This window comes from Armigeres subalbatus, chromosome 1, assembly GCF_024139115.2.
Source record: "Armigeres subalbatus isolate Guangzhou_Male chromosome 1, GZ_Asu_2, whole genome shotgun sequence".
NCBI lineage: Eukaryota > Metazoa > Arthropoda > Insecta > Diptera > Culicidae > Armigeres > Armigeres subalbatus.
In genome coordinates this window covers 237,265,393-237,337,481 of record NC_085139.1, presented here as the reverse complement: position 1 = coordinate 237,337,481, position 72,089 = coordinate 237,265,393, and the positions used below count along the sequence as shown (strand labels likewise).

General features: G+C 42.4%; 3 protein-coding genes across 3 annotated transcripts; 1 reads left to right on the top strand and 2 right to left on the bottom strand.

Annotated features, from left to right (window-relative positions):
- Positions 1–6,190: 6,190 nt before the first annotated feature.
- LOC134207113 (uncharacterized) lies at positions 6,191–7,024 on the top strand. Its single transcript, XM_062682830.1, has one exon. The coding sequence runs from the start codon at positions 6,191–6,193 to the stop codon at positions 7,022–7,024; it is 834 nt and encodes a 277-aa protein (XP_062538814.1).
- Positions 7,025–31,515: 24,491 nt separating this feature from the next.
- LOC134207112 (uncharacterized) lies at positions 31,516–32,853 on the bottom strand. Its single transcript, XM_062682829.1, has 3 exons — positions 32,699–32,853; positions 32,357–32,472; positions 31,516–32,273 (listed from the first exon to the last, which is right to left on the bottom strand). The coding sequence occupies exons 1-3, from the start codon at positions 32,851–32,853 to the stop codon at positions 31,516–31,518; spliced, it is 1,029 nt and encodes a 342-aa protein (XP_062538813.1).
- Positions 32,854–32,938: 85 nt separating this feature from the next.
- Positions 32,939–34,818, bottom strand: LOC134207110 (uncharacterized). The gene is made up of 3 exons (XM_062682828.1): positions 34,591–34,818; positions 33,950–34,380; positions 32,939–33,893 (listed from the first exon to the last, which is right to left on the bottom strand). Exons 1-3 carry the CDS (start codon positions 34,816–34,818, stop codon positions 32,939–32,941), a joined length of 1,614 nt encoding a protein of 537 aa, XP_062538812.1.
- Between the last annotated feature and the right edge of the window lie 37,271 nt (positions 34,819–72,089).

Below are 72,089 nucleotides of genomic sequence, written 5' to 3'. Positions count from 1 at the left end.
AAAGGAGGCTTCCGGGCCTCTTGAAAGGAGGCTTCCGGGCCTCTTGAAAGGAGGCTTCCGGGCCTCTTGAAAGGAGGCTTCCGGGCCTCTTGAAAGGAGGCTTCCGGGCCTTTTCCAATTTCCAATTTTGTATTATTTCAATACAGTATTTAAAAGCTTACATTTTTTGTATTAAAAGCTTACAGAGTTGAATATGCCAAGATTTTATACAATAATTGTTAGATTGTTTTTTTTTTTGTGCAATGGCGAAATTCCTGTCGTTATTCGCAGTTTTCGTTTCTATGAAATGATAGAAGTTTCCTTTTTCTCTGCCTTCCTGTACCAAAACTCTAAAGTTAAAGTTGACCTTAAATACACTTGTTGAGAAGTTCTTCATTTTCAACGAAGTTGCATCTCTAACACCTTTCATAATTGATGTAGATTATTCTTTTACTAGTATGAACTATTGAACAGGCATAATGTTTACGAAACAAATGGACGAAATATCATATTTTCATCGTTTTGTTTCCTGCAGGCAGAATTATGTTCCATCAAAATAAATCACGAGAATTTAACCGAACCGCATACAACGCTGGAGCAGAAAAAAAACGACCATCCAAAAATATTGATGACTAAATGACTCCATGGGGACCAGTTTGGGTTGAGGAAAAAAGCGGAAAATATGGACAACTTTTTCAGCTTCGCTTGAATGTGAACACAGTTTCGGCGAATACTCGACGCAGAGCCAATCACCGTATACAAATCTTCCCCTTCCCGGGAAAATGTGGAAGTTTCACACATCGATTTGTCGGAAAAATCACGCGTACGTAACGAACAGCACTTCGCAGAACTGGGAAGTTTTCCCAGGGCCGAAGTTATGCCCACTTTTTTGTTCGTATGTGGGGTGGCTCGTTGATCTTTCGTGGCGGCAATCCCCGCGATGGTCGTAAATCTACTTCACGCCGATAACGATGTAAATTTTATCTTCCCGGCGGCGCACCGATTCAAAGCGGTCTTCCCCATGAAAGGGCCATTATTTAGCGGCTAACTGATCCGCTCTTAAAAGTGAGCTAACGACTTCTCATTGTCGTGACCACCGACGGAGTTCGTACTGCGGGAATGACGACGTGCCGTCTTCGTGCCATAAATGTATTAAAACTCATCAAATGTGATCGAAGTACCATCAGTCATCACTCAATCACCGTTTTATTACCCAGTAAGCAAGTAGCGAGCCAGCGTGGGAAGATGCCGCCGTTGACACCGTTATAATGATTAGAATGGTTTGCGATGCCACAGAACAGTTGACGACGTTTGTGACAATGACGGAGCTTCACGAAAAGACAGCTGGAAGAACCGTCCATGTTGTTATTCCAATTCCTTCATCATTGGTGGATTTCATAAAATAAAATAAAGTTACTGTTCTGTACATGTTGACGGATATTTTCAAACTTTGTCGTCTTCAAGTATTCGTGCTCAAGGCAACACGTCCTTAGAGGTATTCAAAAACTTCTGATCCTCATTTTTCTAAAACTAAGAAAAAATACTGCGACGGGGAAAGATTTTTAAAATCTGAAAATTATCTTTACATTAGAAATCGTTAAGTCAACTCCATAATTTCTGCAGCTATTAAGCTTCTCAATCGCTTTCCCTTTGTTGTATCACGTGACCTGATTGCTGAAATTCTCATTCCAACACTCCAAACAGGTACGACATGTCACAAACAATCCAAAAACGTTTAACGTGGATTAAAAGATCGACCGCATCTCGAGTGAAGCGCAAAAAAAGTAAAAAGAAAACCAGCAAGTAGGATAACGATGACCGTGCTTTGTACTCCACGACTCGATGCGACGATGAACGAACAGTAGTCCGTCCGTCCACGGCAAACGACAGATTATTGCGTGAAAATCGTCCTCAACCGTTCCAGTATCCTTGGGGATAAACGACTGATGCTGGTGGTGGTCTCTTGCTTCGTTTTCCTTTCCATCGTCGGTTGAGTTGTGTTGGACAGTGGCATTGTCCATTGACAGGAAAGCGGAACCGGTTATCGGTTGATATAACACTGAATGGGGGACCGGCGGCGGCGGAGTGTTGATGCCTCCGGGTTGGATCACTTCTGCAGAAAAAACTGATTGGCTTGTGGGAAATGAAGCAAATTAAATCAAATCCTTTAATGGCCATAAAAATTCATATAATCATAATATCATAATATTATCATCCCCATTTGACCGATTGTGTACAATTGCACTTGCAGAATTCCATAACGTGTTTTCAACGATCATTCTTAACATAAACTTTGTAGGAGGTTTGTAATCAATGGGAAATTCTTTTCTTCTAATAAAGGGGAGCAGCTCATGAAATCTCGTAAAAAGCACATAAATCAAACAAAACACCGGACATTCACGAGCGCGAACTTTTACTACTGTCTTTCGGTCGATTTCACAAGAACGTTCTTTGCCCACAGGTCGACCACCCTTGCTGTAGCTTCACCCATTACTTTGTGATCACTTTTCTGACTAGGTATCTATGGTACAGCTACGACGTGCTACTTTCGTCGTTAAAATTCTCTCAAGAATGGCCACTGCGGGCAGCTTTCCACGAGGGACCGAAAAAACAGTTATTTACTCGAGTTATCCCTGCGTGCCCGGTCCTGTGCAGCAACGGTGTGTCGCCTGGCCACCCCTATTTCCATCACGACGCCGCGTCGGAGGATCGGGGCTGGAATGATGGGAAAAATAATCTTTAACAACTTTTTTCCATACATGAAGGAACATTTCAACATTTGGCTAAAATCTATTTGAAAAACCAATGAAATAAATTCACATAGATTGGCCTCATTAAACCTAATACTACTCTAAAGCACATTTTGTTCTCCGAGGAATATCAAGATGAATTTCGAAAAGAAATTTATTTCAAATAGTTGTCTGTGGACGGTTTGCAATTCAAAAAAGTCCGGTTTGAATTCTTGCTACTTGTAGAGCAAATTAAGGTACACAACGTGGAGCCAATTACTTGAGTATCTTCTTTTGTCAACTCCTATTTCATCTAGCTATCAACAGACTAATGGTACGGAATGCGGTGCTGATCTCCGTCCGTGGTCCGTGATGCGGAGAATTATTATTTGAGATAAACTCCGTAACAGACGCTGAATGGGTGGAACATAAAAATGTTTTGTTTGTTTGGCAAGGGAAGAAGCATTTTCATGGATCAATATTTATGAAAATGTTCACAGGCGTCAGGCAAATACAAAAATTTAATAAGTTTTTTTCCTAAACTGTGCATGTTTTCACTAGTTATGGAAATACGAGGGGATAAATCGTTTGATCGAAAGTCATTTGGTCGATAAAAGGTCACTTGACCGAACAGATCATTTGGCTGAAAAGGTCATTTGGCCGAAAAGGCCATTTGGCCGAAAAGGCCATTTGGCCGAACAGGTCACTTGGCGAAAAAAAGGTCATTGGGCCGAATAGGTCATATGGCCGAATAGATCATTTTGCCGTCCGAGTCATTTGCTGAAAACAGGTCACTTGGCCGAATAGGTCATATGGCCGAAAAGGTCATTTGGCCAAACAAGTTATTTGGCGAAAAAAAAGTCATTTGGCCGAAAAACGGTCACTTTGCCGAATAGGTCATTTTGCCGAATAGGTTATAAGGTCGAATACGTCATTCGGCCGAACAGGTCATGTGCCGGAAGCAGATCATTTGACCGAACTGGGCATTTAGTAGAATAGATCATTGGGCCGAATAGGTCATATTGCAGAATAGGTCATTTGGCCGAAAAAAGGTCATTTGACCGAATTAGTCATTTGGTCGAATAGGTCATACGGCCGAAAAGATCATTTTTCCGTACATGTCATTTGCCGGAAACAAGTCATTTGGCCGAAAATGGTCTCTGGGCAGAATAAGTATTATGGCCGAATAGGTCATTTGGCCGAACAGGTCATTTGAGCTAAAACAGACCATTTGGGTGAAAAAAGTTCATTTGGACGAAAACAGGTCATATGGCTGAATAGGTCATTTGGCCAAACAGGTTATTTGACCAAACAGGTCATTTTCCGAAAAGACCAGCTGGCCGAATAGGTCATATATATCAGTTGGCCGAATAGGTGATATCGCCGAATAGGTCATTTCACCGAATAGGACATTTGGCCGACAAGGTCATTTATTTTATTTTATTTTATTTGATACAGTCAACAGGCTTAAAAAACACCCCAATGACAAACTTAAAATTAAGCAAAATAATTTAAATCTAACACATAATAATCTTAATTCTATTCTTGTTAACCTGACGAGAAACATGGAAATCGAACTATTCATAACACCTATTGAATACACGACATATACTCTTAATGGGTTCATTTAAACCGTAATTGGTTCTTGATATGCTGGAATACAAAAATGATTGTGACCGGAGACGGCGGTTACAAGTGTTAACTGTAATTTTTTCAAGCAACTCTGAACAATCAATGTAACCCTGCAGCAAATCACCTACAAAACATGCTTTTGCGATATCGCGTCTCGTTTGAAGAAGATCTAAGTTAATTAGTTTGCATCGGTTCTCGTAGCTGGGTAGATTTAACGGATTTCTCCAATTGAGAAAACGGAGAGCAAAACGGAGGAATTTAGGGGAACGGTTCTCCACTTCATCTCATAGCTCCTATTTCCATCCCATCAAAAACAAAGCAATGGAAAGGAATTTGGTTTGATTATTATTTTTGTGATTTTTTTCAGCAGTGAGCACGCATGTTGACAAAAAGAAGCGACGAATTTGGTACCGTATTTCTTTGTTTAGCGATGAGATGGATATATGTACAGTGAGATTGAGATCGGAACATTTCCCCTACGTTGAATTGATTCGATGCGGTAAATATTTTGATAGTACGGAGACCACGCTACGGAACAATTTAATATTCTACTAAGGAACGCACTATTGAACAATACAAAGCTTTCAAACAGTATATGTCTCGGAATTGTTTGGCAGAACGAAAGATGAAACCTAGTTGCGAGGAGGCCTTTGCCACGATATAGGAGATATGATTAATGGAAGTCAGCTTGGAATCTAACATTACTCCTAAATCTTTAACAGTAGTTTCTCAACGCAGTTCCATATTGTTTAAATAACAGTCATGTTGATAGAGCGATTGCTTCCGACCGAATGAAATTATGGAGCATTTAGTTACATTAAGTACCATGCGATTGAGACGACACCAGTCTGCAAAAGTTTCGAGTTGCTGCTGCAGGAATATGGCGTCTTGTGGACTTATAATCACGTAATATAGTTTCAAGTCGTCAGCAAACGACAAAGTAAAGCAACGCAGGATTAAATTGACATCGTTCATGTACAGCAAGGGAAGGAATGGCCCGAGATGACTACCTTGGGGAACACCCGAAGATACTGGAAACTACGATGAAACATAATCACCAAGTTTAACAGACATACTGCGCCCGGTAAGATACCAAGAAGCCAAGTAAGTACCCTGTCATTTAGACCAAATTTATCAAATTTAGCAATAGCTATTTAGTGGTTCATTTTGTCGAAAGCTGCTGATAAGTGTGTGTAGATAGCGTCAAGGGTTGGTTTTATTGTTTCCGGAGTCAATTCGATTTGTGACGATTTGCACACGTTTGTTTGACCCCACCAAAAACTTATCCGGAACTTGTGCAAGAGAACTGTTTACCTCATCCAAGACTTCGAAGAACGACGTGTCGTCACAAGACCTGGAGCGGTTAATAGGGTCTTCAGCAGTGTCGTCTAAATTTAGCTCATCAATGCATCGCGAAAATGAGGTCTGATGTAACGAGTTATTAGTCGGCCTAGATTGTGGTTGAGCTCCAAACATTGATCGATTGATTTTTCGGAGATTTTCGCCATAGTTCCCTAGGCGAGTATCCATCGAATCTGTGCGAATGAGCAATTCTCGTAATGCACGCATGATGATTTTCTCACGGTCATACACGGCTGGTTCAAAGTTCAAGCGGCATGAATCTAGAGGTCTTGAGCATAGTTGACATGATTCCATCGTTTCAATTGTTTTGCCGTATACTGTACCGGCATGCAAAAGCTCTCAAGTGTAAGGAGGTGATATCAAGTACGCCTAGATGGATACTATCTCTTCTCGCCAAGTTTCTAAAGTTTCGAGAGACGCCTTGAGAAAAATTCCGCCTTAAAGCAAACCTACCACGAGTTCATCGAAGAATACTTCCGAGTCGGCATATGCACAAGCTTGATGTTGTTGATGATGCTGTTCTGTACCGTTCCCTACCACACCATCCGGTGTTCAAGGAGAGTAGTACTACCACCAAGGTGCGTGTGGTTTTCGACGCCTCTTATAAAACGTCCACCGCAGTGTCCCTGAATGATACACTTCTCGTCGGTCCAGTGATACAGCAGCCTCTTGTTATCACCATTATTCGATTCCGGTTTCACGTGATCACCTTCGTTGCTGACGTGAAAAAAATGTATCGCCAAGTTCTCCACTATCCCATCGATCAGCATTTCCTGCGCATTCTATTCCGCCGAACTCCATTGGATCCGATCGACACCTGCGAATTTCTGACGGTCACGTACGGCACCATAGCAGCTCCATACCTGGCCACCCGCACACTTTACAGTTGGCTATGGATGAACTTCATGGAAGCCGTTCAAGCAGTCATCGAGGACTTCTACGTAGACGACCTCCTTTCCGGAGCAACAAATCTGAAGGATGCCATCGAGAAGCGTCACAAAATCACTGACATGTTTGCGATCCCTGGGTTTTCTTTGAGAAAGTGGGCCTCCAACGTGCCTGAAGCATTGATTGACGTACCATCCGAAGACTTAGCGATAAAACCGCTCCACAATCTCCAAGACGATCAATTCGTCTCAACATTAGGAGTTGTTTGGGACACAAGAATGGACATGCTGCGGCTCAACGTCGATATGCCGCTCCCTGCAGTAATACTCACAAAACGCAAGGTGATCTGCTACATTGCTAGAATATTTGACCCATTAGGTCTGGTTGGTCTGGTGATAGCTGCCACCAAAATGTTTATGCAACGCCTCTGGTAATTGAAAACTGAGGATAACAGTCCCTACGAGTGGGACAGGCCACTTCCACCCAACCTACAAGAAGAATGGAAGAAGTATCACGCCACTTTGACAATCCAGCCGATGAACTATCCCGAGGTCTGACACCCGGACAACTAAACCAATGCCGTTGGTGGAACGGACCATCGTGGCTTTCCAAATCGTCCGATCGCGAAGAGTTCCAATCTACAGTCGAAGAGGCACGCAATGTTTCGTTAGTAGCGGTGCCTAGTGAAGAAACCCCACTCGCAGATCAGTTTTTCTCTCGTTTCTCATCATTCTTCAAAATACGTCGTGTGGTTGCATACCGCATCAAGTACATCAATTCCCTTAAGGTTGCAGAACGAAGCTTGTCAAAAGAAAGAGCAACACTTCTTTCGACAGAAGATTTGCTGGCTGCTGATCGTGCATTATCTCGTCTCGCACAGCAACAAACTTTTGCAGATGAGCTAGCAGAGATTACATCCGCCGGAACCGCATTGAAATGGCTGCGGCCACGCTTGACACTCGACGGACTCCTCCGTGTTGGCGGACGACTCAAGAATGCCCATGTACCTGAAGCAAGCAAGCACCCAATCATCCTGTCATCCAAGTACCCTCTGTCTCGTCTACTTTGCGATCATTACCATAAGGCTCTCCTTCATGCTGGTTCCCAGTTGATGCTGTCCACCATTGTGCCAGAAATATTGGATTCTTGGAGGAAGATACCTGACCCGATCAACCTACCACCGATGTGTCAAATGTTTCCGCACTAAGCCGCAACTGATCCAACAGAGCACTGCTGATCTGCCATCGTCCCGAGTCACGCCAGCACGGCCGTTTTCCATCTCTGGTGTGGATTACTGCGGCCCAGTGTTTCTCAAATCTCCAGTGCGGAATAGATCTCCGACAAAGGCTTATATAGCCATCTTCGTGTGCTTCTCGACCAGAGCAATACACATAGAACTGGTTTCGGACCTTTCCACTCCAGCCTTCTAGCCTAAGAACACCTGATGTCGTAAGCTGCTCAACATACCCAAACGAATTATATTATAACCCGTCAACACAAACCTGCAACACACTGTACACCTTAAAGTTAGAACAAAAACCCCTTTACCGAACACAGAAATATATCCAACCGGAAGAAATGGAACCCCAAAGTGGACGGTAGCAAACGTGTGTGTCTCATCTCGTCCGTTCGATCGCGCTTTTTTTTTTTTTTTTTTTTTTTTTATTTTTTTTAACTAATTTTATTTGCTAATTATATAATACATGCATTCATCTCTTAGACTAGGTGTTCCGTGTTTTCTTAACACTATCATCCTTATTTGTTATGTTACTTTTTAGTTATTATTGATACATTTCAATTGCCTCTGGCAGTTAGGATTTTTCCTCTGGTTGAATTGAACCATGTAGGAATTACAATGTTTTCAACTTAAACTAAACTTAACCCATTTTTTACTAAGGGTACAAGGAGTTAATCGTTGCAATAGAAGATTGCAACGATTTTTATCTAAAATTGAAATTATTTTATTGGACATCTGTTGCAATGTCTCAATATTAGAAATTCTATGAAGTTCATTGGTACTATACCACGGAGGCAACCACAGAATCATTTTCAAAATTTTATCTTGAATCCTCTGGAGTGCCTTCTTTCTGGTATTGCAGCAACTATCCATATTGGCACAGCATATAACTTGGCTGGTCTAAAAATTTGTTTGTAAATCAAAAGTTTGTTATTAAGACAAAGATTTGATTTTCTGTTTATAAGTGGTTATAAACACTTAATATATTTGTTACATTTGGCTTGAAGGCCTTCAATGTGATTTTTAAAAGTTAATTTTGATCTAGCAGAAGTCCTAAATATTTAGCTTCGCTAGACCAATTAATTGGAACCCCATTCATAGTGACAATATGTCTGCTAGAAGATTTCAAATAAGAAGCTCTCGGCTTATGTGGGAAAATTATAAGCTGAGTTTTGGAAGCATTCAGGGAAATTTTCCATTTTTGCAAGTAAGTGGAGAAGATATCCAAACTTTTTTGCAATCTACTACAAATGACACGAAGGCTTCGCCCTTTGGCTGAAAAGGCCCGTGTCATCTGCAAACAAAGATTTTTGACACCCTGGTGGTAAATCAGGTAAGTCAGAAGTAAAATGTTATACAATATGGGCCCCAGTATGCTGCCTTGGGGACACCAGCCCTTACAGGTAATCTATCAGATTTAGTATTCTGATAGTTTACCTGCAGTGAGCGATCTGATAAATAATTTTGGATCAGTTTAATGATGTACAGAGGAAAATTAAAATTCATCAATTTTACAATCAAACCTTCATGCCAAACACTGTCAAATGCTTTCTCTATATCAAGAAGAGCAACTCCAGTCGAATATCCTTCAGATTTGTTGAGCCGAATTAAGTTCGTAACTCTTAATAACTGATGAGTGGTTGAATGCCCATGGCGAAAACCAAATTGCTCATCAGCAAAAATAGAATTGTCATTAATATGAACCATCATTCTATTTAAAATAATCTTTTCAAACAGTTTGCTTATTTATGAAAGCAAACTGATTAAGCGATAACTAGAAGCCGCAGCTGGATTTTTGTCCGGCTTCAAAATTGGAATAACTTTGGCGTTTTTCCATTTATCTGGAAAGTATGCCAATTGAAAACATTTGTTAAATAAATTAACCAAAAAGGATAAAGAGCTCTCAGGAAGTTTTTTGATAAGTATGTAGAAAATACCATCATCATCCGGGGCTTTCATATTTTTAAATTTTCTAGTAATAGATCTCACTTCATCCAAATTGGTTCCCAACGAAGGGTCAAAAACATTCTCTTGATTGAGAATGTCTTCGAAGCTCCGTGTAACCTGATCCTCAATTGGACTAGTGAGACCTTGACTAAAATTATGGGCACTCTCGAACTGCTGAGCAAGTTTTTGAGCCTTTTCGCCATTTGTTAATAAAATTTTATTTCCCTCTTTAAGCGCTGGAATTGGCTTTTGAGGTTTTTTAAGAATTTTTGTTAATTTCCAAAAGGGTTTCGAACTGGGATCCAACTTCGAGACATTATTCTCAAAGTTGGTATTTCTCAGAATAGCGAAACGTTTTTTAATTTCATTTTGCAAATCTCGCCAAATAACTTTCAACGCGGGATCGCGAGTTCTTTGGTATTGCCTTCTTCTCAGATCGTCGTCAATAATAATGGAGTTGAATTTAATTTCACATTTCGGAATTGCAATGCCTCTGGCTTCGACAATTAAATTTGTCAAAGATACGAGAGCATCATCAATTCAACTTTTGGTATCGAGAGGAATATCAACATCAAAGTTCCTATAGATATATATAAATCCCAATCAGCTCTATGATAATTGAAAGTAGAGCTGATTGGATTATAAATGGCTTCTTGTGAGATTTCAAATGTCACAGGAAGGTGATCAGAGTCAAAGTCAGCATGAGTTACCAATTGGCCACACAGCTGACTTGAATCCGTTAAAACCAAATCAATTGTCGAAGGATTCCGAGTGGATGAAAAACAAGTTGGGCCATTGGGATATTGAATAGTATAATATCCCGCAGAACAATCTTCAAATAAAATTTTGCCGTTGGAATTGCTTTGAGCATTATTCCATGAACGGTGTTTGGCATTGAAGTCACCAATTACGAAGAATTTTGATTTGTTGCGAGTCAGAATTTGAAGATCAGCTTTCAACAAATTCTTTTGCTGCCCATTGCATTGAAAAGGCAAGTAGGCTGCAATGAAGGAAAATTGTCCAAAATTTGTTTCAACAGAAACTCCCAAGGTTTCAAAAACTTTGGTTTCAAACGAAGAAAATAATTTATGTTTGATACGTCTATTAATGACAATGGCGACCCCACCACAGGCGCTGTCAAGACGATCATTTCTGTAGATAAAATAGTTTGGATCTCTTTTAATGGAGAGTCCTGGTTTTAAATACGTTTCAGTTATAATGGCAATATGCACATTATGAACTGAAAGGAAGTTGAATAATTCATCTTCCTTACCCTTTAGAGAGCGGGCATTCCAATTTAGAACTTTCACACAATTATTTGGATCCATTGAAACGGAGTCCGATAACAATTTTTGTGTGTACTTTATACCAACCTGAACAGCTTCAGGAATGGTATTTGCTTTGAACATTGCATCAATCATGTGATGCAATTGTTCAGTTAAAAATCAAAATCGGAAGCAGTCATGCTACCTGAATCGGCAACATGACCGTTATTTTCCGTTGGGACATGGGTATAAACCTCATTTTGAGAAGAGAAATTTGGTCTACCAGCAGCGATGTTTGCATACGTAGGTACATTGGAAAAATTGAATTTACTGAAGTGCTTGCTACCCGTTGACGAGCGGCAAAATTTGTTTGAGAATTGTGGTGGGTATGAATTGCTCGACCGGTAACCGGTTTCGAAATTTGAGCGTTTGAAAAATTTCTACCCGTCGAATCTGGGATCCGATTGGAATTTCCCGTCATCAATTTTGCACGGGAATTCAAAACTTTTTTTGCGTGAAGAGCATTCCCAGAAATTGGATTTATGATTGCCCCCACAATTTGCACATTTAAATTTATTGGAATCTTCTCTCACAGGACATGCGTCCTTGGCGTGAGAGGTTCCACCACAAATCATGCATTTAGCATCCATGTGACAATGTTTGGTTCCATGACCCCACTTTTGGCACTTACGGCACTGCGGAAATGTTCCCATGTAACCCAGGCCTGCGGAAATGTTCCCATGTAACACGGACATGAGACATAATACAGGCCTTTTCCAAACTTTTCATATTATTTAGTTCACTTTTGTTAAAATGAACTAAATAAAATTCTTGAGAAATGCCCCTCTGGGAAGTACCAGAGTGGGATTTCTTTTTCATCTTAATTACTTGGACTGGTGAAAATCCAAGTAATTGAGAAATTTCAATTTTAATCTCATCCAGTGATTTGTCATCACTGGGAGACCTTCAAGACGACTTTGAACAATCGCTCAGTTTTGTCGTCGTATGTGAAGAATTTATGGCGCTTCTCAGTTAAATACTGAAGAAGACGTTTGCGATCGTCAAAAGATCCCGGCAAAACGCGGCAGTCACCCTTCCTAGCAATCTGAAATGAAACCTTGATCCCCTGAAGGATACTCAAAATCTCAGTCCTAAAGCCAGAAAACTCGGCAACAGATACCACAATCGGCGGAATCCTTTGCTTTTCGCATGAATCGAATCACCTGGGCTAGATTCGATTTGCTCAATATCATCATTAATCAAATCGAACTGATTGCTCAGTTCGATTGGAGAAGAATTATTTCGATATTAGAGTTAGAAGGAATATCTGAATTCTCTAGCTTCCTTCTATTTTTCCGCGCTTGGGCAGGACGGTCTTGAAACCTTGTTTCTTTGAAGGAAGTGGAGAATTCAGAGACTCCCTTCCTCTTGTTTTTGTTAATACTCATTGCTGAGCGTGGAGACGTGACCTTCTAAGAGGTTTTTCCCAGAACGGTGTCCCTGCAGGATTACCACCGCTTGTCGGAATTTTACTTCCGCAAACGGGTCCAACGTAAAACGAAGGCACGGGTCCTTGCAAAGATCGTAACGGGATCAGTGGGTACAAATAGCGCTAAGAAGCACCGTTGAAATTAAAATAGCTTCGGGTAGTATTAAAAACTTCCTTCCGCAAAGAGAGAAAGAACCGCACAGCACGAAAGCACGATGCGGTCTGGAGTTCGATCGCGCTAATAAAGGCAAGTCAGTGCAGACCAAAACCAGCAAATTTCTATCTCGATCCGAAGACTCTGCGGTGGTGGCCAACGGTGGCAGTCCAAACCCATCTCGTGAGTGCGTGACAATTCGTGTTCGCAATACACGGTTGTATCGGGACAATAGTGTCGTGAATTGTGATACATCACAATCGAGCTGTGATACCGAGGTAGGCTGTTCTGCTGAGAAACAGACCTGCGAAGTGATTTTGGTGGTGAATTTCACGACCCGTGATCTGGTGCGCCGCTATTAGCGCATAGCGGGAAGAAAAAGTCCGGTGGCTGGCATATACGGGCTCCACGCTTGATCAAGTAGTGAGATGTGAGACGTCTCACATTTCACACCTCATTTCTTACTATTCATATGACCTATTCGGCCAAAGAGTGACCTATTCAGTCAAATGTCCTATTCGGCCAATTGTTCTATTCGCTTAAATGTCCTTTTCGGCCAAATGTCCTATTCGGCCAAATGTCCTATTCGACCAAATGTCCTATTCATCCAGAAGTTCTATTCGGTCAAATGCCTATTCGGCAAAATGTTATATTTGACCAAATGTTCTATTCGCCCAATGGCCTTTTCGGCCAAATAACATTTTCGGTCAAATCACTTGCGGCCAAATGGTCTTTTCGGCCAAACAACTTTCAGCCTAGTGGCCTTCAGCCGGACGGTACTCGGCCAATCGCCCCTCTTCTCCGAATAGGTCATATGGCCGAATAGGTCGTTTAGCCGAATAGGTCATTTGCCGGCAACAAGTCATTTGGTCATTTTCGCAGAAAAATATCAGTTCCTATTTGTCGCCAGGCCCGTTCTGGCATATCCGTCCGTTGCATTGATTCAGGTGGGTTTTGCCTGCAAACTGTTTGGCATCCATGACACTCTTCGATTTTACTTGTCATATCCCTGTCCATACAAGACTACCAAACCCTTTCTCTGAGGCTGCGACGCATAGAAACCAAACTAGGATGGCCTCGGTGCGCGATTCAGCTGCTCTTGCTCTCAACTTCAAAACCAAAAGAATTATGTCATGGCGAACCACAACTCCATCGATTGTTCCTGTTTCTTTGCTAAAAGCTTGGTAAATCAGCAGCACATTTATCAGATTTGACCGCCTCGATAACCCCCATTAGTGTTTCGTCTTTCCCGGTCTCATATCTGATCTCAGCTAATGTAATCGCTGTTGGACCTTCACCCACTGCAAACAAAAAGTGTTCAACACTGTTATGGTCTATCTTCTTTTGTGGTAGGGCGAAGGGCCCAACGTTTGGCTCTTGAACACGCACGGCGTCCTGTCTGATGTTTCACACCATAAATATATTCTAAAGTGATGAAACGATCCGTGTAGAATGTAGATCGTTAAGCGCAACCCGAGCAAATAGAAATAAAACTTTTCAACCGCCCAGCGAGATCCTCACGTTGATCTTACGGGTAGATTCGTTCCAATGTCGTTAAACCTTTTGAAGCGAAACTGACAGTTCGTGCTACACTCATTGTATCTCTATGGACTAGCACTGCCCCGAGTCCGTCAGGAGAGATGTAGAGTTCTGCACGATCCGTAGGTGGTTAATTTATTCCGTAGACTCTCAAATGCTTTCTCTTGGTTCGCTCCAAATGAACTAACATCGCCTCGAATGAACTGATGCAGAGGTTCAGTTCTCGTAGACAATCGTGGGATGAAATAACCAACGAAGTTAATCAGCCCTAGGAAGCTGCGCACCTCCTCTACTGTTTCTGGCTTCCAAAAGTTGTTGATCGCAATAATTTTCTATTCTTATGGGCTGATACCTTTTGCACTCACCTTGACACCTAATTTATCAAGCTCCTCAACACGCTATTCTATCTTGGAAATATATTCGGGTTTTGGGCGACCAGGCAAATCCTCAACCCAACCATCAGCTTCCGAAACCACATTCGCCTTCGCGGATGAGCGTCTCCAAGTTGTCTTACGCCCCTCCACTCTCCGGCTGGGTGTAGCAACTGGTTGACAAAACGATGACAAAGTTTATCGTTTTGTTGAAATGACTGTATCCGCTAATTATCGCTTCCGCTAAAAATAAGCTTCCGGTTCATAAGCGTGATCGAATACGGCATACCGGTCTGGGAGAGCTGCCCAAAAACTCATCACCTGAAACTGTCTATCGTTTTTAACGATTAACAATGCTCCTAAAGCAGCGGTTCTCAACCTTTTTCTTGAAAGGTACCCCTTCGAACTTTTACATTAATTGAGGTACCCCTTATTTTTTGCTCTAAATTTAAAAAAAAGCGTAACTCATAATATGAAAAAATGGACCTAAACCCAACGGGATTTATGTTGGCTGAAATGTTCATCACTCCGTAAGATTATATATCAAGCTTCCTACAAAATTTTCATGACTATTGGAGCCTTCCGAGCCTCTTGAAAGGAGGCTTCCGATCCTCTTAAATGGCGGATTTCGAGCCACTTGAAAGAAGGCCTCTGAGCATCTGGATAGGTCGCTTCAAAGCCTCTTGTAAGAAGAATTCCAAGCCTTTTTAAAGAAGGCTACCGAGCCTCTTGAAGGAACTTTCCAAGCATGTGAATAGGAGGCTTCCCGATCAAGAATGCATAACAAAATTATAACAAGGGGAGTTATTTATTTCAGAAAAATAATGTAACAAAGTAACATATAAAATTGGCTGGTTAGTTGTTAAAATAACAAAAATTATATCAAAATTCCCTCTAGCCGTAACATAATTATATCAGAGGTTGTTACCTTCATTTCAACATTATAACAACCGTTGATATGATTATGAGGTACAAAAATCTACTTTCATGGTAATTGCCTACATTACGTATAAAAATGTGGTACGCTACAACGCCGGATTTCCATCCAAAATGTAGGCAATTAACTTTGTACTAGCTATTAACATCGAACATTGATTCAAGTTATACTGGAGGTGATTACCTCCGCTTTTTTTGCAATATCAACAAAAATGTAGGCAATTATTTTGTTTAAATATACATAACTAATGTTGTTATAATTTTGATGCGAAATAAAACTGGCCGAAGACACATTTTTATCGAATTATCTAATTATAACACACGTTGTTTTAAATAACAACCATTGATAGAATTGAGTTATAATTTTGTTATGTATTCCTGATCGGGTTCCGGGCCTCTTGAAAGGAGGCTTCCGGGCCTCTTGAAAGGAGGCTTCCGGGCCGCTTGAAAGGAGGCTTCCGGGCCGCTTGAAGGGAGGCTACTGGCCTCTTGAAAGGAGGCTTCTGGGCCTCTTGAAAGGAGTCTTCCAGGTCTCTTGAATGGAGGCTTCCTGCCTCTTGAAAGGAGGCTTTCCGGCCTCTTGAAAGGAGAGGCTTCCTGGCCTCTTGAAAGGAGGCTTCCTGGCCTCTTGGAAGGAGGCTTCCTGGCCTCTTGAAAGGAGGCTTCCTGGCCTCTTGAAAGGAGGCTTCCTGGCCTCTTGAAAGGAGGCTTCCTGGCCTCTTGAAAGGAGGCTTCCTGGCCTCTTGAAAGGAGGCTTCCCGGCCTCTTGAAAGGAGGCTTCCTGGCCTCTTGAAAGGAGGCTTCCTGGCCTCTTGAAAGGAGGCTTCCTGGCCTCTTGAAAGGAGGCTTCCTGGCCTCTTGAAAGGAGGCTTCCTGGCCTCTTGAAAGGAGGCTTCCTGGCCTCTTGAAAGGAGGCTTCCTGGCCTCTTGAAAGGAGGCTTCCCGGCCTCTTGAAAGGAGGCTTCCTGGCCTCTTGAAAGGAGGCTTCCTGGCCTCTTGAAAGGAGGCTTCCTGGCCTCTTGAAAGGAGGCTTCCTGGCCTCTTGAAAGGAGGCTTCCTGGCCTCTTGAAAGGAGGCTTCCTGGCCTCTTGAAAGGAGGCTTCCTGGCCTCTTGAAAGGAGGCTTCCCGGCCTCTTGAAAGGAGGCTTCCTGGCCTCTTGAAAGGAGGCTTCCCGGCCTCTTGAAAGGAGGCTTCCTGGCCTCTTGAAAGGAGGCTTCCTGGCCTCTTGAAAGGAGGCTTCCTGGCCTCTTGAAAGGAGGCTTCCCGGCCTCTTGAAAGGAGGCTTCCTGGCCTCTTGAAAGGAGGCTTCCTGGCCTCTTGAAAGGAGGCTTCCTGGCCTCTTGAAAGGAGGCTTCCTGGCCTCTTGAAAGGAGGCTTCCTGGCCTCTTGAAAGGAGGCTTCCTGGCCTCTTGAAAGAAGGCTTTCCGGCCTCTTGAAAGGAGGCTTCCTGGCCTCTTGAAAGGAGGCTTCCTGGCCTCTTGAAAGGAAGCTTCCGAGCCTCTTGAAAGGAGGCTTCCGAGCCTCTTGAAAGGAGGCTTCCGAGCCTCTTGAAAGGAGGCTTCCTGGCCTCTTGAAAGGAGGCTTCCTGGCCTCTTGAAAGGAGGCTTCCTGGCCTCTTGAAAGGAGGCTTCCTGGCCTCTTGAAAGGAGGCTTCCTGGCCTCTTGAAAGGAGGCTTCCTGGCCTCTTGAAAGGAGGCTTCTTGGCCTCTTGAAAGGAGGCTTCCTGGCCTCTTGAAAGGAGGCTTCCTGGCCTCTTGAAAGGAGGCTTCCTGGCCTCTTGAAAGGAGGCTTCCTGGCCTCTTGAAAGGAGGCTTCCTGGCCTCTTGAAAGGAGGCTTCCTGGCCTCTTGAAAGGAGGCTTCCTGCCTCTTGAAAGGAGGCTTCCTGGCCTTTTGAAAGGAGGCTTCCTGGCCTCTTGAAAGGAGGCTTTCGGGCCTCTTGAAAGAATGCTTCCGGGCCTCTTGAAAGGAAGCTTCCTGGCCTCTTGAAAGGAGGCTTCCTGGCCTCTTGAAAGGAGGCTTCCTGGCCTCTTGAAAGGAGGCTTCCTGGCCTCTTGAAAGGAGGCTTCCTGGCCTCTTGAAAGGAGGCTTCCTGGCCTCTTCAAAAATGGCTTCCCGGCCTCTTGAAAAGAGGCTTCCCGGCCATTTGAAGAGAGGCTTCCGGGCCTCTTAAAAGGAGGCCTGGGCCTCTTGAAAGGAGGCTTCCGGGCCTCTTGAAAGGAGGCTTCCGGGTCTCTTGAAAGGAGGTTTCCGGGTCTCTTGAAAGGAGGCTTCCGAACCTCTTGAAAGGAGTCTTAAGAACCTATTGAAAAGAGGCTTTTGAGCCTCTTAAAAGTTTCCAAGCCTCTTAAAAGGAAGCTACAGTAATTGTAGGGGCAGGCTTCAACAGGAATTGTGGAGGGCAGGATTCAATAGGCTTCGATTTACTGATCATCATGCATATTATGTACAAGATAATGTTTTGAAATTATAAACAATACACTTTATCAATAAATTTTGATTGGAATTGTAATACATCCGCCATTACGCATTTTTGTCCGAGGTACCTCCTAGAGCCAGCAAAGGGATACATGTACCCCAGGTTGAGAACCGCTGTCCTAAAGGTACAGAATCGGTGGTGACAAAATCGAGGTGGTTGAAGAATTCGTGTACTTGGGTTCACTGATGCGTACTATCTATGGCAGGATGCACATGGAAGATGGTAAATGGAGGAGGCGAGTAAACCACGTGTTGCAACAGCTGTCGGGAGAACCATGCATCGTTCACACCACGAAAATCGGAATACTGCGGTGGGCCGGGCACGTAGCCAGAATGTCGAACAATAACCCGGTGAAAATGGCTTTCGACTACGATCAAGCAGGCACAAGAAGCGAGATGCGCAGCGAGCAAGGTGTATCGAACAGGGGGAAGACGATGGACCGAGTTGAATTTACTACACAGGCCAAATAATGATAACAAAGATACAGAAATCAAATATAAAAGCTGAAACATTTTCTGAAAGTTCTCGAGAGTACTTCTCAACTTCATACTATTCCAAATGATCCAAACCAGATCACTGTCGTGCGGAAATCTACATCAATTGTTGAATGTAGAGCAATTGCACAAAGTAATGAATCCTTCACTGCACAGCAGAAATTGAAACATATTTTCTTTCCAAAAGCTCTTCAAGGTTACCATTCACAAGTGAATTCAACACAGAGAGAAAGAAAAGAAAAACGGAGAATACGCGCGAAGAAACTTTCTTCCGCCGAAAATTGAGTTACACAGTCATGTAGTCAGTGCAGAGCCGTGCGCGGCTGAGTAAGACAGGGTTCAACTGTTCCGAGCATGCATCCGGCGTCCCTCCTCTCTTTACAGCGGAGAAGCATCGGCGGCGGAAGTGCATTTCGCAACATTCGAACAAACCGACAAGGAACCGGAAACTCGTATGAGTATTTTCAATTTGCCAAATCGTATCGCCCATCGTCGTCTTCGCTGACGACGACGTCAGTCATGAAAGCAAGGAGTGCTGCCTGTACTCTGTAGCTGGCTGGCGAGAACTTGCTTACATCGCCGCGCTGAAGCGCCCATTCGACTGCTCCTGGCAGAAAGCCACCCACCCACACCGGTAAAGAAAATGAGAAAACTTTTCGATTGCATTCCAGTTTCTCCCCCCATCAGCCGCTATGTTTCGTCGTCATCGCGCCATCATCATCGTCGTCGTCAGAATGTGTGGGAAACGTAAGTCAATCGGTATGTGAATTGCGAAAGCGGGGCACAACTGGGTGGCGCCGATCGGTGTGCACCATGCATCGTATTATTGCATGCTTGAGCTTTTCTTCGGCCCTGGCAGATCAGTGAAAGTCAAAAGTCAGCATTTGAAAACGTGTTCATGTTTGTGAGGATGCGGTGCTGCTTGTCGTAATCTGTATCTCCTTGCCAGCCAGCGAACATCGAGCCGTACGACAGAGGTGTATTTTTCACCGAGAGATAGAGATTTTGAAATGTGTGTTCAGCTCCCGCTGAGCGTTCGTTGTCGGTCGGAATGCATTCTGACGAGTCATCAATTTTTGATATGAGATGTGTTCAACTTACTGTCGGTATATTGCGAGCTGCAATCACTGGTTAGGACAGTGCCGTCAAAAGGACAAGCTGTGCAACGGATGCCCACGTTATTGAGTTGATCGCAAATCGAACATTTTGTTTTATTTGATCAGCAATACACTTGCACTTATTGCGCCCATGGCCCTACGTCCCCAAACACGCAGGCCACGAAGGCTATTTTCAACGGTTACTTAACCGGCTCCACGCAGTCGTCCGGGTGGCTGACATTGGTCTTCCCTCGAGCACCTTTCAAACATGTACTACGATTTTGATGTGTGCGGAAGACTGTAACCTTGCCATAAAGGTTCCCTGAAACACACGTGACAATTGCCACGCGATTCTGTCGCGGCGATGAAATCACTTAGGTCTGAGAAAGTCTTAACCTTCTGCACGTTAACTAACTTACGGAAATCCGTGTTCGTGCATCAACAGCCAAAGCTGTCAATTGTTTGATTTAGCTAAGTCGTTCCGTACCTGGACTCTATGACAAAAGGTCGAAAGGCAATAGGTCGAATGGAAAAAAGGTTGAAAGGATGAACGGCCGGAAGGACAAAAATATCGAAAATACAAAACATCGAAAGGAATAGAAAGTCGAACGGGCAAAAGGACGAAAGGGATAAAAGGTCGATTAGGACAAATATCACAAAACGAAGACAGATATAAGAAAGAAGAAGAAAGAAAAAAGAACGCAGGAAAAGTAAAAAAAAGAAAACATGATGAAGAAATAAAAAGAGGGGGGAGAGAGAAAGAAGATGAAAGATGCAAGAAGGAAGAAAGTACGAAAATGGGAAAAGAAATATGAGGGAAGAAGCAAGAAAGAGGAAAAGTAGAAAGAAGAAGGAAAAAGGAAGAGGAAGAAGAGTGATTAAATAAGAAAAAATAATGATAAAAAAGAAAGCAAGGAAGAAGGAAGGAATCCACGTGGCAAAGTTTAAACAGATTTGGTTGTTTGGTTGAATGTGACCAAATGTGGTCGCATATAAGTTGCGGCAACAAACTTGTGAATGTGTGCTACTCGAGAAGTAGAAGAAAAGAAGTCCTTTTTCGAGATTTGTACCTTTCCACCTTTCGTCTCTTCCGACGTTTTGTACATTCGACCATTTCTCCCTGTGTGGTCACGAACAATTAGTTTTAGTTTTTGATGGAACTTTTGTAGAAATTTCGGGAGGAATTCTGGGAGGAACTTTCCGAGGCATTCCTGGAGAAGCCGAAGAATTCTCGAAGAATCAATGGAGAATCTTCCCAACTAACTTCTGGTGGAAATTTCGGAAGAATTTCTTGAAGAATTTCCTAGGGAATTCTTGCAAGAACTTCTAAAGGAAAGCCCGGAGGAATTCTTGAACGAACTTCAGTGAACTTCAGAAAATTTCTTAAGGAAACTTCCTGGAAGGAAATTTGGAAGGAATTTTTCAGAAATTCCGTGAATTTTTTTTGGATTAACTTTGGATAAATTCCTGAAGGAACTTCCGGAGGAATTCCCGGTGGAACTTCCGGAGGAATTCCCGGAGGAACTTCCGGAGGAATTCCCGGAGGAACTTCCGGAGGAATTCCCGGAGGAACTTCCGGAGGAATTCCCGGAGGAACTTCCGGAGGAATTCCCGGAGGAACTTTCGGAGGAATTCGGAGGAACTTCCGGAGGAATTCGGAGGAACTTCTGGAGGAATTCCGGAGGAACTTCGGAGGAATTCGGAGGAACTTCCGGAGGAACTTCCGGAGGAATTCCCGGAGGAACTTCCGGAGGAATTCCCGGAGGAACTTCCGGAGGAATTCCCGGAGGAACTTCCGGAGGAATTCCCGGAGGAACTTCCGGAGGAATTCCCGGAGGAACTTCCGGAGGAATACCCGGAGGAACTTCCGGAGGAATTCCCGGAGGAACTTCCGGAGGAATTCCCGGAGGAACTTCCGGAGGAATTCCCGGAGGAACTTCCGGAGGAATTCCCGGAGGAACTTCCGGAGGAATTCCCGGAGGAACTTCCGGAGGAATTCCCGGAGGAACTTCCGGAGGAATTCCCGGAGGAACTTCCGGAGGAATTCCCGGAGGAACTTCCGGAGGAATTCCCGGAGGAACTTCCGGAGGAATTTGCGGAGGAATTCCCGGAGGAATTTGCGGAGGAATTCCCGGAGGAATTTGCGGAGGAATTTGCGGAGGAATTCCCGGAGGAATTTGCGGAGGAATTCCCGGAGGAACTTCCGGAGGAATTCCCGGAGGAACTTCCGGAGGAATTCCCAGAGGAACTTCCGGAGGATTTTCCGGAGGAACTTCCGGAGGAACTTCCGGCGGAAGTTCGGAGGAACTTCGGAGGAACTTCCGGAGGAACTTCGGAGGAACTTCCGGAGGAACTTCCGGAGGAACTTCCGGAGGAACTTCCGGAGGAACTTCCGGAGGAACTTCCGGAGGAACTTCCGGAGAACTTCGGAGGAACTTCCGGAGGAACTTCCGGAGGAACTTCCGGAGGAACTTCCGGAGGAACTTCCGGAGGAACTTCCGGAGGAACTTCCGGAGGAACTTCCGGAGGAACTTCCGGAGGAACTTCCGGAGGAACTTCCGGAGGAACTTCCGGAGGAACTTCCGGAGGAACTTCCGGAGGAACTTCCGGAGGAACTTCCGGAGGAACTTCCGGAGGAACTTCCGGAGGAACTTCCGGAGGAACTTCCGGAGGAACTTCCGGAGGAACTTCCGGAGGAACTCTCGGAGGAACTTCCGGAGGAACTTCCGGAGGAACTTCCGGAGGAACTTCCGGAGGAACTTCCGGAGGAATTCCCGGAGGAATTCCCGGAGGAACTTCCGGAGGAATTCCCGGAGGAACTTCCGGAGGAACTTCCGGAGGAACTTCCGGAGGAACTTCCGGAGGAACTTCCGGAGGAATTCCCGGAGGAACTTCCGGAGGAATTCCCGGAGGAACTTCCGGAGGAATTCCCGGAGGAACTTCCGGAGGAACTTCCGGAGGAACTTCCGGAGGAATTCTTGGAGGAATTCCCGGAGGAACTTCCGGAGGAATTCCCGGAGGAACTTCCGGAGGAATTCCCGGAGGAACTTCCGGAGGAATTCCCGGAGGAACTTCCGGAGGAACTTCCGGAGGAATTCCCGGAGGAACTTCCGGAGAAATTCCCGGAGGAACTTCCGGAGGAATTCCCGGAGGAACTTCCGGAGGAATTCCCGGAGGAGCTTCCGGAGGAATTCCCGGAAGAACTTCCTGAGGAATTCTTGCAAGAACTTCTAAAGGAAAGCCCGTAGGAATTCTTGAACGAACTTCAGGGAACTTCAGAAAATTTCTTAAAGAAATTTTCTGGAAAGAAATTTAAAAGGAATTTTTCAGAAATTCCGTGAAAATTCTTTTGGATAAACTTCCGGAAGAACTACTGAAGGAACTTCCGGAGGAATTCATGGAAGAACTTCCGGAAGAATTCCTGGAGGAATTCCCGGAGGAATTCCCGGAGGAACTTCCGGAGGAATTCCCGGAGGAACTTCCGGAGGAATTCCCGGAGGAACTTCCGGAGGAACTTATGGAGGAATTCCCGGAGGAACTTCCGGAGGAACTTCCGGAGGAATTCCCGGAGGAACTTTCGGAGGAACTTTCGGAGGAACTTCGGAGGAATTCGGAGGAACTTCCGGAGGAATTCCCGGAGGAACTTCCGGAGGAATTCCCGGAGGAACTTCCGGAGGAATTCCGGAGGAACTTCCGGAGGAATTCCCGGAGGAACTTCCGGAGGAATTCGGAGGAACTTCCGGAGGAATTCCCGGAGGAACTTCCGGAGGAATTCCCGGAGGAACTTCCGGAGGAATTGGAGGAACTTCCGGAGGAATTCGGAGGAACTTCGGAGGAATTCCCGGAGGAACTTCGGAGGAATTCGGAGGAACTTCCGGAGGAATTCGGAGGAACTTCCGGAGGAAGTTCTGGAGGAACTTCCGGAGGAATTCCTGGAGGAACTTCCGGAGGAACTCCCGGAGGAACTTCCGGAGGAACTTCCGGAGGAATTCCCGGAGGAACTTCCGGAGGAATTCCCGGAGGAACTTCCGGAGGAATTCCCGGAGGAACTTCCGGAGGAATTCCCGGAGGAACTTTCGGAGGAATTCCCGGAGGAACTTCCGGAGGAATTCCCGGAGGAACTTCCGGAGGAATTCCCGGAACGTTGAAATTCGGCAGAATTATATTTGGGACATCGGCGTTGTTTAGAGGAATTCTAATACAAATTCTGAAAAATTATAAATTTATGAACAATTTTTCGTGGACGCTTTTGAGGGAAATTCATTCAAATTAGCTAAAGAAAGTCCCAGAAATATCGAAAACAAATTGTCAGAAATTCCGGGGAAAACTGTTGAGGTTTGCTTCGGAGAAATAATTTTTCGATTTTCTAACGGAATTTGTGAGGATACGAGGATATGTACTCTCACATTGCTTTTGTTTCACTATTTATTGGAATCGGGCTTGGAATCGAACCATCCTGCTACATCACCGGCTGCCTGTCTGACGAAGGCAGCATCACTCCGCATTGGTAGGTTGTTGTAAAATCATCAGCTGCAAACGAGAAGAGTCGATGATTACTTCTCGAAAGGCTCGAGCTTTCACATAACAGACCCTACGGTTCGTTCAACCACCCGCCTTCGTACCATTCCGTCAGCTCACCTCTCATTTGTCTCTGCCCGATGCGAAATCCTCGGCTTACCGTTTCGAATATTTCACCAATCGGAATGCATGCAAATTTCGATGCTCATTCTGGTGTAAATAACCGAATACCTCTTTTCATCTTTCCTTCCTACAACCAGAAACGTTAACGGCTGAAGAGCCTCCCTGCTTCGTGTTGGACTTTATCATCCCCTTTATCAAATGTTCGCCTTAAAGTGTCAAAAGCTTGAACCAATATTTGAGTCTTGTGTCAATCTTTCAATCGTTCGTTCGTTCGTTCGTTTCCCATTCCCGTTCCAATTTTACCGCAAAAGTTCGTGATCCAATAAATATGGAACTTTTTCCTGACGGGAAATTTCCGGTTTCTTATTGTCAATACCGGATTGAACTGGATTTTTGGCCGATGCTTTGAATTGAACTTTGCGAGCTTTCCAAGTAGTAATGTAAAACATCTTGGAGCTAGAAATAAGTTACTGATAACTAATTAAATTTAAAAAAATGGATCGCAGTTTCAAACAATATTGATTTGAAGAATTGATCTTTGCGACGACGATTTTAACATATCGCACTTGTCTCGCAGCGTTAGTTCGCCACACTTGCTGGGCCGCGCTATTCAGCACGGTGCAAAGTCCGCAATACTTCCTCGTTCAACGACTAATCCCGGGGTTGTCAGTCGGCCTTGCCCCTCCCAACACCACCCGAAACATAATCCTTTAATCACACTCGACTGTTTCACGGTCGGTCGTCGCCTGGGTAAACCAAAGTCTTCCATCTTTGTTCCATCATTGCGGGAGGTTTGCCGGAGCCAAACGGAAACAACGGACCTTTTTTTTATTCACAAGGATTTCGGGGCGTAAGTTTTTCGAATATAAATTATCTTATCGGCCGGTTTGGGAGGTCCGACCGAGGATTTGGGTCTGCTGGTGCCGGATGAGGAAGGATATAACGCTGCTGGATAAGATTCCCGTGTTAAAGTTGGTGAAGATTGGATGTGATTTTGCCACGAGTCGGTGATGGGACGGTATTTGACTAAAGCTTTAGTGTTTAAAGCAAGTTTAAAAAGAGAAGGACACCAACTTGGTGAGATATTTTATGTTACATTCCTACATCATATATATCACGAATTACTAATATTGTGAACTGATGTTCAAAAATTTCAGATTCTAGGAATCGTAGGGATCAGCTTAAATGGATTTCATCGTATTCAAAAACTTGACATGACAAACAAGGAGTGAATAAAGCACATAAACCGAACTGCCGTACAATGTTTCAAATTCTTCACAACCCATCTCCCCACTGCATTCGGTCCATTCGGTCAGAGCCAGTTAACCAGACCGAAACTCCAGTCCATCCATGGATTCCAAGATTGTGTGGAATGAAAAATTCAACCGCACTTCATCGTCGCTACTTACTGCCACTACTGCTGCAGTTCAGCCCGCACTTGGTGAACCTTTCCCTGCAACTAGCGGCAGCTCAGCAGCGTTCATTTGCTGTCCAATGTGGTGGACTACTTTTTTCCATCAGCAACGGTCCGTTGGCACTTTCCGGACCCCGAAAGAAGAGCACGTCGACCACTAAACTCGCGCGTTCGCGACCAAGCCCAGCGCAGTGAGCAGCAACACCAGCAATGCAGCAAAAGTCTCCTCTGATGTGTTCGCATTCCGAAACAAAACACACAAACAACGACGAACCATCAACCCGACATCATCAGACAAGAATCAGAACTCCCGGGAGATGGGGTGAAAAGCGAAAAGGTGGGGGGTTGGGTCAAAAGTTTTGCGCACAAGTGGAAAGCTTTATTGGGAAGCATTAATCATCGAACGTGATGCACTGACTGGTCTTCTTCAGTTGAGGGTACTCTGATACTTGGTCCTGTTTTTTCTTCTCTTGCTCCCAAAGGGAACCCTTCTGTCCGGTTGAAAATTGTGGCACAAAACAAAACAGCAACCATCAACATTGCTTCACACGTACTAAGAGGACCTCCGCCACCCTTGGCTTTCCGTCGGCCCTTGCCCTCGGAAAAGAATCCTTTACTCTGTGATGAAGCTGGATTCGGTTGGCATTTGATGGGCAAGAAGTGGCGCAACGGGTAGAAAGTGGTGCGTGCGATTCGAGGGACATTTGAAGCATTCCATGGACTGCGAGGACAAAAAAAAACAGAACAGCAAAAGCACTTCCAACAACGGCAGACGATGATGCTGGGGAGCAACCACGTCTTAATGCAGTTAACCTGCACCCTAAATTCCAGTTTTGTCGCAAATACGTGACAACATCAGCCACGCGTTGATGGCTTGAATGGCAATGTGGCCTGCGGGTCGAGAATCGTGATAATGGGTTCGTGATATTTGTGGTTGGGTGACTGTTTGGGAGCACTATTTCGGAGGTTTCTATGGGACACCTGCAAAGTACAAGTGCAGACTAAACTTTGCCGCAGGGAAGTCAGATCTTTCGAAAGTTTCACTTATAATAGGTTTCAATCTTTCGCGGCTTATAGGGTAATGAACGGCCACGAGAGATTCAGAATTGAGCTGATAGTTCTACGGCGAATCAGGCACGGGCATTGGAAGGAAGCTAATTAGCTCCCACTGGGTGGTCGTTTAAGTGATTCTAGTTTTTGTTTTGTTTTGAGTTTTCCTCGTTAAGACATGGAAAAAATGCAGACTTCACAAACCCACTAAAAAAATAATATTACTAACCACCGACTGAAACAAAGAGTGATGAATGCAGATCATTTAAGCATCACCGTGATGAGACAGCTTTTTCGCAACCACCCATTGATAATTATGAGATTTATTATTAAATATTCATATCTAATTAATCTTTGACACTAAACCCCTCCTATGGTTTTCCAGGCCAACAATTATGTAGAATAGCAAAATATTTGATAATCAAAAATGATTTATTTTTTCTTCGTCAATTTTTCCATAAGTTATATGAATTACGAAAAAGGTATTGGCAACAATTGTAATTTTCAGTATTTATTTAAACATTAATCAAAAGTTTAGTTCAACTGAACCGAGCCAACTGATATGAAAATCTTGAAAATTAATTTTAAAAAGAAGGCGCTTTCAATGTTTAGAACCTTTTAGAACTTTTGATTTCAACAAATCCAGCACCTTCTCGTAGGACTAAAAATGTGCTATGGATCGTATCTTCTGGAAGTTTATTTTGGTTTTCAAGGTTTTCAAGTCATAACATTCTCTCTCCTAAAGAGGTCCATTCATTCTCAAGTCGTGAGCGGTTGCATCAACATCAAATTTGGTGTTCAAAAACTCATTTAGAATGCAGGCAGGCATTTTTCAGGAACTTTAGGAAATCTATTTTCAGGAGAAATCATTTTAGCAAATACTTGTCTAGAGTACCAATAGGATTATGGTAATAATTACATCAAAACTCCAGTTTTTAATCTAGCAGATATTTTTATTTCAGTTTGTGATAGATGCCTCTCATGAAAAGCTACTTATAGTGATTGTATACAAAAACGAATACTATCAAATTCTTTCTATTCGGATTTGAATTCTGAAAAAAAAACTTACTTAACTTAAAAATGAAGATATGTAGGCTTCATTATGCTAAATAATGCTCTCATTGGACGATATTGTGATGTATGACGATCGTTGTGGTTTATACATTAAAATTGTTAAAAGATCCATATTTTTTCCGATGGTTAGCCTGGTGATCAACATCCTGAGTGAAACCCCCTCAGAAGATGAATATTATCCATTATAGTGACTCAAATTTTGAATATTTCACTCCTACATGCTCAAACAATGACATTTGTGATTGTAATAATAAGTTAAACTTTGTGGAAACCGGTTGAGAACCCCTGTAATTGTATCACCATTTCTTCCTATAATTGGTGGCAAGGCGGACTATACACTGGAGTCGGTTTTTACGCGGGGGATACGTTCCGCGTAAATCAAAACCGCGAAAAAAAACCGCATAAAAAACAACTTCACTAAAATCATTTTTTTGTGTTAAGAGGTGAGCCAGCCTAGGGCTGCAAACCTCTATAATAAAGATATAAAAAAATAAATTTTTTTGTGGTTTTTACATGTATCCTAACCTTTTTGAAAAACCGCGTAAAAAACCGCTTAAATCCCGAAAATAGCGTAAAAAAACCGAAGGTGTTGTGGCCTTTACCAAGTGTTCCACCGTGTTTCCTGTGATCGTCTAGTTATTTCCGGCAGTCTGTAGCTCCCCAGGTAAGTATGTAGGATTCCCGTATGCAGGTAGGTATTTCCAGGTTCCAGGTAAGTAATTCACCGTATCGTGGGTTTAATAGTAGTTTGTGCAACTAGTTACAAAAAGATCATTTTTCCAGCACGAGTTGCTAGTTTATCCAACAAGGCTTGCCGAGTTGGATAAAAACTACGAATGCTGTAAAGATCGAGTTTTGCAACGAGTTGTACATGCAATGTTTTGCAGTGACGAAAATGGGCTTAAATATGATAAATCTGTACTAAAATGGTACAATTTTATTTACTTAACATGACCATTATTACCAAAAAATCATGTTGCTGCAGAAAACAAACAGATTCCATATTATCGTGCCCCATTGTGTGTTCGACAGACCATAAAGCGATAGATAAACCTGCCTTTGGAAAATTGGATGTCATGCCCATAAAATTATTTCATTTATTACGTGACACAAAGAATACACTATTTGAACACTCACCCAAGCCAATTTAACTGAATGTGGTCATGTAACTATTGTTTTAATGCTGGTTTTCCATTATAGCACCCAAATGAGTGCTATAATGGATTTTATGCAACCCATTTGAGTTGCATAATGTTCATTAAAGCACCCATGTCATTGGTATGGAAAAGTAGGCCGTTTTATCACTCAAACGCCAACTGTAAACCAGGTATTATGATCAGGAATTGCAAAAAACACTTTATTACACTGATACTACACTACATTTATTACACTCTACATCAAACATTTATTTGAACTACAGACTATACATTTATTCACTTATACACTACAGTTGGACTTTACAGAGCGGTTATATAACGAACCTTACTGGCCGATGGCTGGACACGGAATGATAATTAATTTCAATCATAAAAGTCACTAGCTCTAGCGCTTAGTGACTCCACGCGTGACAATCTGATACCCTACTTGCGACTCACGGATTCTACAGTCCGCTCACTATTGCGCTAATGACTCGAGCAGTTTGGTAGCAACGATACAGTTGAACTAATGTCCATGCGAAGAGTATAGAGCAAGGATAAAAACGTAAACATTGCCGGCCACCTACAATTTACGATAGTTAATTTACAGCTAATTTTGCTATTCTATGCCTGCACAATAATGGTAATTATATAGTTCTAACTCTCTCTATTTTTAGCTATTGCTGTTGCTGATTTGCTGTTGTACTGATGAGTGATGTCCTCGTCAATAGGCAGTGGAAATAGTTTGTTGACGGCTCGCGTGTATGTGCCAGATTTGGTCCTGATGACAGCCACACGAACGACACCGTCGCTGCCGGGTTGAACTGCTATAATTCGTGCGAGTGGCCAAGTGATCGAAGATTTTCCAACTTCCTTAAGAAGCACCATCTGGCCAACGTAAATATCTGCTGCTGGTTGGGATGCTTGCCACTGTTGATTGAGCTCGGTGAGGTACTCCTTTCTCCATCGCTTCCAGTGGGTTTCGATGACTTGTTGCAGCTGTTGGTAGTGTCGCAGACGGTTGGATGGAAATGTCGTATAATCAGGATCCGGTAGGCTGTTCAATGGGGCACCAACGAGGAAGTGTCCAGGTGTAAGAACATCAAGTTCTGCTGGATCTTCGGATAGCGGTGTCAATGGTCGGCTGTTCATATTTGCCTCGATTTGGTACAGTACGGTGACCATGTCTTTGTATGATAGCTGGTGTCCTCCAATTGTCTTCGATAGGGAGGTTTTCGCAGTTTTCACCGCCGCTTCCCATAACCCACCGAAGTTTGGCGCTCGTGGGGGGATGAATTGCCAAGTGATACCTTTGCTGCTGCATTCGTTGAAGATTGCTTGCTGGTCGTGCTTGCTGTTGAAGATGCGGTACATTTCGTTGAGCTTGGTCTTCGCGCCTTGGAAGTTTGTGCCGTTATCAGACTGGATCTCTTCCGAATTCCACGTCGAGCGATGAATCGTCGAAGGGAGGCGATGAAGGCATCGGTCGATAGATCGCACACCAGTTCTAAGTGAACTGCCTTGGTGGCAAAACAGATGTAGACCGCGATGAATACTTTCTGTGGGGCTGCTTTACGGTGAACTGGTTTCAGGTATACAGGCCCGCAAAAATCTACACCAGTTGTAGAGAATGGGCGACTAGGAACGGTTCGTGCTTGTGGGAGTTGGCCAAGAGGTTGGGCTTCAGGGACAGGGTTTTGTCGAAAACATTTGACGCATTTTCGACACACATGGTTGGCAAGAGTTTTACCGCTAATTGGCCAGAATTCACGGCGGATAGTCGCCAAAGTCATGCGAGGACCAGCATGAAAACAGAGTGAGTGAAAATGAGCGGCGACGAGGCTAGTGAACAGGTGTTTGTTCGGGAGAACTATTGGGTGTTTGGTCTGGTAGCTTTCGTTGGAATGGTGAAGCCGGCCACCAAGACGGAGGATGCCTTTCTCATCGATGATAGGGTGACCATTTTTGAGTGGGAACTTCTTCGGTAACGGACCTTTTTGATTTAGTTGCTTCATTTCTTCAGCAAATGTTTCCTGCTGCACCAGTTTCACTAGGTTTTCCTTCGCTTCTGTCAGTTCATGTGTGGTTAGGAATGTTTCCTGTTGCTGATTATTTGAACGACATCGACTGATAAACCGGCGCAAGTATGCAGTAATCCTTATCAAGCGCCAATAGGAAGAATATCGTTCGAAAAGTGGGTTCAGTTCGGACGATACTTGTGATACCAAAACCGTTTTTCTTCGCTCGAGAACGTCTTCTTGGGGTGGAAGCTGATGGGATTGTTTTGGCCAGTCTTCTTCATCGTCTCTCAACCAGGGTGGACCATGCATCCAAAGCGTGTTGCTGATGAATTCGTTTGGTAGCATGCCGCGTGACACAAGATCGGCTGGGTTATCAGTCCCTTTTACGTGTGCCCATTTATGTCCGTGTGTTAGGAGCTGAATTTCAGATGTACGGTTACCAACAAAGGTTTGCCAAGTATTCGGGGGAGATTGAATCCAGTGCAAAGTGACCGTAGAATCTGACCAGAAGTGACAAGGAGTGCCTTCCATCCTTAATGCTGCGGAGACCCTGGCGTAGAGTTTTGCCCCTAATAATGCTGCTCACAGCTCGAGACGTGGCAAACTGAGCCGTTTGATTGGTGCTACCCGCGATTTGGAAGCGATTAGCTGCAAGATGTGTTCACCTTCCCCATTGGTAGATCGCGCGTAGATGCACGCCCCGTATCCGGCTTCCGATGCATCGCAGAATACATGGAAGTGGGAATTTGTTGATTGTGGGACGAAAACGCAACGTGGGACCTTGAAGCTTTGCAGCAGTGGAAGCTGCTCATAGAAATCCTTCCAGTTTCCACAAATCTCGTATGGGATCTTGTCGTCCCAGCCAACAGACACCAACCAAAGATGTTGCATCTGTATTTTCGCCCATGCCACAACCGGAGAAACTAATCCGAGAGGGTCGTACAGTTGAGCGATCGTTGAAAAGATTAGTCTCTTCGTCCAGTGCTCTTCCTCCCTTAGTGTAGGTATGTCGACGCGTAAACAGTCCGTTCCCGTCTCCCATGCCACTCCTAGCGTCTTCACCTTCTGCTCTGCATCAAGATAAAGCGTCGATTGATCCTCAAGTGCATCAGGAGGCAAGCCACTCAACACATCTGAAGAATTCGAGCTCCACTTCCGCAGTTCGAACTCTTCCTCAGCCATGAGAGACTGCACATCTTTTCTAAGCTTCTTCGTCTCAACCGTATCTGCTCCTGAGAGAAAATCATCCATATAAAAGTCATTCGGCACCACTGTGCCAGCATACTCATATTTGCTACCAACATCTGATGCGAGTTGTTTTAGTAAACGCGTGGCGAAAACTATGACGGAGATAAGCCGTACGTTACGGTTTGAAGCTCGAAAATTTGAATTGGGCTGGTTAGCGTGAACCACCACAAAATACATTGGAGGGGATGAATACACACTTGGCGATACATTTTAGCCACATCCGCCACCAATGCTACGGTGTGCTTGCGAAATCGGATCATGAGATCTAGCAAATCGTCCTGGATGACCGGTCTTGTGAGGAGCGCATCATTAAGCGACGAACCAGTACAAGTCTTTGCGGAGCCGTCGAATACCACCCTGACCTTTGTTGATGAACTGCTTTCTTAGACAGGATGGTGTGGGAGGTCCTTCATCCTTCACATCTTGCAATGTCCGGACAAGCTTCATGTGACCCATATCTAGGTACTCTTGAATAAAATCATTATACTGTCGATGTAAATTTGGGTCCTTTCATAACCTCCTCTCCAGTTGATCGAATCGTCCCAAAGCCGTGTTCCCAGAATCACCGATATTCTCGTGGAAACCAGTCTTCTTCAGATACTGTGCTATGTATCGACCGTTAGAGTCACGATCGATTGTTGCTTGGAAGTGTTGCTCGCAGTCTTTCTTCATCTTTGGATCGTATTGGTTTTTCCATCATCGAGTCGAGAGTTTCTGTAGTCGCTAGATGACAATTAACCACCGTTTTATTTCCAAGTCATTCAGATTCACCAGCAGCTACCCAACCGAATACGGTATTGACGAAATCTGGAAGAGCACTGTCGAGCTTGCGAATTTGAATCCGGCCACCATCGAGTATATGGAAATCGTAGAAGTATTGCGACCCAAGTACCAGATCTATCGGTCCTGACACGTTGAATTCGGGATCTGCCAATTGCATGCCGGATGGCGGTGCCCAATTTGTCAGTGGAAGAGAAGAGGATGGCTGATCAGCTGTGACCTGCCCCAGTACCAGAAAGTCCATTGACGTTGAAAAGTTCCGAATACGTGACGAAATGAAAGAAGATACCTCGTGTGTCGTTGTCCTTCGCGCTTGACCAATACCATGAATTTCCACCCGTTTAGCGCGCCGTGGAAGCTTTAGTAGCTGACAGAGTCTCTCCGACATCAAGTTTGCTTGTGATCCAGAATCCAGCAAGCCACGCGCAAGATGAGTCCTACCCCAGTTATCCTTGATCTTGAGCAACACCGTCAGCAAGAAGACGTGATTTCCCGGATGCCCAACTGCTGCGTTTGTTGAAACGGCCACAGAACTTGTAATCGACCCTCCGGAACTCGTACCTTCCAAAGCAGTTGAAGTCTGTCCCTGAATCCTTGAAGCTTCCGAAACAGGACTGGAAGTAGAACCTGAACCAGAAAACCACGGATGCAGCGGATGTAGTAAGGTATGATGCTTCTTGGAGCAAGTTCTGCACCTATAGTTGGAGGGACAATCACGCGCTAGATGATTTCGACCCAAGGAGTTGCTGCACAACCGTTTGGAATTGGTCAGATGCAGCCGTTGGTCGACCGGAAGTTGAATGAAGGAGGAACATTGCGAGATCAAATGCTGCTCTCCGCATGAAACGTAGTTTGAAGGTTTCCCCGCTAGGTCGCCGAGTTGACCGAGATCTTTGAAGGACGTGACTTCCGGCCGATTGAGGGATATTGAGCTTGAGTAAGAGGTACTTTTTGGTCGACTAGCACAGCGTCAAGAACCCTTGTTTGCCTTTTAAGAAACTCCACCAGGACGACGAAAGATGGCTCGACCTCGTCTGATACATGTTCTTCCCAGCGCTTCTGTGTAGACTCATCCAACTTCGATACCATCAGATGCGTTAGCATCGCACCCCAGCCGGTGGTTTGCTCTCCTAACTGGTCCAAGATTTTGGTGTTACGTTCGAAGCAGTCGATGACATCGTGGATACATGAAGCAGACTCTTTTCGAATTTTCGGGAACTCAAACATCGCATTCAAATGGCGTTTTTTCAGCAAGTAGCCATTGGAGAACCGTGCAACCAAACCATTCCACGCAACCACGTAATTTGCCTCGCTCATCGGATAAGAATCGATCAACTTCAACGCTTCACCCCTCAGAGAAGCCCTCAAGTAGTGGAATTTTTGGATACCACTCAACTCCGGGGCGGAATCAATCAGGGCCTTGAATGTGTCGTGGAAAGGTAGCCATTTTTCAAAACTTCCATCAAATTCAGGAAGGTTCATTTGAGGAAGTCGTACGTTAGAATTTACGTTAGTCGATTGCAAATGAGGAACGAAAGAAGACCCTTGTGACGATTGCGTTTGCGTCTGTTGCGGAAACTTGCCAACCAACAATGCCCTTACCTAGAAATATTTCTCCTAGAACTTCACCCTGATTTGATGATGCATCTCGAAGTTGTCCTCATCGTCCTCCGCTGAATCGATGTCTGCTTGAATTCCCTCAAACTCCTCCCAATTGGCCTCCAACTTATCTAACCGAAACCGTATTTGGTTCTCATCCGCTGCCTGCGTGCTTTTCAGGAACTTCTCCGTTCGGGTCAGGAAATACACGGTACTGTCCCTCACATGAATCATGGCCTTCAGCTTCTTTCCACCCATGCTGCCTCGAGATGATGATAATATCGGCCAGGAGGGTCCTGTGAATGTATGGCAAAGCGGGGAACCTTTCCAAGAGAGAGTATTGGGGTTGGACAGGTACTCACCTGGTGAGCCTGTCAACAAGGCCTTGTATTTAATATCTCTCTGGAACCTGCATTCATCAACTGGATGACCAATTCAAAATGGCGATTCAGAGCGTGATCCAAATCCAACTCCTCGAAACTGATACCGACCCACGATCCGTTCCGGGTAATTACTGCGAATATAGCACAAGCGAAGCACCTCACGATACAACAAAAGGAAGTTGGACAGGTACTCACCTTGTGAGCCTGTCTATATAGGCCTTGTATTTTAGATTCAACAGCAACTTCCGCAAACGGTTGACCCTTGTCCGATAAGGTCCTCCTAGTACCAAAAGAGTGGCCAAGCTCCTGCCAAAGACCACCGTCGAGCCGTCGATGGTAGTTTCCGATCCAGAATAAAGATGTTCCGTCCAACCGCACTTAACCGTCAAGTCCTCGCCACAAGAAATACCGATTGGGACAGAAAAGGGAACCAGGTAGATTTGAAACCTTATTAGGAGTTGTTGGACAGGTACTCACCTTGTGAGCCTGTCTAACAGGCCTTGTACGCTGATAATCTATTGGTTACTCCAATGACTCCCAATTGCGCCACCAAGTTGGCGCGAAAATAGCTAGTAGTGTAATGGCGAAAGTCCTTTCTACTCCGATCAATGCACCAATTTGCAATGATGGCGTAATGGCGTAAGTCCTTTGTTCCCCAATCAATGCACCAAGTTGCAAAGATAGTGTAATGGCGTAGGTCCTTTGTCCGTTGTCCTTACCGACGCCGCCCGAATCCTTGGAACACTGATCCTGGTCACGGCACCAATGTTGTGGCCTTTACCAAGTGTTCCACCGTGTTTCCTGTGATCGTCTAGTTATTTCCGGCAGTCTGTAGTTCTCCAGGTAAGTATGTAGGATTCCCGTATGCAGGTAGGTATTTCCAGGTTCCAGGTAAGTAATTCACCGTATCGTAGGTTTAATAGTAGTTTGTGCAACTAGTTGCAAAAGATGATTTTTCAGCACGAGTTGTACGTTTATCCAACGAGGCTTGCCGAGTTGGATAAATACTACGAGTGCTGAAAAAATCGAGTTTTGCAACGAGTTGCACACGCTATTTTTTGCAATGACGAAAAATGGGCTTAAATATGATAAATCTGTACCAAAATGGTACAATTTTATTTACTTAACATGACCAATCTTACCAAAAAATCATGTTGCTGCAGAAAACAAACAGATTCCATATTATCGTGCCCCATTGTGTGTTCGACAGACCATAAAGCGATAGATAAACCTGCCTTTGGAAAATTGGATGTCATGCCCATAAAATTATTTCATTTATTACGTGACACAAAGAATACACTATTTGAACACTCACCCAAGCCAATTTAGCTGAATGTGGTCATGTAACTATTGTTTTAATGCTGGTTTTCCATTATAGCACCCAAATGAGTGCTATAATGGATTTTATGCAACCCATTTGAGTTGCATAATGTTCATTAAAGCACCCATGTCATTGGTATGGAAAAGTAGGCCGTTTTATCACTCAAACGCCAACTGTAAACCAGGTATTATGATCAGGAATTGCAAAAAACACTTTATTACACTGATACTACACTACATTTATTACACTCTACATCAAACATTTATTTGAACTACAGACTATACATTTATTCACTTATACACTACAGAATAAAATTGGAGTTTTGAGCGGTTATATAACGAACCTTACTGGCCGGTGGCTGGACACGGAATGATAATTAATTTCAATCATAAAAGTCACTAGCTCTAGCGCTTAGTGACTCCACGCGTGACAATCTGATACCCTACTTGCGACTCACGGATTCTACAGTCCGCTCACTATTGCGCTAATGACTCGAGCAGTTGGTAGCAACGATACAGTTGAACTAATGTCCATGCGAAGAGTATAGAGCAAGGATAAAAACGTAAACCGAAGGTCTTTCGACCTGTTTCAAATATGGTGCATGCTCTTTGTGGTACATGGACTTGCGTCTGGTTGGTGCCTTTCGCCTTTTTCGGCCGAGAAGGCGCCTTCTCGGGTCAACGCCCTACGGGCTCCACTGCACCCCTATCACAACGTAGAGTGCAGCAGGGACTATGTCCAAGGGCTTAACGACCCCTCCCCACGGCCTCTGCGAGTTAGGGGACCTGCCTAGGACATGGTGGGGCTTGGCAGCGGGCTCTATTAAACCTCTACAAAAAGCTGCATGTGTCCGCAAGCAGGCCCTATCAAAGCCACCGTGTGCCGCTCAAAGCACACAGGAGCCCAAGTGGTGCTAATTGGCACATGAGTATCAATGTCAGCAAGATCCTGATTATGGCATTCTGGTCGCGAGCTAACGGACCTTGTCTTGGATATCGTAATATTGTGAAAGCGAGGGCTGGCAGTCTGGCATTCTACTCTCCTCTTAGTAGAGCTGGATGACACTGACTCGAAACGGCGAGTGGGCGAATGGCTTATCTGTCTTCCATCCACTAAAACCGTGGCGGGCCTTGTAACCGCTGTCCAATCTTGTCACCAAGCTTTGCCTGCTGGGTGGGAGTAGTCTCAGATGCCCTTTCCTAACTTGCGTTGATCTGGCTCTGGACACCTAAGTATCAACCCTTGCATGGCCTCCCTGCATGCCGTAAGCCGGTCGTCATATCCGCCGCTGCTTCAATCGAAGGGGTCAAGCGTTACTAGAGGCGCTAGCGAAGCTTGACGCAGTGCTAGTCAATTATGGTTCCGCTAGCACGTTCAGAAGGAACGGGGTCGAGTCATGGATTGGCGTAACGTTTGTCAGTCCCGGTCTAGTACCATACTTGGACTGGAGGGTGGACGAGGGTTTCACCCACAGTGATCATCTAGCAATTCGCTTTAAGATCAACTATGGCGTGCAACATCCGAGGCCCGGGGATCCCTGTTAGGTCCGTGGGTGGAGAACCAATCGCCTCTTCGGCCATAGTCGATCTTCCAAGGAAGGAGAAGGCCTCAGTTGTGGCACCTTTGTCGGCCTTCTCGCTTCCCCCAGGTGGCTGATAAAAGCGTCCTGTTCTATCTTTGCTTCTCACTTCTCACATCACACAACTCACTTCTCCCTTCTAACTTCTCTCTTTTTGCTTCTCACTTCTCACATCTCACATATTGCTTTTTATTTTTCACTCCTCACTTCTCATATCTCACTTCTCTCCATGCACTTCTCGGCTTTTACTTATCACTTCTCGTTTCTCACTTCTCACTTCTTATATCTCACTTCTCGTATCAAATTTCTCACTTCTTACTTCTAAATCTCACTTCTCACTTGTAGCTTCTCATTTTTCGGCTCTCACTTACTTCTCGGCTCTCACTTGTCACTTCTCATATCTCCTTCTCACTTCGCCCTTCTTGCTACTCACTCACTTCTCGGCTCTCACTTGTCACTTCTCATATCGCCTTCTCACTTCTCCCTACTTGCTACTCACTTCTCACATTTCACACATTAAACATTTCTTCTCATTTCTCACTTCTCATTCGGCCTAACGGTTGCGGCCAAATGACCTTCGACGGCCTTCGCTCTAATGACATAGCATCGTACCTCTATTAAATACTCACTTCCCTTGAAAAAGGCTTAGAATATTTTTTTGAAAGCCGCGTAAAAAACGACTTTTGCTAAAATCGATAATCAACTTACAATTACTATAAACAACTTACAATTTTCACGTGATTTCAAGACTTTTTGGAAAAATCGCGCAAAAAAAACCGCGTAGATCCTAAAATCCGCGTAAAAAAGTCGCGTAAAATGCGACCCGCGTAAAAAAACAGCATAAAAAGCGACCCCAGTGTACAGAACAAAATGGCGGAATACATGATTTTTCTTTTGAGCAATTAATGTAGAACAAATACAGTTAGGGTTTAGAGCAAGGGTATACGATAACTCACTTTTTCTTGTCGAAACGAAACGAAAAGAAAGTTGAGATGCCTATGGGGATTCGAGACGAAGCGAAACGAAACATGTATGTCTTTGCGATGCCACGAAACGAGACGGAATCAAAGCCTATTTATTTGAAATTTTTCGAAACGAAACGAAATTTAAATTTTTTCCGCGGAATTTTTGTTAAATATTGCTTACGTACGCAATTTAAATACATTTTGGAAGTCAAATAAGGCCGTTACAAATATTTAATTTAAATTATGTCCTACTGGTCTCCGAAAGGTCCAGGGTGGGTTGGAGGAGCGGGAGATAACAAAAAATAAATAAAATAATTATTTTTGCAATTCCTGATCATAATATCTTGGTCTTTGAGTGATAAAACGGCCTACTTTTCCATACCAACGAAATGGGTGCTTTAATGAACATTATGCAACTAAAATGGGTTGCATAATATTCATTATAACACTCATGTGGGTGCTATAATGAAAAACTAACATTAGAACAGTAGCTACATGACTACATTTTGCTGAATTGGGTAAGTGTTGGGTAAGCTTGGGTAAGTGTTCAAATAGTGTATTCTCTGCGCCGCGTAATAAATGAAATAGTTTGATGGACATGACATCAAAAATTTCTAAAGGCAAGTACATCTATCGCTTCACGGCTTATCGAACTATGCAATGTGGCACGGTAACATGGAATCTGATTGTTCTCTGCAGCAACATAATTTATTTGCAAGACCGATCATGTGGAGTAAACTAGACTTTACAACTTTGGTTCAGATTTATCATATTAAAGTCCATTTTTCGTCATTGCAAAAAATAGCGTGTGAAACTCGTTGCAAAACTCGATTTTTTCAGCACTCGTAGTATTTATCCAACTAGGCAAGCCTCGTTGGGTAAACGTACAAGTCGTGCTGAAAAAATCAACTTTTTGCAACTTGTTGCACAAACTACTATTTTTTAAACTCCTCGGACTTGTTAAAGAATGTTTGAAAATCCTCAAAATTACCCGATTTTTTTTTGTTGCCCCCTAAAATAGGGGAGGAGGTTCGGTTGTGGGCACCGTTCGGTTATGGCCACCCCTATGTATCTTTTGACAGATAAGAGATGCTGTCATTCTGACAACCGTCATTTGTTTGCTATACTAGCATGATGTTTTGTGCTCAATAGCAAACCGGATGGGCATCTCTACTTTGAACTTGAAACAAATAAATTTTCCGTACAAGAAAAACATCACGAAAGTATTTTTTGGCCTTTTTCAAAGTGTCATAAATTGAAGTGATTTAATTCAAAAAGTGAGTTCTAATGCTTATGTGGATAGTAAATTTGAACTATTTTGAGGCCCAATGTCGATTGCCATTAAAATTTTAGCGCGAATTTTTTTTTCTTCTCGTTCCAAAAGGCTGCGAAATTCGGTTGTGGGCACCTTTATTGGTTCGGTTATGGGCACTCTCATTTTATTGATAAACCATTCAATATCGTTTTACTTGTCCCTTAACTTATTTTTAAAAACGTTTTAAGGCAGTTTTTATAATTAGTTTGACATAATTGTTCGAAATAATGAGTTTATTTAATATTTTTGTTCTTTGGGCATGTCTAGTCATTATACACACACTTTTTGGAACAAAGCGTTGACCAATTTGCTTGCAACAAGTTGCATTCGACAGGGAATGCTTTCCCATTGTTTTCTATTGAAAATTGGTCAGATCGGACTATGGGATCAAAATTTATGGCCAAAATATTATGGAATGGAATGAACGAGAAAGGCACTATTGCCGCTAGGGTGATTAATCAGGATTTTTTGACTGTGGTGCTTACCAATAAAACGTAAATCAATGAAAAATTAAAACCCATTTACCTAAAGTGCTATTTAGACCTTTCTTATGTGATTTTTTAACATCGTCCTTAATGCACCGAGGGAAGCATCATTAGCGTCTCCTGGCTTTTAGAATGAATAAACTATTCCTTGTCTTTAAATCTGGGTGGTTTTTATTCATGCTTCTTTATTTTTAGCTAAGTTTTCAAGGGTGCCCACAACCGAACCACGAAATGAGAATGTCCAAAAACGTCAAATTTTCTAAATTGTCAGTATTTTTTCTAAATCGATGAAATCATATTAATTTCTTTGCTAGTAAGGTTATAAGTTTAGCTTTCGATTGCTATGCAAATATCGACATAAGATCAACCAGGGCCAAAGTTATGGACCAAACACAAAAGGGTGCCCACAACCGAACCTCCTCCCCTACTATTTTTGGGCAAAAAAAAAACCGAGAGGGGGGGAGAGACATAGTTGTTTTTAAATATTTGTATTGTCCTAACGGTTACGCAACAAATAGAGTTTAAGTCACAGAAGAAGGAGGTTATCAAAAGAAATTAGTCGTGAAGCGTATGTCCCCGAATATGATCAGTTTTATATCAGTATGCAATACTTCTCGTGACGAGCACAAAATGGATTATATAAATTCTTTTAAAAACCTTATTTTACCTTCAAATTAATTGATTATGCTAAAGTATTAAAGATGAGCAAATCAGCACAATTAGTACGAGCTATCCACAGATCATCATCGCTTATGATCATAAGGGCGTAACTCCGTTAATTGATTTCTCTTCGTCGATGATTTCTCTTTAACATTGCAGCGAATTTAGACAGTTTGACATAGATTTTAGAGTTTTAGACTTTGCACCATTTCTCAAGTTTCCTATGATAATTGCCTAATATTTTTCGTTGGGACGAAAATTTGGGCATTTTGGTGGGTTGATATAACGTCTTATTATTCGGTTCATACCATTCCATTACATCCCGTCTGTAATGGCAGCTTGTTAACTCGTTTCGGTCTGACCTAGAAATCAAAATTGAAATAACCATTTTGGTCCGATTGCCATGAAATTTTCAGGGAAGAAGCATCATCATGTCTATTTTTTGTACATGACTTGATTTGACCATGGTGCCAATCCGGCCGGATTTATTTAGGGGGGTCCTGGGTCAGGTGCAGTCAAAAACGGGTCATTTTTTTAAAACCATTGATAAATGAACGAAAGTGACCAGAATGCTGATGCAAACGTAGTCAATCATCATTGACCAGCATCAGAAGCTAGTTTTGATACATTTGAATCACCAGGACATGGTTCCGGATGTTCCGGGAACCTGGTTCCCTGGGGTATCCCTGGGGTGGTGGACACTTTTCAAGTGTCCACCACCCCAGTCTTGCGACATGTCAAACTTCATGGTTTTGAAATAGAATCCTAATAGATGAGTTTTTAGGAGGTTTTGGACACATTGGCCACATCCGGAAGTGTTCCCGGGAGGCTGGTTCCCTCAGGGAAGTGGACAAACTTCGATAAGCACCGAATCCCATCTTGCGACACACCTAACTCCATGATTTTGGAAGACAAGCTCAATAGATGAGTTTCTTAGAGGTTTTGGACCCATTGGCCACATCCGAAAATGTTCCCAGGAGCCTGGTTCCCTCAAGAAATTGGACAAATCCCGCCTAGCAAAAAACTCATCTTGCGACATGTCAAACTCCATAATTTTGGAAGACAAGCTCAATAAATGAGTTTCTGAGAGGTTTTGGATACATTGGCTACGTCCGGAAGTGTTCCCGGGAGCCTGGTTCCCTCAGAAAAGTGGACAAAATTTGATTAGCATCGAAACTATCATGATTTTGAAAGACTCGCACAACACTTAATTTTTTAGAGGTTTTGGACACATTGGCCTCGTCCGTTAGTGTACCCGGGAGCCAGGTTCCCTTCGGGAAGTGGACAAATTTCGATTAGCACCGAAACCCATCTTGCGACATATCAAACTCCATGATTTTGAAAGACAAGCAAAATAATGAAGTTTGATATGTCGCAAGATGGGTTTCGGAGCCAATCGAAATTTGACCGCTTCGCTGAAAGAACCAGGCTCCCGGGAACGGCAGCCCTTACTTTGCACCGTTCAATGTGGAAATACGATCCATAAAAAAATGAAAAACGATCCATAAATAAACATCTGAATGTTCCATAAAACGCTACCATAAATCCATAAAATAGTTCGAGAGCTTCCATAAAGAATATTTTTATGATCCATAAAAATGATCCATAAAAACTATATATTGATCCATAAAATTTCAAATTTGCGCAATTTATATCCTGATGATGATCCATAATTTCATCCATATGATCCATAATTTTGGTCATATGATCCATAATTTTGATAATGTGATCCATAATGGATCATATGACTAAAATTATGGATCATATTACTGAAATTATGGATCATCATCACGATAAAAAAATGCGCAAATTTGAAGTTTTATGGATCAAAATATAGTTTTTTATGGATCATTTTCCAAAGATTTATGGATCATTTGTCATATTTTCATGGGAAAATAGCAAGAATTGTATTGTTTTTCTTGACCATGTTAATGGAACATATTTCCTAATTAATTGCTAAATTTTAGCTTAGTTATGGATCGAAAAATTATTCTTTATGGAATCTCATTAACTATTTTATGGATTTATGGTAGCATTTTAAGGAACATTCAGATGTTATTTATGGATCGTTTTCCAGTTTTTTATGGATCCGTCTTTATCTTTTATATGCAAAAGTATGTTTTGCCCCGGGAACACTCCGGACGTGGCCAGTGTGTCCAAAATCTCTCAAAAATTCATGTATTGTGCTTGTCTTTCCAAACCATGTAGTTGGACATGCCGCAAAATAGGTTTCGTTGCTAATCAAAATTTGTACGGTCCCCTGAGGGAATCAGGCTCCCGGGAACACTTCAGGATGTGGTCAATATGTCCAAAACCTCTCAAAAACTCAACTATTGAGCTTGTTTTTCAAAATCATGGAGTTTGATACATCGCAAGATGGGTTTTGGTGCTAGGTAAGATTTGTCCACTTTCTTGGGGGAACCAATTTCCCGGGAACACTTACAGACAGGCCAATGTGTCCAAGACCTCTCAAAATCATTTATTAAGCTTGTATTTTAAAATCATGAAGTTTGATATGCCGCAAGATGGGTTTCGGTGCTAATCGAGATTTGTCCACTTTCTTGAGGGAACCAGGATTCCGGGAACACTTCCGGATGTGGCCAATATGTCCAAAACCTCCCAAAAACTCATTTATTGTGATTCTCTTCCAAAACCATGAAGTTTGATATGTCGCAAGACTGAATTGTGTCTACTTGAAAAGTGTCCACCACCCCAGGGATACCCCAGGGAACCATGTTCCCGGAACAACCGGAACCATGTCCTGGTGATTCAAATGTATCAAAACTAGCTTCTGATGCTGGTCAATGATGATTGACTACGTTTGCATCAGCATTCTGGTCACTTTCGTTCATTTATCAATGGTTTTAAAAGAATGGCCCGTTTTTGACTGCATCTGACCCAGGACCCCCCTTAATCAATCCGGCCGGATTGGCACCATGGTCAAATAAAGTCATGTATCAAAAAATAGACATGATGACGCTTCTTCTCAGAAAATTTCATGGCAATCGGACGAAAAATGAGCCTACACGGGTTATTTCAATTTTGATTTCTAGGTCAGACCGAAACGGGTTAAGTCAGGCCAAAGTAACTTCGGACAGTCGTGTGATTGAATGGATGGCAAAAATCGCTTCTGAATACACTCGTCCTTGTATATTTGCCCATTTTTGGTTGCTCCAGCGATGAAAACTTTAGTTTTCTTTTCACAACTGCAGATGCTTTGACATACCAATTTGTGAGCAGTCTTGCTTGCATAGACATATTTGAATTTTACTGAGGCATTACCCTTCCGTTTGGCAAGGTAAAACTTGTGTCCCGGGAATTTAAAGTCAATTTTAAAATTAATTTCATCGCCCATCAAAATACATCAATTGTATTTCGTCAGAATTTGCTGGACCAGTATTCTTGCCAACCAGGATCTGTTTCAGGGTCCTTTTGGGACGCTTACTGACATCATACGACTTGAAACCTTCGCGCCGACAGATTCTCAAGCTGTGCTGTACGGCGCAGTGAACCTTTTCGCTAAATCACGCAAGGAAATCCTGATATGGTTCCGAACTGCTCTGCAGACTTTCACTTATAGTTTCTGGTCGTATGTTCCACTTCTACGATTGTTTTGTTCTACGCGATCCAGCAATAGTGTTGCCCGATAACGTTTGACAGTTTTTACTGTTAATTTCGATTAGATTTCGGTTAATTTAGATACTTTGAAATCATTCCTCCTGACCATGTTGGATTTCCAACGTGAGTGTACAAAATTTGTTTCCATCTCTCGCGTTCTATTTTCGATAACTTTTGAACGTGAGCATCAATACTGATGAAACTTTCACCATGAATTAAACAAACCTTCCGCAACGATGTGATGTATTTTACTTCTCGGTACGGCCACCAGAGGCGCCGCAGTAATTGGAAAGAAACGGCCAGATACTAAGTGGATCGAGCTTTATTGTAACGAATTGCGGCAATTGCGCTAGTTTGTCGATTCAATGGATTGGTGTGATAAAGGTTGATTCCATCTTGCACCAGAATCGACAATCTAGGTTGTAGCTTTTAAAACAAATGAGTTATTATCAAAATACAAAATCGATTTAGATAAATCGATCAATACAGTTACGCCCCTATGAAACTAAGCGTGAGAGATGCTTTTCGTTTTCTGTTGAACATTTCCAACAAAAACACTGAAGACGTTTTCTAGAAGAAAATTAAATACGTACCTATTTATCGACTCGGAATGGGGTTAAGTAAATAGTAGGCGTCAATATATAGGCAACAAAATTTAAAAACAGCCTCTATGATTTTTTCAGCGGCGCAGCCGAAATTTTGAGTAATTTGAAGTATAATATCAGTTTCAACTAGTATAGGAATTCCGTGGAATTCTGTTAAATTTCGTTAAAAGCTCGTTTTTGATGGAGAAATTTATGTAAATTAACGAAACGAAAGGAAATCAAGAAATCAGATTTAACCATGCCCAAATTCCGCGAAATACCGCGGAATTTCGTTTCGATCCACCTGAAATATTTTTTTTCGAAATACCGCATATGCTTAGTTTAGAGGCCATACATATATTGAACAAATAATTTAAATATTGTTAGCACGGTACGACACAGAAACGCTATAGCTATAGTCACGGTTCTTCCAGCAGCTACACTTTATTCGACGGCTTTAAAGCTAATTGATAAATTGGATTAGGATCTGTAAATTGGAACTAATTATTTGAAAATACTCACAATTATGTGACTCTTGTTTTTCTACCAAACGTTTTCTATAATCGTATAACCGTCCTGTATGTAAGGTCCCGAGCAGTCTGTACACCTAGTATTCGTTAGTTCATGAGTCATAGTCATATTTTTTCTTTAGATCTATTAGTTACTTACAGGGTGGAGCTCACAGGATATTATTAAAGGGTCTTAATTCATTGATCATCCGACAACGGGACTGAAAATTTTATCTAACCTACGAAATTTAAAATGTTTCATTATAAGCGAATTCATAGGGTTTAATATTATTTGCATGATAGACTCACTAATTTAGTAACAAAAAATTCACTAGTCTTAATCAAGGATCCACAGTTTTATATCTGTAACATATTTTACGATAGCAAGAAATTATAAGGGAATAAATCAAACTTTTCTGCCAATCATTCATGGATCACATTTCCCATGCCAACATTCTATTTGACGTTTTCTTCTTAACAATCATGCCGGACAATCGATTGTAAACTGGCTATCCGTCAGATCTTCAGCATCCCTGTGAAGAATTTCAGCAACGGTCTGAATTTCCTCCTGAATTTCATGGAGATTCAGAACCGGAAGTCGTATGTGCTGCGCGCGCTCCTAGGTTCATTACCATACCGCCACCGTTGTCTGTGACATCACCATTGATGTTCTTCGTAGTGCTGCCGCCACCTTTAGATCACCTCACGCTCGTTCGTAAGAAGGTTCCCGTTTATGTCCTTACACATATCGAGCACGTGACCCTTATGGAACGTACACACGGTCAACCAGTTTGACCAACATTGACACACCTCTCGTTTGTTCAAACATACATCAAGTTTTACCAACAGCGGCACGAACAATCAATTTATTCGACCGACAATATCACACACTAACAACCGAAGCGTCAAGTTCAGCACCAACCATCAAAAATATATGGGGTTTGTGCAACTTTACTACAAATGCTCAAATATGTTCGGCGAACCTTGACTCCACCACAACAACTCAAACCAAAATCAAACCGCTTTAAAGTTTTCCAACCGACCCGCCAACTGTCAAATGGTTGTTCGAACAATTTCACACACGTTCAAACAAAGCAGCAACCGAAGCGTTTTCTTGGGGGCGGAGTTAATGCTCGTCAAACTGCTTGACTGGTGTGTACGAACGGTTTTATTTTTCTTTGTCTGTCATTGAGCTCGGACCTAGTTGATCCATTTCGCTCTACGTGAACGGTTTAACTTTGTACCTTTTTATGGAACTTTCGTGCGTTATTAGCGCGGTACAGTTGCTCCGTCTCTTTACGGTCTCGATCTTCCTGGTGGCGCTTTTTCCTCCGAAAAAATGAGTTTTTTCTGTTCCGCGCCCGTTTATATCATGCCTCGTTCGCCCTCGTGCGGTGTTGCAGCAATCTCGCCCATGCTGCATTCTTCTCAACTAACTGCTCACATTCGCCGTCATACCAGTCGTTTCTCTGATCCGGAGCCACCGTGCCTAGTGCAGCGGTTGCGGTGCTTCCAATGGCGGATCGAATATCTCTCCAGCCATCTTCAAGAGACGCTGCGCCTAGCTGCTCTTCCATTGGGAGTGCTGCTTGCAGCTGCCGGGCGTAGTCTTGGGCTGGTCTACCGTCTTGCAGTCGCCTAATGTTTAGCCGCGGCGGACGCCTCCGACGCGAGCTGTACACCGTCGAGAGTTATAGGCGCAGACATACTGCAACGAGGTGGTTGTTGGATTCAATATTCGTACTTCGGTAAGTGCGTAAGTTCGTGATTAAAAAAAAATTACCGTCGAACGTGGTCGATTTGGTTTTCCGTTACTTGATTAGGTGATTTCCATGTGGCCTTGTGGCTATTCTTGCGGGGAATAAAAGTGCTTCGGACTACCATTCCGCGGGAGGCTGCAAAGTTTATGCATCGTTGGCCGTTGTCGTTCGATACGGTACGCAGACTATCCGGTCCGATGACCGTTCTATACATTTTCTCCCTTCCAATTTGAGCATTCATGTCGTCGGGTCTCCCTTCGTGTGGGCAGTGCATGTTGATGATGCTATAGTTGAAGAAACGGCCTTTTATCCTCAGCTTGCACATCCTTGCGTTAATTGGCTGCCACTCAATCACGCCTTGGCGCATCTTCCCCAGGACTATGAAGCCGGTTCCCAGCTCGTTGGTGCTGCCACAGCTTTGGTAGATGGTAGCCGCCAGATGCCCGCTTTTCCACACTGTCTGTCCTGTCCAGCAGATTTCTTGCAGCGACGTCGAAGTTGCGAGGATATAACTCATCGTAGATTATCCTGTCGCAACCTGCGAAGCCTAGCGACTTGCAATTCCATGTTCCAAGCTCCCAATCGTCGCCTCTATTCGTCGCCTAGGTCATTGCCGGTTGTATCGAGTCGTATGATCTTCGATGTCGTTCGTAATGGTTGTTTTTAAAGGTGGCTGATTGGGCCTGCGGAAACCTCCTGTCTCGTCGTGTCAGGGCTGTTTAGCCCTGACCACCTAACACCACAGAGCCCACTGTCCAAACTCCACCACGCTAGTAAATAACTGTGTGCTATGCATCTTCGCGCACAATCAATTACACCCCATAATTACGTACAGTGTCATTATATTCATATGCACATCAATTAGTAAGCACACTCCAGACATTGCACACAGTAAGAATGATCAGAAACGCATGTGCAGTCCGAGCGTTCTGACTAGACGCGCGGACACATGTTTTGCTGACTCGTATAACGAGTGTAGTGGCCCCGCAGTGCAGGGTACAACCAAAAGCGTCAAATAATCAAAACATTGACATCGATGGGTGCGTCACCAATGTTTATATTTTTGTCAATATTCTCTCCCAGGCGTCTAGTTAATTCTTTCTTTTTGTTAACTATTTGTTAACCATTACAACTTTGTGAGCTATAAAAACCGAACAATTTCAGAAAAAAGAACAGTCTCTTTCAAACTAGAGACCCCGACTTATTCGAAGTGATTTCCGACTGTTACCAGTCGCAAATACCACTTATCGAAGAAATATCCCTACGGCGATTCTAAGTCTAAAGGACTTTAGAAAACCGCATAATGAATCTCTGATTCATCCGTTATTACGTTTTTACTGCCTTTTGTACGTTTTCTCATCAGGTCATTTATGTCTTCAAAACCTATGGGAATTGTCGACCGTTCATCTGCACTTGGTACTAACTCCAACCTAAAATGCAAAGTTCAACAGCCACCACCATGGCACTAGAATTGTTTGGGATCTCCTAGTCTGTGCCATGTCTTATAGAATGTGTATAAGAGTCCATCTATCTCCATTGTCCTTCAAATATCTTTTTTTTTTGCAAATGGAAAGAAGCGGATGTGGACGCTGCTCAGGTTTGAAATTAAGAACTGAAAAGCCGTTTCAAGTGATGGAAGTTGTCGTTTCTTGTGATATCCGACGATAGTACAGTGAGAAGAACGTAATTAAAACAATGCTTAGCAGTTGTTATCTACCCGAGCAAAATATGTGGTCGGTTGTTGGTATCATTGGCCGAGTTAATGAAAATGCATCCAAGGACTGCGAGGGTGAATGTCGAATGCTTAAGGTGCACACACATTTTTGAAAATTTATATAATCAATCGTCCACGCTGGAATGAAGGGTATCTAGAACTAATCAAAAGCCGTCCACGTGGTTTGTAGACAAGTCTTTACTGGTCGTTTGAATTAAAAAATCCATTCTAATTGATGTAGTTGAAAATGAATAAATAAGGAGCTTTGAGATACACTTTAAATTAGTTTAAAACACAGATCCATTGATTTCACAATATTACTCATCTATTTAATTATTCAAATGCCACATAACAGAGTGCGGTTTCAAATCGCACATTCGCAGTCGAATTCCTACTCACTCTTACATCCCCACTCTTCAACCGTCGTTGAATGTAAGTTTCTACTAGATACGATAGAGCACCTTTCGTTCAGCCTCCGTTTCGTCGCGAATCAAGCACATCATTCAATCTTCCAATAGTCATAGAAAACTCCCACCTTGCACACCGTTCCCGTTCAGAAGTTGAATCGATTTCCTTTGATGAACTCCGCTCCCCGCCCACACAAATCAACAAACGGTCCTTTTACTGGCATCATTCGCTTTCGCCATTTCCCCACCCGCGACAGATCCCCATCAAACCACGCTCGATTGAGCATTCAAATTCCAGTGATTGCTGCTCGGTCCCTACGGCTTCCCAGTTTTAGTCTTCAGCTAAGTTCGCGTTCATCCTCCCACTACTGCAGCCACTGACTGTGTGCGTTGTGATGGCGATGCAGAGCCAATGATGACTCACGGTTGAAATCCTCTTGAAATTAAAGATCTTCACCTACCTACACCCACTTCAGCATCAGTGGGCTCGTTTCATCCGAACGATGCACGCAGCAGCGCATACCTAATTGGTGCGATAATTTATTTCGGCTGGAGCCTTCGACCGTCTCATCGGGACCTCTCGCTTGATTGAAAGGCCCATACCGAGCCTAAACTGGACGAGGATATTGGATTTTTTTTTCTCTCGAACGGTCGAACGACCGTTTGTTCTGTTCGAACGGACATGGTGTTGTAAATTAGCATGGCTCGTGAACGCGGCCCGTCACCCCGTTCGAAGATTGACGCGTGTGCAAATCAAAGCCATACTGCTGACCAAACAACAACAAAAAAAAGATTCGAAAATCTGAGCAGACCCAAGTTGTAAATGTTGGAGACAGCCAGCACAAAGAAACGCTAAGAGGATCGAGTCAAATTATTACCGGACACAACGAGCAAGGCAATTAAAATCAAAGGATGCGTTGGGTGTAAAACGCCAAAAGCGTCAATTTCGAGGGACGTGTTTCGCTTGATGACACCAAACAGTGTTGCCAGAGTGTGAATTTTAGTTTAAATTTAATTCAGCACTAATTAAGTAAATTAAGTTTGTAAAACCCGAAAACTTTTTCAAATGTCAAAAACTAGTTCCATTGGACTTTTACATTTATAATGATCGACATAGAAGACAGGAAGACAAGGAGACAAGAAGATAAGAAGACAAAAAGGCAAGAAGACAAGAAGACAAGTAGACAAGAAGACAAGAAGGACAAGAAGGACAAGGAGACAAGAAGACAAGACGACAAGAAGACAAGAAGACAAGAAGATAAGAAGACAAGAAGACAAGAAGACACGAAGACACGAAGACAAGAAGACAAGAAGACAAGAAGATTACTGCTGTTTGCCAGATAATAGAAGAATAATGTTGAAATGCAGAAACGTCGTGTCTGCATGAATAAAAATACATGTGGTGATTGTCGTCGAAAAACAATTACCTGGTTAATGGCATTGACGGACATGATAAATCGAGACACATAATTTTTTGACGACAAACCACAATTCCCAAAATCTGGCAACAAATCTGGCGCCCTACCGGACAAAGGACGCATGCTGCACGGCTTCAGCAACGATAAAACTTCTTCAAAACACTGAAATTGGCTCCACGGAAAGAGGGGGCGTGAATAATTAACGCTAATTTCTCAATTAGAGATAAGAAAAGGGGTAAAACTTCAAACAACTTTGACCTTTATTCTTCCCAATTGTCCAGTTTCCGGTGGCCGTACTTTTCCCATCTTCTTTCCTGTGATCCACCCTGCGGCGCAGAACGACAACGTACCCGCAAAAATCGATTCCACTTTGGCTTGATGGTGGTGGAGGGCCCACTTTTAATTGGCTTGACCTATCGGGAGGGAAATTCCATTTGTTGTTTGAAGGGAAGAAAATGAATCCCAAAATGCTTCTCTTTGTGACAAATTCATTGATGTAAATCGAACTGTTAATGTAATAAGAGCCATTTCAATAACTGTTCGTCACTTACTTTGAAAATTAATAGAAGCGAACTAATTTGCTGGTTATTCCTGTTATTTTCCCACAAACGTAATACAAATGATCCATAAATCTTTGGAAAATGATTAAAAAACTGTATTTTGATCCATAAATTTACGCATTTTTCTTATCACCGTGGTGACCGTCTCTTTTTTTCAAATTCTTTTTCTACTAATTGGCACTACATCCCCTTTTTGAGACATTGCTACATTTTGCAGAATGTAGCATACTAAATTCGTTCAACCCTTCCACATTTATTAACTGCCTAGCCAAGTTACCATTTTTGCATTCGTATGTCAAGAGGTTAACACGATTATGCTTTTATGCTCAGGGAAGTCGAGAAACATTTCAACTCGAAAGTTTCCTAGACCGGAACGGGAATCGACCAATCCACCTTCAGCATGGTATTTCTTTGTAGTCGCGCATCTTACCGCACGGCTAAGAATGGCCCCTTGTTTTGTTCATATGATCCATAATTTTGGTAATATGATCCATAACGCTTAAAAAGAAGTTCACAAAAAAAAAACAAACAAAAAATCTAGCTCTATGGCCAAATACCAAATGTTTGGCTCATATGACCAAAATTAGAACCTGTGTCAAAAGGTCGAAAGACAAAATGTCGATAGGACAAAAGGTCTGAGGGACAAAAGGTCGAAAGGACAAAGGTTGAAAGGACAAAAGGTCGAAAGGTCAAAGACCAAAAGGTTGAAAAGACAAAAGGTCGAAATGACAAGAGGTCGAAGGAAAAGAAGGTAGAAAAAATGACAGAAGGTTGAAGGAAAAGAGGATTGGAGGAAAAAACTGGGTCAAAAGATCGAAGGAACGGAAGAGATAAAAGGTCGACAGAACAAATAGTCGAATTGGAGATTTCATTCTATTAATCAGTTACTGTCAGCGCCGTAGCGTGTGGTTGGCCATGTTGGCCCCCGCCAAGGACGTCGGGCGTCGTGCGCCGAAATCCAGAATTGCACTATAAGGCTTGCTGACGTTTAGTCATCTTTCTCTTGCACGCGCACAGGAAGGATAGGATTTGTTTTGTTTCAAACGCTTCGGAACTGTTTCCAAATGAAAATAAATTCTATCTCTTCTGATTGCGTGCAAGAGACAGATGATCAAACGTCAGCAAGTCTTATGAGAAATGATGAAAAATCTCATCGAGTTTTTTTACGTGGTTGGATTTCACTGAAAATTTACATTGATTTTTTGTGATTTTTTTGGTCGAGTTAACTTATTGTTTTATTGATGCCGAAGGTCTCAATCGGCTTAAATCAAATCGGTTCAAAGTGTTTCAGATTCAAGCTTTTAACAGATTCCATCGGGGACTAGATCCGTAAGCAACCGTTTTACTGATTTCCGAAAGGCCTCTTTCCATCAATAACTGATACAGGAATCAGTACGTCGGCTCAGAGAGCATCTTCACTGACTTTTTTTTATCATTTACCTGATGGAAAAGGAAGTGAAAAATAGCAAGGAACAGGAAATACAGATGAAAAGGAGAATGGAACAAATTTCTGGGAAAGAAGCCCTAGATGAGGACTTCAATACGCCAACGGCGAAACACAGAGTAGACAGTAAAAAATGCGTATAATTTTATTCGTGACTAGAAAATCTAAGCCGTTTTCAAATAATAGATACTCGGAAGTATTGTTAGGGAGTATGTTATATTTTTAAAATAAATTCTCTCATTGTATGCGGGCAAACTTTTTGAGGTTCTCAAAGGGGCCATGACGATCGCATTTGATTCAGTGACATTTTAGATTCCTTTACACAAGACACATATATGATGGTGAAAAAGCAAGCAAAGCTTGATGATATTTTTAATTTGATTTTTTATTTTGGGTCTATATAATCTGGTAAAGCTTTTAACGAGGCACTTATCTGAAGACATGCTAAATGCGAGAATATGCATCGAGGGATTTCAGTAATGATGGCAGCTGATCTACTTCAAAGATGAAATTTATTGGCCTAATCAAGTCAACCAATGCCACCAAACTACCGATAGACCCACTCCAGGAATTGATGCATCTCGATCCGGATTGATCCAGAGTTAATTTTTCATGAGTTTGTTTTACCAATTCTTTCCAAAGTTGAATTTCATTTAAAGTCCAGTCCTTTTTCAAACCACCAACCAAGGTCCAAGGGCGATTCCAAAGACCAAAACAGGATTTATTTTGAAGCGACTACGACTACGACTAAATCACGTAATGGAACGTATACACGGTCAAGCAGTTTGACCAACATGAACTCCACCTCTCGTTTATTCAAACATCCATCATGTTTTACCAACAATGGCACGAACAATCAATTTATTCGACCAACAATATCACACACGATCGACCGAAGCGCCAACTTGAACACCAACCATCAAAAATTTATAGGGGTTTGTGCAACATCACTACAAATGCTCAAACATGTTCGGCAAACCTTGACTCCACCCCGACAGCTCAAACCGAAATCAAACCGCTTTAGTTTTTTCCAACCGAGCCGCCAACTGTTAAATGGTTTTTCGAACAACTTCACACACGTTCAAACAAAACAGCAACCGAAGCGATTTCTCGGCGGAGTCAATGTTCGTCAAACTGCTTGACTGGTGTGTAAATTGCATAATGGAACGTACACACGGTCAAGCAGTTTGACCAACATTGACTCCACCTCTCGTTTATTCAAACATCCACCAAGTTTTACCAACAGCAGCACGAACAATCAATTTATTCGACCAACAATATCACACACGATCGACCGAAGCGCCAACTTGAGCACCAACCATCAAAAAATTTATAGGGGTTTGTGCAACATCACTACAAATGCTCAAACATGTTCGGCAAACCTTGACTCCACCCCCGGCAGCTCAAACCAAAATCAAACCGTTTTAATTTTTTCCAACCGAGCCGCCAACTGTCAAATGGTTGTTCGAACAACTTCACACACGTTCAAACAAAGCAGCAACCGAAGCGTTTTCTTGGGGGCGGAGTCAATGTTCGTCCAACTGCTTGACTGGTGTGTACGTTGCATAACGCTTAGAGGGAGAGGGGGGAAGTGTGACAATCCATGCAATTTTTTCAGATTCCTCATACAAAAAGTGTGTCATAGGGGACAGGGGAGATGAAAATGACCATTTTTGCGTTACGTAGTTAATGGATCATTTACTAATGATAAAATTAATATTTTCATTTTCAAAAGAATCACTCGGTGGCCAAGATGATCCATATACAATGTCATGCTCAGAATGTCAAGCAGTAATCCGGTGAAAATGATTCCTGATACGGATCCGAACGGGACAAGAAGGCGAGGTGCACAGAGAGCAAGATGGATCGATTTGACGGCGACGTGTAACTACAGACCGAGCTGAATGTAGAATGTATTGCAGAGGCCTTAGTTTGAATAAATCAAATGAAATAAATTCCGCTGTTAGAATGTCAAATGGTGCTATGCGATGAAATTCATTATTTTTTGTTTTATTTCATGGATGTTCCGAAATTTTCTGAAGGCCACGACATGTATAAGCCACAAATCTTGGTGCTTACGATAAAATTTAGAAGTTTTCATTTTTTGGGATCCTCCAGATTTCCCGGAGAACCACACGGTGGTTAGAGGTGTGCGTCGCCACCGCCGACAGTTTATGGCAATCCCATTGAAACTCCAAAGGATTTCTCGTGAAAAAAGCTATTTTTCTTGAAAATTCCATACAATTTTTCGTTGAAAAATCGAAAAAGCTTTTCGTAATACTAAGAATTTTCATTAGAAATTCTGAAGAATTTCCTCCGATATCTCAAAAATACTAGCGTTGAAATTCTGAGTAAATTCCTCAAAAATTAAGATGATCTTTTTGTAGAATTTAAAAGAAAGGAAGACGGGATCACCGTCTTTGACCAGAGGTCGCACAGACTGAATACTTAACACTTAGCATTAAACAACGGACAGGACATTCACACAGCACCCAGTGAACAAGCGGAGCATTTTCCGCTTCACGAAATGTTTTCTCCTTACTAGGGTGGTCAAATTAAACTCGCAATCCATGAGCCACGAAGCCCACCAGGTGCAAATTCCAGAAATTTCCCGGGTAAATTATGAAGAATTTCCTTTGGGAATCTCAAAGAATTGCCTGCGGAAATTTCCAAAGATTTCCTGTTGAAATCCACAGAATTTCAGAAAATCAAATGTTTGGCCGAATATGTCATTAATCTGAAACTCGACTGGCGTTTGGCCGATAATGCCATTCGGCCGAATAGGTCATTTGACTGAAAAGTCGTCTAATCGAATAGGTCATTTAGCCAAAAAGGCCTAGATGGTCGTTTGGCATTTTAGGGCCATTTGGCTGAAACGAACCTATGGCAGAAAGTGTTGTTTGTCCGAGCTGCTGTAGAAAATCGTTGACTGAAAATGTTGCTGGGCCGGACGAGGTGACATAAGGTCAAAAACGGTTTGGTTTCGTACGGGTGAAGATCATACGGCCGAACTGATAATTTGGCCGAAAAAGACGTTTACTCCGACAGCTCATTTGTTCAAAAATGGCATTTGGCCGAACGGGTCGACGTTTTTCGCCATATATTCCGATCAGCCGAATAACATTTTCGGCCAAATTGCCCTTCCTGTTAAACTACACAAGGCCTATTCGACCAAACGACCTGTTAGAGCATATGGCTTTTTCAGCCAAATGACTTGTTTGGTCGTACCGTCAAACCGTTTTCCACATAATAACCGTATCGAACAAATGGAATTCGGCTAGATAGCTTTCTTCTTAACGTATTATTCAGCTAAATGGCATTCGGTCAAATGACCTTCCACCGAATGATTTTCAACCAAACGACCCTTCGTCTTTTGAAAATTTTCTTCTTTTCTTTCTCGTTGAAATCCAAAGAAATTCCGAAAAAAAATCCATTTTAAATTCCGATGGAAACAGTTTTTGTAAAACTTCTGCCCGGTGGCATAGGCAAACTTCTGAACAATTTCGCGTGAAAATTTCAAAGAAATTCCGGAGAAAACTTTACAGCATTTCCTGTTGAAAATTCGAAAAACTTGGAATAATCTTCTGTTTCAGGAGATTCATTAGATTTTTCCGGCGAAATAAAAAGATTCTCCCGCTAATGTCTCAAAAATATCCTGGAAAAAACTTTACGATACAAATGTAATAAATAAATCGCCAAGCCTTCGCCGACCAAAATTATGACAAATGCCGCCGCCGACGATTTTTGGATCGGCGCTGACCTCTAACGGTAGCCAGAACCCATGAACGGACCAACGGGATATTTTAGTAGATTTATATAGAAATGACGGCTTTGGCAGGTTTTGTTCTATTATTGGCAGGGGTTTTCTATAACCAATTATGCTCAAATTTGGCCTAAACATTCTTTGCATATCAAAAAATATTGTGGCCAAATTTCATCAAATTTGGTCAACAAAAACCCCCCTGCCAATAATAGAACAAAACCTGCCAAAGCCGTCATTCCCCCTAATTAGAATAAAGATTATTTGAGCAAAAGTTAAATTTTCACAGACAACTGTTGACGCACATAAGAGCGATTGTTGGTTTTGATCACTGTCGGGTTTCGGTGGGCTTAGGCAATGAATTCAATCACTTTGTCTTTAACAAATACACAGTTTATTGAGGACGGATGAACGATATTCTGATGCGGAATCTAACACAAACTGTATGTCGCTTGGACAACGAGTCGCAAGGACTATTAATTATTCTAGCGTCTGTGGAGATTTTATAGATGAACTAATGACAAAGATTTCCGTATAAACAAATAACTTCAATAATTTGTAACAATTGGATAATAAAGCTATACAATATTTTAGCGCGCAAGTACACATACGCATATCTCATTGCTCAGTTATGTCGACGATTGTCATAAGGAAGCTAGTTGGCTGCTACCAATTTTCTACAGTTCATCCTCTCTAATACGATATTCAATTCACGCGTGAACATACCGCCCACCTTGAAAGACGGTAAGCTGAAGCTGAAGGCTTTCAACAAACTGCAGCTCTAACTATAAAGGCTTATAATTGTTTGGGATGTGTGCTACATATACTATTTTCGTGTGTTCTAGTCTATTTTCACTTGTTTACTGCTGGTCTGAGGATGTCATCATTGGACGGATGGTCCTGTATAGTGTTGTCTGCTAACTTGTTGATTTTGGGTCTCAAAACCCTTTCGTTGTGGATGGCTGTGCAGCTCCAAATGATACGAGTGCTCTTCGATGTCTCGTGATGTGGTACCATTTTAGCTTCCGTTTCCTGACTGCGGTTTGCAGCCGTCGATGGCTAGATGGGCGGCGATTCCAGACTGGTGAACATCCCCGAGTCTTTGTATTTCTGTGAAAACCAAACGGCTTCAGAATCTTACTTTGATGAATAATGGTAACTGGAACACTGATACTTATCTGTGACCCGGAGCGGCTGCTCCGGGAGGACATGACGGTGCATTTGTGCTGGAACCGCCGAGCTTCTTCTCGTAAGCTGCATGCTGAATAAACGACTGTACTGTACGGGATGCCGTGGATAACTGCTGTGTCAGGCTGGATTGACGGCGATGGATTGTAGTGGTGCAGACCTTCGATGCTCGAACCATGGATGACGATCAACTCTATCAATAAAATGAGTGACGGCTTTTTCAACTGAATTGACCTAATATATAATGACTTGCCTGAATGGAGGCCCTAAGGCCTCCAATGAACGCCCGTTTGGCGCCAATGTCCCGATACTTGTTGAGGTGCCTCTCAGTATTCAGGTAGTTCCCTTAGCACTATTTCCTCCCTTGAGTCTGTGAAGGTTGTTGCCGTGCCGATGCACGGCTAGGTGCTTGATGATGTCTCCTTGATTTCTCAGGCTGGTGAGGTGAGGTGCTAGCTGAGCCAATGATAATCTTCACGGTTGTGAATTCGGCTGCGGTTGTAGTTTGACGACTTAGTTCACGTGTGCATGGACTCGTGATCAACGATAATACTGCTCTCCTTAACTGATGGAACCTTACCCCAAAAGTTTTCTCTGATGACCCGATATATTTCTCGATGTTCAGCTGCTCTTCGACTGCAGAAGCCTCGACTGGTAGGCACGATACAATACAATTTGCGCTCCTTCGGATGCTCAGACTAGCTGGTTGACCTCCGTTTGAGGCACTAACTGAGCCGACGGTACTTCACGGCTGTGAAGCTGTCTCCCTTGACGGGCAGACTCCAAAAATCCCAATCTTACGAGCGCACAAGAACTGGGGTACTTGCTACGTTAGCAAGCCAGTACACAATTGCAAGGTAGCAATGTGTGGTGTCCACTCTTGTTGAGTGAACCGACTGAAATCGTATCGTGATTTTCCAATCACCTCCTCATACTCCAGTTATCGCTGGACTGTTGGCCTGATGCGTATGAGGTACCAACGGACCTTTAACCGGTGGCATGAAACTTCCCAGAACTAATCCTCATACTCCAACGACCGATATCATTGGACTGCTGGCGGGTGCGCATGAGGGACCAACGGACCTTTAACCATTGGTCGGAATAGTTGACCCTGAGTGGTCAACCCTAATCAAAGTTTGGAAGTACGGCTGCACTGACATCAAAAATAACACGGAAGGTGAAACGATTGCAGGTAGCATTATTTCATGACTTTCGTTGAGATGACCCGTAGTGGGTTTCGTTCAACTTCTACTGCACTGCTCTGATTTTGATTCGATTATGGGCTGGCTTCTAGGTAGGAAAGTTGGGGTTTCCACCAGAATGGACAACTGAACAATTCTGCGCTGACTGACTATTCCTGTTGACGATGATTCCAGCTCCGCCGACGTCCTCCTCACAGCACTGCAAAGAGACGATATGCAGTGTATGAGATAATGGCGATCACCAAATATGAAAAATGGAACGGGAATACTTAACTGTATCCCGGAGCAGGTGCTCCGGGAGGACGTGACGTAGCCTTTCTGCTGGAACCACCTATCGCCAATATTCCACACCGAAGGTACTTTTTTTTCCATTGGTTCAAACATATCGTTACACAGTGTAATGATTTTCCGTTGTGCTTTCATCATATTGTGGTGTTTGGTCATGACAAACTGCACACATAAAGCATATGCTTCTTCAGTTTGTGCAATCTTCATTGATAGTTTCTCACTGAATAATGTTTTCACATTCTTTGGACGATTCCAATCACTTCCAGTCACTGCCAACAATTTTCCACAACGGAAATTCTTCGATGCTTCGTCGACTTGGTTTCAATGTATTCCACACTTGAGTTTTACAGCAATGCAATTTCTTGGTCGCGAATCATCATCATTTCTCACAAATTCCAACATTAATCTGGCAAACTTGGTTTCAGAAATTTAGCAGCACGGTGTAACGATCAATGGAAGCTTTGTTTCTGCTGCTAATCCACACATATGACACCAGGAACAACGAATGCTCCGACGACGATTTCTTTATATACACAGTTAGTTTCTTCTTTTGCAATCACGATTTTCACCAAACTTCACAGAATCAATTCGATTTCACAATGTTTATGCACAACAATTTCAGAAAAACGAGCATTTTTACTTATTCGGCCGGAATTCCCGATCGAACCTTTTGTTTGTCTCACTGCTGAGCAGCGGAGGCTTTTTTCACGACGCACTTTTCGATTTGATCGCGGGGATCACTTTTCAAATATGAATACGGGTTCTAACGGAGTTTCTGGGACAATTTGCACACAATTCACGAAACTTTTCCCGACGGACTTGCAACCAGGGATGCCGGGGGATATTTTCAAATGTCTTCACAGTCGAGTAAAATGTCTTCAAATGTCTTCAATATCAATATTATGATTATCAGTGAAAAAATTTCAAAATCCAATAGGTTTGTAATGTCAACATCCCGCATACAAATTTACCGTTCTTCGTACAGTTACAAATATATCATGGACATAGTTAATATCGTTACCCATTAACATTAAGTTCTTCGAACAATACATATTTATGGTAAAACAATTATCTCAACCTTAATAAATGAAGTTTACGGTCTACGAACCATAATCAATATAGTACTGATACATACAATATTTCCTCCAAAAATGTATGAAGAAAATCGTTTTCTCTTACGGTTAACATTCTTAACAACCCGTTGCTCATACAGTCCGGTCTACGAAAACCATAGTCACTATGGTCAAAACGTTATCAGACAACAGTACGGTTATGGTTAAGTACCATTATCATTATGGTTCAACCTGGAACGTATACCGTTCCAATAATGGTTCGCCTATCGTTTGGATTTATGCGGGATCTCCTTGTTTTATGTATCGTTTATTTTTTAAAACTCAAATTTTTAGAATTCAAGAGAATATTGTTTTAAATCTTCATGAGTAAGGGAAATGACTTTCCCTTGGATTTTCTAATGAGTCTTTAAATATAGTTCCAACGGAATTGCCTGTAGGGATTCGGGAAAATTCACCGTGAAATACCTGAAGAAACTTCCATAAGATTTTCTAAAAAAATTTCCGGAAGAATTTCTGGAAAAACTTCAGGATAAATTCCTGATGGATTTTTCGGAGACTTTCTAAAGGAATTGCTGAAGGAATTTCCGGAGGAATTGCTGTTGGAACATCCAAAGGATTTTCTGAAGGAACTTTCCGGATGAAATGCTAATGGAACTTCCGTAAGAATTACAGGAGAAATTCCGGAGGGCTTTTCTGGAAGAATTACTAAATTTCTGAAGAACTCCTGGAATATTTTCCTGAGGACTTCCTGAAGGATTTTCCTAAGCAATTACTAAACCTTTCACATTTCACATTTCTGAAAAAATGTCTAAAGAAACTTCTGGAGGAACTTCTGGATAACTTTTTGGAGGAACCTCCTGAGGTATTGCTCAGAAATATTGGGCAGGAATTTCCGAAAAAAAATTATGGGGGGAATAACAGAGAAATAGTTCACGCGGTATTATTGGAGAATCTTGCGGTAACATTTTCGGAGCATCATCAAGAGGAATTTCCGAAAAATGCCTGTAGGAGCTTCGAGAGCAATTCCTAAAAGATCTGCTGGAGGAAGTCGTGTAAGAAACAAACTAAGAAATTTCTGAAGTAACGGCTGCAGGAATTTCCGACGGAATTCTTGGAGGATCTAACGGAGAAATTTCTGGACGAAGCTGCTAGAGGTACTTCCAAAGGAAACCCTGGAGAAATTTTCTGGAAAATTTCTGAAGAAATTGCAGGACGAGTTTCTGGAGGAATTTCATGGGAAATTTCAAAAGGAATTCCAGAGATGTGTTTACTGGAGAAATTCTTAGAGGGATTCCCAGTTAAAATACTGGAAGAGTGGAAGAGGAATATTTCTTGAAAAAATATCAAAGGAATTCAAGGAAGAATTCAAAGAGGAACTGTAACGAGTTTACCCTGAACTTTCTACTGAGTATTCAATAAAATCTGGCGGATGTACGAGTTGAACCGGCCCAGGTCCGAAAACCTCACTAATAAAGATAATAATAATAATAACTCTGGCGGTTTTTTTTAGGAAATTCCTCTGATTTTTTTTCAGAATATAAATCTCCTGAACAAATTAAAATTAATTTACCGTGGGAATTCTGAGAAATATCCATTTAATTCCAGAACAATTTCAATTTCTTGTCGACATTCGTAAGAATTTTCATGGAAACTAAAGAAAATTTTCTGAGAAAATGAAAATAATTTCCTGTGAAAATTTTCGTAAAAATGTGGTACATGGAAAATCCGAAGAGACATCCCTTAACTTTCACATACAAATCCGGACTACATCCCACGAAAATTTAGACAAATTTCTTGTGGAAATAAACATGAATTCTTAGCAGGAGTTCAGTTAATTTTCTGCAAGAACTTAGAAATAATTTTGTGGAAACTAAGATGAATTTCCCTTTTATATTTTGGGAGAATTCCGTTACTGCCCATACTGGAATTATTATAAATTTCCAAGATAATTTGAAAATAGAAATAGAATTTCCAATTACAATTCTCTTGATTTTTTATGAGAAATTCCTCGGACTATTAATGAAAAATTATCTTCATTTTACACGAGTTTTTCAGTACCAAAATAAAGAATCGATATTCAATTTCTTTCAGAGAACGATGAAGTTAATCATCCTAAACGCGTCAGTTTTCCATTTGTTGACTCAAAAATCGAAAGGAACATTGTTTAAGCACCAGTCTAGCGTACTGTAGGGTCATGGGTTCGAGTCCCATCGAAGGGAAAGTGGTTACCTCCAATACATTTTTCAAATCAATATCTTCCACATAACGTAGGGGTACTGGGGTAGGACGCCCACGTTAAGGAAAATGCCATTTTTATCAATGAAAACCACCATTTCAGCCAGTTTTCATCAGCGCATACTGACATACAACAGCATATCTGCGACTGACTACCGATAACAGATATCTAATTGTCCATTTTATTGCACAGAAATTTGATTTTTAAAAAGCACCCGAAAAAAAATGATTTTGAAACCATGCGGGGTGAGATGCGCCAGTGGATTGGTTAAAACGCGCATGTGTTTATCGTACTGATTTTCATTTTAATTGCCTACATTTTTTTTCCAATTTCGTTTATTTGGTAGGCTCAGGCGTGTATAACACTTTACGGAGCCATTGGTTTTGTGATATATACAATCAATATCATTTTATTATACGGTTAGTAAGAGGGGGTAGAAGCCAGCGTACTCGTGGTGACTCGAGGTTAGTTTACAATGTTTAAGGATGGACGGGGCTTAGGATTTGGGATCAGGAAATTTCAGCTTCTCATCCGGGCATTTGGCGTCAGTGACGATGTGGCGTGTCGTGGTGCTCGAGGAATGGTTCGACTGGGAGCATCTTCCGGATGGCAAGAGCTATGGAGCTCTACGGAACAAAAAGGCAGAGACAGAAAAAAAACTTTAAAGAAAGAAAAAAAAAAACAAAATGTTAGATTTTGATGTCAGAAGCACAAAGAAAACTATAAATGGCCTGCATATAGACAACATCACGATCTCCCAAAACACCGCGAACTTCCCTGAAGGGTTGTTTACCTCGGGCCACAAGGGTATCCAATAATTGCTCTCTGGAGGCGTCATTTTCCGAGCAGGACCAAACTACGTGATCGATGTCATCATAACCGGCTCCGCACCTACATAAGTTGCTATCGACAAGGTTTATTCTGTACAGATGTGCGTTTAGTGAATAGTGATTGGACATAAGTCTTGACATCACGCGAATGAAGCCTCGACTTAAGTCCTCACCTCTGAACCACGCTCGCCCAGAAACTTTTGGAACTATGGAAAATAGCCACCGTCCGAGTTCATTGTGTGTCCAATTATTTTGCCAACTTTGAAGAGTACTCTGACGGACTAATGGGAAAAACTCGTTGCTCGAGAATTGTCTATCATAAACCTCACCTTCCTGTGCGCCCACCTTTGCAAGCGAGTCTGCCTTCTCATTGCCGTAGATTAAGCAGTGAGATGGGACCCAAACAAAGGTAATCTTGAATGATCTTTCGACCAAAACACGCATCTGCTCTCTTATGTTTGAAAGAAAGTAAGATGCGTGCTTAACAGGTTTCATCGACCGGAGTGCCTCGATAGAACTAAGACTATCCGAGAAGATGAAATAATGGTCTACGGGCTGATTGGAAATTATCCCCAAAGCGAAGTTAATTGCTGCCAGCTCAGCAACATAAACCGAACACGGTTCATGAAGTTTTCGGAAGGTGGTTGAATTTACATTGAAGACACCGAAGCCAGTGGATCCGTTGATGCGAGAACCATCAGTGAAATATCTGTTGTTGCAATTGACATGTTCATATTTTTCTGAAAAAAGGGAGGGAATAGATATTTGTCGAAGATGATCTGGTATTCCTTGAATAGCATGTTTCATGGACAGATCGTATACAATTGAGGAACTGTCGTTGGTGAAGTGAACTCGAGGGGGATTATAACACGGAAGACAAAGATCTGATGATATGTAGTTGAGATAAACTCTCAGGAATGTTGAACGACAAGTTAGTTCAAGCATATTATCGAAGTTGTCTAGAACAAGTGTGTTACTTGTTCCACATTTGATGAGTATTCTAAGTGAGAGCTCCCAGTAACGGTGCTTTAAAGGAGTGACTCCAGCAAGCACCTCCAGGCTCATGTTATGCGTTGAATGCATGCAGCCAAGGGCAATACGCAAACAACGATACTGAATTCGTTCCAATTTGATCAGGTGGCAATCAGCTGCTGAGAGGAAGCAGAAGGAGCCATACTCTAAAACAGAGAGAATAGTAGTTCTATAGAGTTTGATGAGGTCTTCCGGGTGAGCACCCCACCATGTTCCGGAGATAGAACGTAGAAAATTGATCCTTTTCCGGCATTTTTGTATCAAATACTCAATGTGGAGTTTCCAGGTACATTTGGAATCAAACACGACCCCAAGGTATTTAGAAGATAAAGATTGGTTGATGTCATCATTCAACAGTTTTAGTTTCAGTTGAGCTGGGTACCGCTTCCTAGTAAACACAACCAACTGAGTTTTTTGCGGTGAAAACTCGATCCCTAAATGTCTGGCCCAAACAGTCAGATTATTTAGAGTATTTCGCAATGGTCCTTGCAAGACAGCTGCACATGGACCTCTTAGAGAGACCACGGCATCATCTGCAAGTTGTCTGAGCGTGCATTGTCCTTCCGAACAATTGTCAATATCTTTACCATAGAAATTATAAAGCAAGGGACTTAAACATGATCCTTGTGAAGGCCCATGCAGCTATTTCTGGAAGTTGTCAGAGTGCCGAGTGTAAAGTTCATTTGTTTTTCTGACAACAAATTGTACAAGAAATTGTTCAAAATAACGGGTAATCCACTACTGTGCAGATTGTCTGACAGTACTTCTATGGAAACTGAATCAAAAGCGCCCTTAATATCCAAGAATACTGAAGCCAATTGCTCCTTGTGCGCAAAGGCCAGTTGTATATCTAAAGAAAGCAACGCTAGACAATCGTTTGTTCCTTTCCCTTTTCTAAATCCAAACTGAGTATTTGAAAGCAATGCATTTTCTTCGACCCAATGGTCGACTCTTGAAAGGATCATTTTCTCCAATAATTTTCTCATGCATGATAGCATGGCAATCGGTCGGTATGAATTGTGATTAGACGCTGGTTTCCCAGGCTTTTGAATAGCTATTACTTTGACCTGTCGCCATTCAGGTGGCACAATGTTGTACTCCATGAAGCAGTTGTACAGGTCAAGTAATCGTCTTTTGCGATATCTGGGAGGTTTTAAGAAGATTGAATTTGATGTTATCGCATCCCGGAGCAGAGTTATTCGATGAAAGAAGAGACATAGAAAGTTCCAGCATTGTGAATGGTCCACCCAAAGAACCGGGATCAGTGACTGATTCTCGAAATAGCGGTTCTGCTGGTACGGAATCTGGGCAGACCTTTTTTGCGAAGTTGAATATCCATCGATTGGAGTATTCTTCACTCTCATTGGTGGAAATGCGGTTCCGCATGTTGCGAGCCGTTTTCCAAAGTGTTGTCATTGAGGTTTCTCGTGATAGTCCCTCGACAAAACGTCGCCAGTAGCTACGTTTTTTGCCTTGAGAAGATTTTTGAGTTTTCTGTCGAGCCTCAAATGCTCTTCAAGCGGCTCTGAGCTTCCGTGTTTACGGAAGCCCCTGAAGGCGTCAGATTGCTGAGAATACAGCTTAGCACAGTCAGCATCCCATCCAGGAGTGGCTGGTCTTCTGATGACAGATGTACTTGGAACGCGTCGTTTCTGAGCTTCTAGTGCGCTTTTTTGAATCAACTCAATAAGGAATCGATATTCATCCAAAGGTGGAAGAGTATCAGTTGAGTAAATTCCAATTTTTACCGCCGATGCAAATTTTTGCCAGTCAATGTTCTTCGTGAGATCGAAAGGAACATTAACTGGCTCAGATTGTTGATAGCCACTCTTAATTGAGGTGACTATCGGCATATGGTCACTACCATGGGGATCTTGAATTACCTTCCACGTGCAATCTAATGATAGTGAATTTGAACATAAAGACAGATCAATACGGCTTTGTTGACCATTTGGTCCTATTCGAGTTACTTCACCAGTGTTCAAAATATTCAAATTGAAATCGTCACACAAATCATAGAAAATAGGCGCTCTATAATCGTCATACGTTTCGCCCCATCCAATACCATGTGCGTTCATATCACCCAATATCAATACTGGAGATGATAGGAGGAGACTGCGCTCCAAAAATGTCGACGATTAATAGAGGCATTTGGAGGAATGTACACTGAAGCTATGCAAAGGTCTTTATTCTTCACATTTACTTGGCATGCGACGATTTCTAAGCCGGGAACAGTCGGAATGGGAATTCTGTAGAAGGAGTAGCATTTTTGATCCCCAAAAGAACGCCACCATAATGATCATCCCGATCTTGGCGAATAATATTAAAATCGTGGAAGTTGATTTCATCTTCAGAAGAAAGCCATGTTTCACAGAGTGCAAATATATCGCAATCGGAATTGCGAATCAAAACTTGAACACGTCTAATTTATTTTTCAGACTATGACAGTTCCACTGCAGCACAGTGATTGTATCTTGGGTATTGGCCGTATTATCCATCGAAAGATACAATTCCTGCAAGAAGGGCCATGAAACAGTCAATTGCTTCAGATAACTTTCCACTGTTGGTATAAAAGGTCAATGATAGGCCTCAATGAATTCGGAATATTGAATAAATTCAAAAAACGGTCCACAAGGTCCTTAAAGGAGATCAATCCTCGCTTGGACGGAATGCTATTACTAGAAGTGCGAATTACTTTTTTTTCTTTCGTTGATTCTCCTAGCCGGATGTTTCTTCGAAACATCGGATTTTGGCAATGGCGGGAATACCTTACCGCAACTAGGATCAAAAGAAGCAGTAGGGACAGGTTGCTTCGGGATTTTAAATAAACCCCCATTACCTTCAGATTTTGCCAAGCTTTTATGGATGATTTAGTTGCTCTTGCGGCTCGATCCCGGGGAAGACGGGTGCTCCCTTTTTCCGGGCACGTGTACCTACGCAGTCTCATCAATATCGGCTGCGTCAGTGTCCCACTCATCAACGGATATGGAATCATAATCATGACTTACACGAACGGTGGCTGAAACAGCAGTCGATGCAGTGGCTGTGGCGGATGTGTCTTGCGACTTAACCATTTCCGCATACGACTGCTTGGAGCGCTGTACCAACGAGCGCTTCACTTTTTGGGTGCGCTTTTTGTACACCGGGCATTCCTGCAAACCATGGGGAGGATTCAAACCACAATACGCACATTTTGTTGCCTGTTGCTGGCAGGACTCCTCCCGATGCCTTTCAGAACATTTGCCACAACGTGGTTTGTTGTCACAAAACTCGGCAGTGTGACCAAGTTGTTTGCAATTGGTACAATTAAATACCCTTGGCACAAAAAGACGCACCGGAAATAGCATGTTTTCAATATCAACATATTTTGGGAGCATCGAACCGGCGAACGTCACCCGAAGCGAACCTGACTTGGAATATACCTTCTTTCCATCTACCGTGGCTGCTGAATGCAATTCCTTGCAGTCCAGAATATCCACGGTAGACTCCATTGCATTCTTTAGGCGGCCTTTTCCCGCAAGTACATCCTTGCAAGTCAGGCTCGCTGCGTTGATCACACCTTCAATTTCGACCTCCCGCGAGGGACATAAACCATATATTCAACATTGTACGCCCTGTCGCCAGCAATTTCATTCGCCACCTGGTATGTAGGTGCGGTGATGCGTAGTTTGTTCCTGTTGATCTGGCTAAAATCAAGCTTCGGAAAACGACGCGTCAAATCTCGTTTAATGCCGAGAAAATCTAGGCTTTTAACTTTCTGCCGAAAGTAAACAACCCAAGGCCCAGGCGAAGCCGCATGGTACAATCGAGTGCGCCCTCCATTTTAGCAGGCACATTGCCTTCTCCAGTCTCCTCCTCCATTCTCACCCCGCAAGGTGGAAGGATAATTTTGCTTATACTAACTTAGAACTAATAGCAAATTAGAAAAAAAACTTAAAAAAAAACCTAATTCGATTAATTCTAAGCAGTCCCACTCTGTATCAAACAGAAGTTTTGCCACTTATCTGCCCCTGCTGCTGTAGGTAGCAGCAGTAACAATAGCCTGCTTCACTGGCGTCGCCAGAAGCAGCTACTTCACTCGCCGACAGTGATCGCCTTGGATCCGTAGGTAGGAGCGCACCACACAATAGCCTTTTCACTACCGAACACAATCCGCGATGAGACACAGCACATCGTCTGGCTCGTTCGAACTATCGGCACGGAATGATTGCCTACATTAAGGCAATTAACCGAATGTTTCAGCTGTTTCGGTCATACGAAATGAGCATGGGCGTAATGCCCACACCGACCTCAGAAGTTTGAAGGCCCATAAAATCGTTTTAAAACCATTTTGACGACGATTTCGTGTGGAACATAAAGAACACGAGTAAGCAGCATGGCTCATGGCTCAATTATTAATTTATCAATGTATAACAGCGACAGAAAGACTAAATTCCACCGAGCTAGAATTGCATCAAAACACGCAAAAATCGTTTTTTCGAGTTTTTCATGTATAACTAGAGAAAAATCATGAAATATATGTATCCAATGGCAATATTTAATCATTGCTTTATCGTATAGACTATTGAAAATAATCAAAATGGGGATATTTAACCTTATTCAGGGGTTGCGCGTTTTAACCCCTATGGGCGTGCTACCCCCACTTCCCCTACATATTCACATATGAGTATTCATAACATTGTAAAATGTCCAAGTCGGGTGGTTTAATCCCCAGAATATAGGCAATTAACTTTAATTGAATTGTTTAATTTGAAATTTAAAATGGATGAAAAATGCTTCCTCGAAATTTTCGGTCTTGTTTGACGTAAGGAATAATATGATTCAAACGCACTATCAAAACACCGTAGGGCACTTAACTCAACCTTTGACAGTTTAAATATGGGCCTGAAATGTTGCACAGCCCAAAATTTGCCTTAATATGTCAAAAAAAAAGAGAAATATTATTTTTACTGATTTAGACTTTTATAAGCATTTTTATAACTTCGGTTCAAGTATTCCTGACCGATGCACTATCGTTTGCAAACATAAACGAGGTAGGGCTTTGGGACCCAATTCTCCTTATTTTACACGAATTAATTTTTTAAAACGAATTTTCATTGAAATTTTTTTTCTAAAATCCACGGAAAATTCATCGAGTTCTTCAAAATTTATTCTCTTTCTCGACGGGTATTCTGGGAATACCGAAAAGATCAGATGAATTATAAATAAATTAAAAAAATGGTTCTAGCCCAACAACTCATAGTAAAATTCTGTCTTTTTTTGCCGTTTGAAATAAATTAGATCGGTCATTGCGTTCTGATACAATGATCGAAATACCTTTTTAGCAGACACGTCGAAAACGCCACCGCTACCAAGGAAAATTTAAACGAATGCTGCATCGGGAATGTTTTAACTAAAATGTGTTGCAGTTGTCAACCTTATCAACCGGCTAGTGTAAATGTGTTTTTACGTTTGAAATTTTAAGCCCGAGCCATTAGTCCATTATGTATAACTTTTGAAATATATGTATATGATCTGCATATAGAAGTCACCAAATTATATTTTCTGGCTTATTGATTGTCTTCAAGTATCTTTATATAAGAAGGTAAGTCTTCAAATACTTTGAAAGTCTTTAAAATGTCTTCATTAAATAAATGTCTTCACAGAGATTCAAATGTCTTCAAATTGAAGACATGTCTTCAAATCTGGCATCCCTGCTTGCAACTGCACGGTTGCGGATTGTTTTGCTTCGATTGCGCACACATACTAATGTTCGTCTCATTCAACCGAGAGCTGCGGTTGACGATTTCACTTTTCGCCCATTCAATGGTTCATGGTTTATGTGCGCGTAGGTGGTTATGTTCGCAGACGGGTACAATTTACCCAACAGAAATGTTTTAGGGCAGCTTTTTGAACTGTATTCACTTCACAATAGAGTACGATAGAACAAAGATGGCGCACTTTACGGAAAGCATGATGGCGAATTACACAAAGCAATCACTTGGCGATGACGTTACTTTTCTTTGGCTTGGTACATTACAATACGGATAATGGACGGGATTTACACCAATTCGCGCCTTTTTGGTAATGCGTGTTTCATTCGGCGAATATTTTAATATTTGCTAGTCGCACAACTAACACTGACACATTTTGCCCAATCACATAGCAGTTTGACGATGACTAAGACGATAAATGCACTCCAACGATGATCCTATCTCGTTTCGTCGGACCATTTTGTGCACTCCCGACGATGATCTTATCCGGCTCGACAGGACCATTTTATGTTGACGCACATAAGAGCGATTGTTGGTTTTGATCACTGTCGGGTTTCGGTGGGCTGAACGATATTCTGATGCGGAATCTAACTGCGCGCGGATTTTATCACAAACTGTATGTCGCTTGGACAACGAGTCGCAAGGACTATTAATTATTCTAGCGTCTGTGGAGATTTTATAGATGAACTAATGACAAAGATTTCCGTATAAACAAATAACTTCAATAATTTGTAACAATTGGATAATAAAGCTATACAATATTTTAGCGCGCAAGTACACATACGCATATCTCATTTCTCAGTTATGTCGACGATTGTCATAAGGAAGCTAGTTGACTGCTACCAATTTTCTACAGTTCATCCTCTCTAATTCGATATTCAATTCACGCGTGAACAACAACAAAAAAGGCTCGATTATCCGGAGGGTTCGATTATCTGGAGTGAAATTTTTTTCAACACTCCGGATAATCGAGTCCGGCCTGTATTCGTTTTTATATTTACTTCGAAACAAATTTTACTCCCTATCTTCTGTTCTTTCGACCTTTTGTCCTTTGACCTTTTGACTTAGATTTTTTGTCTCTTCGACCTTTTGATCCTTCGACCTTTTGTCCTTTCGACCTATTGTTCTTCGACCTTTTGACTTAGATTTTTTGTATCGTATCAGATTTTTTATATCTTCGACCTTCTGACCCTTCGACCTTTTGACCCTTCGACCTTTTGTCCTTTCGACCTTTAGATTGGACCTTCTACGTTTTGTACTTCAATCTTTTGACCTTCGACCTTCCCGACTAGAAGGTCATATCAAAATTATATCAACATATGTTATTATGTTATACACTCAACCCCCTTTTCACGGCAGTTTTTTATACGTCACTTCGTTTTACGGCCTCCTTTTTACGGCACGTAACGTAAAAATAATTTGAAACATTATTGACATCCAAAAGT

Coding starts and splice junctions, on each gene's coding strand:
- LOC134207112 (XM_062682829.1), bottom strand. CDS start 32,853: ATGAAGAAAGACTGCGAGCAACACTTCCAAGCAACAATCGATCGTGAC. Junction 32,473..32,698: donor TTCGATCAACTGGAGAGGAG/GTTATGAAAGGA, acceptor GCTCCTCACAAG/ACCGGTCATCCAGGACGATT. Junction 32,274..32,356: donor GTGTATTCATCCCCTCCAAT/GTATTTTGTGGT, acceptor TCTCCGTCATAG/TTTTCGCCACGCGTTTACTA.
- LOC134207110 (XM_062682828.1), bottom strand. CDS start 34,818: ATGGGTGGAAAGAAGCTGAAGGCCATGATTCATGTGAGGGACAGTACC. Junction 34,381..34,590: donor AGATGCATCATCAAATCAGG/GTGAAGTTCTAG, acceptor GACACATTCAAG/GCCCTGATTGATTCCGCCCC. Junction 33,894..33,949: donor CTGGTGGAGTTTCTTAAAAG/GCAAACAAGGGT, acceptor CTCTTACTCAAG/CTCAATATCCCTCAATCGGC.
- LOC134207113 (XM_062682830.1), top strand. CDS start 6,191: ATGCACAAGCTTGATGTTGTTGATGATGCTGTTCTGTACCGTTCCCTA.